This window comes from Lycium barbarum, chromosome 11 (assembly GCF_019175385.1).
Source record: "Lycium barbarum isolate Lr01 chromosome 11, ASM1917538v2, whole genome shotgun sequence".
Taxonomy (NCBI): Eukaryota; Viridiplantae; Streptophyta; class Magnoliopsida; order Solanales; family Solanaceae; genus Lycium; species Lycium barbarum.
The window spans coordinates 77,305,721-77,377,809 of NC_083347.1; the positions used below are offsets into that span (position 1 = coordinate 77,305,721).

The window sequence follows — 72,089 nt, forward strand, 5'->3', positions numbered from 1 at the left end:
TTATCGATGGTATCCTAAGGACGCTCCAGTTGATACATGCTTCAGACACTGAGTCGGTAGAGCTAGCGTCCTATAGATTGAGAGATATCTCAATCCAGTGGTATACAGTATGGATGGCTTCGCGGGGAGCCAATGCACCTCCGCCAGTATGGCAAGAGTTTGCCGATGCTTTTCTCCGTCATTATATGCCTCCGGAAGTTCGGCGAGCTAGGGCCGATAAATTATTGAATTTGAGGCAAGGTAGCATGAGTGCTACAGAGTATAGTCTCCGCTTCAATTCCTTGGCTAGGTATGCTTCGGCCATGGTAGCGGATATGGGCGATCGGGTGCACCGATTTGTGAAAGGCCTAGGGCCACACTTGATGGATAAATGTTTAACTGCATCCCTTCAGGATGGCATGGATATTGCACGCATTCAGGCACATGCTCAGGAATTAGAGGAACACCTACAGCAGCGGAGAAATGAACGTGAGCAGGATAGGGGCCATAACAAGAGGGCCAGACCTTCGGGTTCGAGGAGCGAGTCCAGGATTGGACACAGACAGCAGGTTCCCAGCCATTCAGGCTATTCTATGACCAGTCCACCTCCACGGTTCTCAGGCCAGAGCCTTGATAGATCTGCTCGTTCAGGGTCGAGTCCGAGTTATACAGGACCTCAGTTCAGAGGTGATTTGGGCCAGTCAAGGCCACCTGTACCACCGTTTTCCCAGTGTGGAAGATGCATTGGGGTCGATGCCGATTTGGTTCAGATGATTGCTATTCATGTGGTCGGCCAGGCCATATTATGCGTGATTGCCCATCGGTTCATGGTAGAGGTAGGACCCAGCCTTCAGGGTCGGTAGCCGGATCTTCGGCATCTGTACGCCCTACGGGGCCAGGTTCACATGCGCCAGCTGGCCATGGTAGAGGCAGAGGGAGAGCTCCCAGTACTAGCGGTTCTCAGCACCGTATTTATGCTTTGGCTGGACGCCAAGATCTTGAGTCTTCCTGACGTGGTCACACGTATATTATCGGTATTCTCTCATGATGTATATGCTTTGATTGATCCGGGCTCCACATTATCATATGTTACTCCATATATTGCGGGTCGATTTATAATTGAGCCGGAGTCTATCAAACCTTTTGAGGTATCTACACCCGTGGGTGACTCGGTAATAGCTAGGCGAGTATATAGGAATTGTGTGATTGTGATTTGTGATCGTCGTACCGTGATTGATTTGCATGAACTAGAGATGGTAGATTTTGATGTCATTATGGGCATGGATTGGTTGGCTTCTTGTTATGCCAATGTTGATTGCCGAATGAAGATGGTTCGTTTCCAGTTTCCGGGAGAACCAGTCTTAGAATGGAAAGGGAATGCGGCATCACCAAAAGGTAGGTTTATTTTCTATCTAAATTCAAGGAAAAGATCACGAAAGGGTGCATTTATCACCTGGTACGAGTCCAAGATGTAGAAGGTGAGTCGCCGACTCTTCAGTCTGTTCCGGTAGTGAACGAATTTCTGGATGTGTTCCCGAAAGAGCTTCCAGGCCTTCCTCCCGAGCGAGAAATTGATTTTACGATTGATGTGTTGCCAGACACTAAACCCATATTTATTCCTCCCTATAGGATGGCTCCCGCAGAGTTGAAAGAGTTGAAGGAGCAATTAAAAGACTTGCTTGAAAAAGGCTTCATTAGGCCTAGTTCATCCCCGTGGGGAGCACCCGTATTGTTCATCCGGAAGAAGGATGGCTCCTTGAGAATGTGCATTGATTATCGGCAATTGAATAAAGTGACAATTAAGAACAAGTATCCCCTCCCGAGGATTGATGATTTATTTGATCAATTGCAAGGTGCCAAATGGTTTTCAAAGATTGATTTGAGGTCCGGGTATCACCAAGTAAGAGTTAGGGAGAAAGATATCCCTAAGACAGCTTTCAGAACAAGATATGGCCATTTCGAGTTCCGAGTAATGTTGTTTGGGCTAACTAATGCCCCGGCAGTGTTTATGGACTTAATGAACAATGTATTCAGGCCTTTTCTGGATCTATTTGTAATTGTATTCATCGATGACATCTTAGTGTATTCTAGATCCGAGGACGAGCATCCGGATCATTTGCGAATTGTCCTTTGAATTCTTCGAGCCCGAGAGTTATTCGCGAAGTTTTCCAAGTGCGAGTTTTGGTTGAACTCAGTGGCATTTCTGGGCCACATTGTTGCAGCTGACGGTATTCGAGTGGATAGCCAAAAGATTGAGGCAGTGAAGACTTGGCCAAGGCCCACGACCCCTACGGAGGTTCGTAGCTTTTTGGGCTTAGCAGGTTATTACAGAAGATTTGTTGAGGGTTTCTCTTCTATTTCTGCACCGCTCACCAAGTTGACTCAGAAGTCAGCTAAGTTTCAATGGACAGATGCTTGCGAGCGTAGTTTCCAAGAGTTGAAAGACCGACTGACTTCAGCCCCAGTCTTGACACTTCCAGAGGGATTGGAAGGATATGTTATTTATTGTGATGCTTCAGGCGTCGGGCTAGGCTGTGTATTGATGCAAAATGGTAAGGTGATTGCATATGCTTCTAGACAATTACGGAAACATGAGCAGAATTATCCTACCCATGACTTAGAATTGGCCGCGGTGGTCCATGCTTTAAAAATATGGAGACATTACTTATATGGTGTCCACGTGGATATTTATACAGATCATAAGAGTCTCCAGTACATCTTCAAGCAGAAAGAGTTGAATTTGCGGCAACGACGATGGCTAGAGTTGCTAAAAGACTATGATGTTGAAATCCTGTACCACCCCGGAAAGGCAAATGTTGTGGCTGATGCTCTTAGCCGTAGGTCGATGGGAAGTCTAAGTGATGTACGAACAGAAAAGAAAGAGATGGCCCGTGATCTTCAGCAGTTAGCTAGCCTAGGAGTCCGAGTGGTGGACTCAGGTAGCAGCGGAGCTACTATTCAGAATTCAGCAGTTTCATCGTTAGTAGCGGAAGTAAAAGAGCGACAATATGAGGATCCCATGCTAATGCAGTACAGAGATATTCTCCCTCAGAAAGAGGAGTCATCATTTGACGTTTCGGAAGACGGAATTCTCCGATGTCGAGGCAGGTTATGTGTTCCTGATGTGGCAGGTCTATGCCATTAGATTTTGAGAGAAGCTCATTGTTCCCGTTACTCCATTCACCCCGGAGCGATGAAAATGTATCATGATCTTAAGACTATATATTGGTGGAATGGGATGAAGAAAGACGTAGCGGAATTCGTAGCTCAGTGTCCTAATTGCCAACAAGTGAAGATAGAACACCAAAAGCCGGGTGTCTTATTGCAAGCTATAGAAATCCCAACTTGGAAGTGGGAAGTGATTAATATGGATTTCATTACAGGGTTACCCCGTTCTCGACGTAAATATGATTCCATATGGGTGATCGTGGATAGACTCACAAAGTCAGCGCATTTCTTACCGGTCAGAACGACCTATATGGCAGAAGATTATGCCAAGCTTTATCTTAAAGAGATAGTGAGACTCCATGGCGTTCCGGTATCTATTATCTCCGATAGGGGAACTCAGTTTACAGCAAAGTTTTGGGGATCGTTCCAAGAGGGTCTAGGGACCCAAGTGCGTCTTAGCACGGCATTTCACCCACAGACCGATGGGCAAGCTGAACGTACTATTCAGACCCTTGAAGATATGTTACGGGCATGTATGATAGATTTTGGAGGAAATTGGGATGACCATTTTCCACTCATTGAGTTTGCTTACAATAACAGTTATCATTCTAGCATTCAAATGGCACCGTATGAGGCTCTATATGGGCGGAAGTGTAGATCCCCAGTTGGGTGATTTGAAACCGGAGAAGCTAAGTTAATAGGGCCAGACTTGGTCCAGCAAGCAATAGAGAAAGTTAAGCTCATACAAGATCGGTTGCTAGCGGCTCAAAGTCGTCAGAAGTCCTATGCGGATAATCGTCGAAGAGACTTAGAGTTCGAAGTGAAAGATTGGGTATTCTTGAAAGTGTCGCCGATGAAGGGCGTGATGAGATTTGGCAAAAAGGGGAAGCTCAGTCCCCGGTATATTGGGCCATACGAAATTATGCGCAAAATAGGCAAAGTGGCATATGAGCTAGATCTACCTCCAGATTTGGAGTCAGTCCATCCAGTATTCCATGTCTCGATGCTTCGGAAGTGTGTTGGAGATCCTACGAGGATCGTCCCAGTGAATGATATTCAAGTGACAGAAAAGTTAACTTATGATGAAATACCCATTGCCATATTAGATAGGCAAGTACGGAGGCTTAGAAACAAAGAAGTGGCCTCAATTAATGTTCTGTGGAGAAATAACAATCGAGAGGAAATGACATGGGAAGCGGAAGAGAATATGCGATCCAAATACCCACATTTATTTCAGCCCTTGGGAGAAGTCCAAGATGAGACGTCAAAATCATAAGGTATGCATGTTTTTCCTTTTATACATTCAGGTCGTGTGTGGCCAAATTTCTAGTGTTGTTGTATTATTGCCCTGTGAGGCATTGTTATTGTGGGTTGTTGTGACAGGGTGGTAGTGCCACATTACAGAGGAAACTCTGGCGAAATTTTTATAGAATTCCCCAAGCCTTTAACATTCGAGGACGAATGTTCCTAAGGGGGGTAGAATGTTACACCTCGGAAAATTTCTCGTTGGTATGTAAGTAAATGAACTAATGATGTGTGCGAGGAGTACGAGTGTATAATGTTTCATGGGAAATGTATGTGAGGGGATGTGGATGATTAGAATGAAAATTCGAGAAATGAGAAAAATTGAAAGTTGGCAAAACTGCCCAGTGGTCGTATATTGCAAAATACGGACCGTAAAGTGCAACACGGTCCGTAAACTGGCAGTCGTAAACTGCCATGCAAAAGCTTCAGCCTTCTGCCAATGGTCGTAAAGTGCAAATACGGACCGTAAACTGGTATACGGTCTGTAAACTGCCAGGTCGTAAACTGGCATGCCAAACTTCAACTCTCTGCCAACTGAGGAAGAGGTATAATACGACCTGGTGGACGGACCGTAAAGTGATTTACGGCCCGTAAACCATGGTCGTAAATCACCATGCATGCAGGCCAAAGTCTCTGGTCCTGCTTAAGCTTAAAGACGACTACGAGGGACGGTCCGTAAAGTGGAATACGGACCGTAAACCTCCATGGACGACCACTGTTCACCCAGCACAGATTTTCCAATTCATTAAATATGAGGATCAAGACTTATCTTATTTCATTTCCGCATTACACCACTTCTCTCTAAAACTTCTCTCTACATTTATTATATGAGTTTTCAAGGATAATAAGCCATCAATAACATTAAGACAAGTGAATCAAGGATAAGGGAATCATCAAGGATCATCCAAGTTAAGAAATCCAAATGGAGAAAAACTAGGGTTTTGCTCAAAGAAGAGTATTATCAACCAAAGTTTGTTCCTACAACTTCTAAGGTAAGATTCATGATTTTTACAAGATGTTTAAGGTATTGGAGAATTAAAATACATGGATTGTAGAAAATGTGGTCAACTAGGTCATGACTGATGAATAGTGACATTTTGAGAAATAGTTTGAATTGAGTTATGAATATTATTGTGTTGTGATATGAATGTGTCATAAATGGTATTAAGATCATGAACTAAACACTTTAGACGAATGGACGAAGATGGGTGTTATGACCATGAATGTGGGTGAATTAGAGGCAAATTGAGGAATCTAGATAATGTGGATAATGTGAATGACAAATGGCCATTGTTATGATATTAATGAAGGTATAAACGCTAGCATTGGAAGGGAACGTACAAGTGTAGAATAGTTCGACGGAAAGGTATGTAAGGCTAACCCTTCTTTCATAAGGCATGGTTCTTGGCCAAATTCCTAATTCCTCTATATGAGTATGTTGTCTTCACATGGTTGACATTCCGAGCTCATAAGCTCACGACCCTTGATATGTACTATGATTATACTATGTTCCTTGTATGACGAGTAAGTCTATAATGTAAATGTAACGATAATGATGAGGACAGTAATGATGATGAGAGTAAAATGAGACTAGAGACGCTTAAGAGCTATGATATATGTATATGTATGGCTATGAAGGGCTATGATAAGACCCCGAGCTTATGATGCCGGGTAAGACTATATGTATATGACTATGTATAAAGTATGTATACGATTACGAAACGCGCGCACACCTCTGCAGATGGTACGGATAACCCTGATGCCTTGGTAGGGTCAGGTATGTATGATCTTGAGCCTTGGTTGGCCAAGTATATATATATAAAACACCGATCCTATAAGGTCGGGTATGCTATATAAATGCTATGTATATGAAATGACTATGTATATAATATGAATATGAATGTGATAAGACTATGTATAAGGATACGAATAAGGACATGTATACGAATATGAGCACAAGTATGGTACGAGTATTATTATGGGATACGAACGACGATGTATGCAAGTAAGCGACATGATGATGATGATATTACTGTCTCCCCTCCTATGCTATTTTCATATGATATCTATTATGCTTCTATATTGATGTTGATCATGATTTACATACTCAGTACATTCTTCGTACTGACGTCCTTTTGTTTGTGGACGCTGCGTCATGCCCACAGGTGCACAGGGAGACAGACTTAATCCATAGCTGCTTATTCAGAGATTGCATAGCAGAGCTCCATTTCTTTCGGAGCTGTAGCTTTTGGGTACTTATTCTTTTGTGTATATAATTATGGGCATAGCGGGGTCCTGTCCCGCTCATACAATATGTCATACTCTTAGAGGCTCGTAGTCATGTGTATGTGGGTACAGATGTTCGGCCATGTCGGCCCATGTTTTGTATGTCTTTTGTTAGCCATGTCGGCCTTGTACTTGTGATGTGGCACAGATGCCTATGATATGTTAAATGATGATGGTCGTCTAATGGGATCAATATGATTAACGGTAAGAAAAGCACGAATTGACTTATGGTTCACCTAGATGTTATGTTATGTACGATAAGGGGGTGCTCGGGTGGGGTAGCACCGGGTGCTCGTCGCGGCCCCCTAGCCGGGTCGTGACACTTCCCTAAATTACTAAGTTATTTCCTAAGTTCTACATCCATAGGGTTCTAATATTTAGCATAGTGAGTATGCATACAATATATGTACATGCCAGATATGTTGAAATAGGCAAGGGAGAGAGAGTAAAAATATTCGTTAAACCGACGGGCCTACCCAAGCCGATCAGTGTCATTTTCACCCATTGGCTGGGCCTTCCTCAAATATATGCTTCCCTTTCCTCTATTCGGAGTCGATCAAGGAAACATGATTGGGCAACTGCTCGCCCGATTCTGCCTCTCTGATGGTGGGCGCTTCAGTACATTCTTCCAGAATCACAGAGCAATATTCTTCTTGGAATAGCATCCTTATCCCTTTTTCAATGTCAGCATCTCCAGACATAGGCCTTCGATGGGGAAATGACTGGTACAGGTTTGGAATAGGTTTGCAATGATCTGCAACCTCTTGTTTCTTCTTGGTAGGTATCGCTTCTTCTATTGGGGAGTAACAAAGCCCAAAGAGAAAATTATCTTGGAGAATGGGAATTGGCTTTGTGATGCCCTGCAGGTTCTTTCCCAGACCCTTCCTGGGTTCAAATTCGTTGGGTGCATAGTCGAAGCAATCATTTTGTAAATTGTCGGCATGGGAGCTTCAGGGGAATCTATCATTTAGGCAGCTCACACTAACTCCATGACCTAGAAATCCATTCCCTTAGGTGCAGCTTCAATGATGGGTACAGAGTTATCTGGGTAGTTGTGCATGCTGGCTTCTCCATGGATCACCACTTCTTCCCTTCCCAGATAAATTTTACAGATTGATGGAGCGAGGATGGCACTGCCCCTTCCATGTGAATCCATGGTCTTCTTAGAGGCAAATTATAATTGGTGGGTATTTCCAAAACTTGGAATTCGGTGCTGAATTCAGCTTGTCCTATTTGAATGTCCAAATGAACTACCCCAGTGGCATCACATCAACCTCCGTTGAATGCTCTTATATTAGTGTGGCTCTGACAAACCTTCCCAAGGTCATATCCTAACTGAGTTAGGGTTGACTTGGGACAAATGTTGAGTCCCGCCCCGTTGTTGATTAATACTCGAGTTACCACATTGTTGTGGCACATAATAGTGTTGTGTAGCGCCTTTTTGTGATTTATACCTTCTTTGGGCAACTCTTTCTCTGTGATGGCAATTTGATGTTCTTCCATAATAGCAGTGACCATTTCGACCAGGTTTTCACTGCTTGTTCCAGCTGGGACGTGAGCTTCCTCCAACACCTTCATTAAAGCCAGGCGGTGTTGAGGTGAAATTTGCAACAATGCCTGTACCGAGATTTGGCCTGGTGTTTTCTTTAGGTGCTCAGTAATGGAGTATTCCTTTGGCTGCATTCGGCGCCAGAAATCCTCAGCTTGACCTTTGGTGATAGTCCTTTTTTGATTTCCCTCCCTTCGGGGTGCTCCTTGGGCTAGGTCCTCGGGAGTGTAGCATCTCCTTGATCTTCTAATGCCATGTGTGGCAGCAACTTGTACTACGAACTCCTTGCGAGGGTGTGCTGGAGTCACTAGTTATATGCACTGTGACTAGTGCAGGGATTAATACTTTGAATCGTGGAAGTTCTTGCCAAGACCATGACGCTACTGTGCGCTCAAGTTCCTTCACAGAATCAGGGATTATAGGCCTTCCTGCGACCCAATCTTTCTCTCTCTCAATCAAGTGAATCACATTCTTGCCATGTTTTGGCAAAGGGTTGGTGTTCATATTTGGAGGGGTTAGTTGGAGTACAATTTCCTTCCGTCCAATCAGGTTCTATATTTTGTACTTGAGATTAATTCAATCTTCAGTACTGTGTCCTATGCCATTGGAATGGTAGGGACATGTCTGGTCAGCTCGGTAAAATTGGTTCTTTTGGTTGACGACTTTCGACGGAAGCGTTTGAATCATTCCAACTGTGCTTAATATTTTTAATAAATCAGTCCGGGATTCCATCAGTGGGGTGAATACTCGAGGTGGTTTCTTTTCGAAATTGTGACGTGGCTCATTATAGGCATTTGGTGGTGGTTGACTTTGGTAAGCATTGGGTTGGTTATTTTGTGGAGTACGATAAATGGGTGGGGTAGTTTGATAATTTAGCTGTGGAGCTTGGTAATTCAGGGGTGGTGACTGGAAGGCATTTTATAGAGCTTGGAAATTTAGGGTGGTGATTAGAAGGTCGGTTGCGCATAATATACGGGCACCGTACTGTAAGGAGAGGGAATGTAGGTATTTGAGGGAGGTGAAGCATATGCTTCTGTCGAGAATTCTTCCCTTCTTTTGGGTTTTGGGCTTCCAGTGTGGGATATGCTTCCCACATGTTCCTTCTTCTTCCTTATAAACCCAGTTGAGCTAGACCAAGAGGACTTTCCGATCATACTTATGATTCGGCCTGTTTTGAGACCATCTTCTATGGCCTCTCCCATTTTGACTAGTTCGGAGAACGGTCTTCCAGCCATTGAAAGCATTCTATCATAGAAGTTCATTTCTTGCGAATGGATGAAGACGGACACTAATTCTTCCTCGCCCATTGGCGGTTGTACCTGGGCAGCTTTTGTTCTCCACCTACTTGCATACTCGTGGAAGTTCTCGATGGACTTCGGTTAGACCTTTTCCAAATAGTACCTGTCTGATACTGTTTCCATGTTAAAGAAGAATATTTCCATAAAGGCCGCAAACATGTCTTCCTATGTGATCCAACGACGTATGTCTTGCGCTGTGAACTATTCTGAGGCTTCTCTGGTCAAACTTCGGCTGAGCAACCTCATAATGAGCTCTTGGTTATCCCGGACGCCGACCAACTTGTCACAGTAGGCCCGTAGGTGTGCTTTAGGATTTCCTGTTCCATTAAATAGCTCAAAACGTGGCACCTTGAAACCCTCGGCTAAATCCAAATTTGGATGCATACACAAATTGTCATAGCTCAGGCCCGTGCCAGTGAGGGTGGTTCTCATGGACCGTTCCAATATTGCAGTCATCTTTCGCTCAAGCCACTCTTCCTGTTTTTCCTACTCGGCCTTTCACGCTTTTTTCCATATCCTCATAATGGTCAATTTCTTGATAGGGTGAAAAGGTGTTTGGTGTGACAGGTGTGTGGAAGGAAACAACAGGGCGAGTCCAGGGAATAGGGGTGGTTTTTTCGGTTGGTAGTGAGATGACACTTGGTTGTATAGCGATGTCGGAATGGGTAATTTGTGGTGTTGGGTAAGAGGGAATAGAGTGAGCGGTTTCGGGAATTTAGTTACTGTTAAGTGGTGGTCGGGTGTGGTTTGAGGCACCAATGTACCCGTCAATTGGGGTATAGGCATGGTGGTCTTAATGGACCGGGAGGTGAAGTGATCGGGTAATGGTGAATTCAGAGATGGAAAAAGGGGTGGAGGCCTTCTTTCTTCACCAGGGGCCTCTCGGAAGGCATTAGCATCTTTGTTTCGCACCACATCCTCTTGAAGATAGGCAATTTTCTCGAACATCATTTTCATGACATCTTCAGTAGGTGGCAACTCAGGCAGTTCGCGCAGAGGCGATTCTCTGAGAAAAATATTAGTAGGGGTAGTTTCGTTCTCTGAAGTACCAGTCATTTTTTCTCTGCCTCTATCTTGTTGGGATAAGGACGCTATTGCAGCTTTGGATCTCGTGAAGTATGCCAGTGTGAACACAAATTAACTTCTCTTTCTACAAAAAAAGAATAACTCAAAGGAAAACAGAGTTAGTTCGTCAGACAGTGGAAAGAAAATCAAGATATCACATAGATGACAGTTTAAAAACAACACTTAGCACATAAATAATCATATGTTTTATTTTAATGCTCAATTGATCTCTTGTTGCGGGTCTTGCGTACTTGGGCTTTGTTGAGTGGAGGGAATATAATATTTATAATATATAGTGATCCAGTCTTTCGTAGACTGTCTACGTATCTCTCCGCGGGAAATCAGGCCCTTCCGTAGTTCAGTTTACATGAGATAAGTCTACCTACCTTAAAAACCTACCCGTGACCAGGCCCAATAGGGGCTTCCTGCGTATCCCTCCTTGGGACATCAGGTCAGCGCAGTTCCGTTTACAAAAAATGGGAGGGGGGGGGTGAATCCGTATTAAGTACAAAAAATAGGATCCCCTAAACTACCCAAAAAGCGACCTTTCTTTTGAGGTCAACATAGGTTGTTTGTCCGTTCAACCCTTTCTGGCCTTAAATGCCCCAAACCCTAATACTGAGATGGGAGCACTAACCAAATGGTGCCTTTATGGATAAATTGTCCAACTCAAACTTGAAAGCATCACACTCTTCTATGTTGCGCCCCAGAGCTCTAGAATGGTGCAGACATATTTTGCGGCAGCCAACTCCTTCACTTTGAGCCCTTCTGGTTCTAATGGAGTTAATCTTCCCAATGCTGACCAACTTGCGGAAGTTGCTGGCATAAGAGTCGTTAAATACTGTAAAGTCATAATACCAACTATGAGTATTCAGCATAATCCCTTCAGTTGGGGTGATGTTTTCATGGACCAAAAGTCAATGCGGGCCCCACATCTTAGTGATGCTTTCCTCATCTATCAGCTTGATGAGTCTCCTCTTGAAAGCCAAGCATTCATTGATGGTGTGCCCTACCTGATCTTGGTGATAAAGGCACCACTTGTGTATGAATATCGAAGCACATGGTGGCAACCTGTCGAAGAAAATACTGACTATCCCTTTGCTTCGAAACTTGATCATCATTTCCTTGCTCGTAATGTGCTTCGGCGAGACGCGGTAGGGACAATCCAATGCCTTAACCGCAATAGCCCACTATTTGGGCCAATCTGGTCGGACATACCCTATTTGCTCCTCGGGCCCTTCCCTAGGGCTTGACGGTGCAACAAAAGTTCCTTTCCTTTTTGGGCTTGACAGTGTAGCGCAGGCAGCCTCGCTGGATGGCCATATGGGTTCCTGCGGGTTCGATTCCATTTCTTCTTCCTCGGACTCCTCCATTATCGGGATGTATTTGGGAAGGATCCCTTTTCCCTTTTTAGGACGTTCTCTCCTTGAGCTTCAACAGGTTTCTCGGGCGGACTCTCCGCCGAATCCATTAACTCATAAGCCTCTTTGATCTTGGCATTGACCGCTCGGATCTGATTTTCAAGATCTTGAATCTTTTGGCGATGCACGACCTCATTCTTCCTCAGAACCTCTAGCTTGGGTGCATTCCTGGTGTTCATCTTTAGATTCTGAGTAGGTTACTAGACATAGTACAAGTAGTTTTGTTCATTGTTTTTCTTTGGGTGAGTGAGCGGTACTTGAGATCAATTAAGCATTTAAGGAAAACATATGAAAGCAACTAAGTCACACAAAGCAGTTTATAGGATTACACTACGTGCGTTCCTAAGCATACCAAATGTTTGAAACATAAATGTGCCATTTGAATCAAACCATTGCCCTATAATCATTAATAATAATATTTTTCCCCGAAGGTGCACAAAAGATAAAGTAAAGACAGTGCACAAAATAAATCAGCAAAAATGTTCTCTAACGGTTGATGATGAAGCCCGGTCCCGGTCGGTCTTGGGCTTCTTTACCTTTTGGAGGGTAGTCTGGAAATGAAGATAGGCTAATGTCAAAGTGGATTCCATCAGAAATCCTTTCTGTGTGAAAGTCAGTGGAGCGACATAATCTAAAGTGTTCTTTATCTGATCATCTATCTCAATCAAACAATCATTAGTAAGCTCCAATTTATGTCTCAGACTTTCTATGACGGCTTTGTCATGCTCAATTTTCTCCAAATATGTGGCATCACTGTCGTCTGCTCTCGTCTGAACCAAACAGGCTCGAATCTCAGCTTGTGAATCCTTATCTTGCACACAGTTATAGAGAATAGGTCTAGGAGGAAGTGCGCCTTGCAAATCGGCCCTCAACCAATCTTTATACTCCACAACATAACCCGAATGAAACCTATCTTCGGCTAACGTATCAAGACCCGAAATAATGTGACCCTTCCGTTCTCGTATGCAATCCAAAGCTCTTGGCGGTCTGTCAATATCATAGTCAATGATAAATCCCCCATGCCTCCAATCAGGGGCACGACTTGAATCCTCCCAAAAAGTCTCAAGACCCTGGTAGGAGCATAAGGGCGAATCCCTCGAATTCCAATACGCGGTAAGAAGGGACACTTTTTTCCATTAACCACAACTTCACTGGAAACGGAGTTGTGGAACATCCATTGAATGCTTTTTTCCTTCAATCTGGAAAAGGTGAATGTCCAACGTTGTCTGTTTTGTTCTCCGAAGTTTAGACAAAATTACCGAAGACCATCCTTTTCGGCCATCTTACTTAAGTGTTGTTCATCCCTAACCTTGATCATGTGCTTGAGGATCCACCATTTCAGGAGTGAGTTACAGCCTTGGAAGTATTTTTTGTGATTCCGGCAGAGGCTCAGGGCTCGGTACAAATTGGCTAATATGATTAGGGCTATGTCAAAGTATTTGGTTCCTTCTTGCTGGGTTATGCCGTAGAATATGGCATGGTTGATCGAAATGAATCAGACGTCTATGGATAAGGATCAATTTTTGGGAAAAACCATGGTTCCCTGAAAGCTTATGGCGAAAGGTAAAGGTCTGATGACCGTCCATTCGGCACAAGTTTTGAATTCCCCAGGATGCTCCACAAATCTATCCGGGCTTTTGTATAGCTCTCTAAAGGGTATGGTGGGGCCATGGGCCCAACTACCGTAATTCAAAGAAAGCATTCTACAAATTTAGGAGTAAGTAGGTTTTTCTGGGATTAAAGCATTTTGGTCGGGTTTCTTTCTTCTTTTCAACCCCGAACCTAAGCTAGTCAACACATCCCTGAACTCTTCTAAAGTCGGCATCATATTTCTGTCCCAGAACTCGGTAATCACTTCTACCAATTCTTTGGAACCAATCATAGTCATAATGGATGTCAAATTTCCTAAGTCACATGAAATCTCCTTTTTCTCCTCTAGGGACATTTGGCCCCACCAAATACGCAGCAACTCAAATGTAATCAAGACAATATCAAAACCCAAGTTGATCGACATCAATAAAATAGAAGTCAAGGTTAATCCCCCCCCCCCCCGACAATGGTTCATTCATAGGAACATTACATGTTTTCAAATAGCACATAATATGAGATGCGGTGTTTTTCGGGTCATAGACCATACTTGACATGGGGTAGTCTACCTATCGGGTTTTGATATGTGTAAAATATCTAAACCTCCCAGTATACTTCATATTTGGATTTGTTTCAGCTCTAACCTAGGCATATGCAAGAGTGAGTTTTTCGAATTGACCTTGGACGGGAGCGGACTACTCGGGGTGAACCGTTGTCGGCCGTTGGGTGACCGCACACCAACTTAACATTTAACGTGTTCCAAAGAAGGGGTGTTTCAGGTTTTTTAGTGAGGGCAAGACCGCGATCCCGCATGTCCCCTTTGAAACCGTGCTTTTTGCCAAGAGTGGCAAAATTTATGATATGAAATGAATGATAGTTATAATTTCGAAATTAAAACGCATAAACATATAGGCACAGTTAAAATCACATTATATTGAAATCCTTATGGTTAGAACCTAGAAATTTCCCAGCAGAGTCGCCATTTATTACGGTTTGCTTTTACGCGGGTTACGGCATAAAAGTTACTACGACCTTGTCGGTGCTCTAACTGGATTTTAGTGTTTTTTAGAGTTGCCACCTAATTTATTTATGGGAAACTAGAAAAATCGGATTTAAAATTTTTTCCAAATAAAAAAAAAATCTGTTGGATGAAAGTTCGAGGTAAGGGTTCTGGTGATTCCCTAGGGAAGGTTTTACGCACCCAAGTATTAAAGATCCGTACAATACGGTTGACCTGCGAGCTTCATTGTGTGATTAATATACTTATTTTTTTAAAGTGTTTAGTATTCCGCAAAAAATGTCATTCATATCATAACTTCAAGAAAAAATCGGCAAAAAGTCCCCTTATAAAAAGGGTTTTCGGTTTAGAAAATCCGCATAAGTGTTCAACTCACTTTATTGCCGGACGAGGACACACACGGGATTTCTCCTGAGTAGAGTCACTACTATTACAGTGCTAACAAAATGGGTTTAGTACCTATGGGTTTTTATATATGAAAATATGGAGTATATCTCCGATTTGTATATATATAAGGAAATACAAATATATTTGTGATTTTCAATTTACTATTTTTTTAAACTCATAGATCAATAATACTCCAAATCTGAATCCATCATGTCCTCATACTTGGTCCAAATCATTTTCCCTTTGATATTTCGGTCCAAAAATTCATCGTGGGCCTCTGAGCCCAAATGAATTTTTCTACCCAGAATTTTGTTAAGTCCAACTCCAATTTTGAGAGGGCTGTTCAAATTAATCTAAAATCCATAAATTGTCCATTTATTGCATAAATATTTTAAAGGCCATTGTATCTCAGAATTTTTTTTTTTTGTTCACATGTAAGCAGTACATTGCATTTTATTACCACCTCACGGGCTTGAGGCCCAAAGTCTATTACTTAGTGTTTAAAAAATGCTTTTCTTGGCATCAACCTTGAACCAATTTAACTAGAGCCAAATCCTTATTTTTCTTTCTTCATACTTAACCAATATCCCAAAATAGTTTTCTTCTCAAATTTGTTTGTTAAGCTCCCAGTTTATGCAAGAAAAATGGTTATGTGCCCGAGTTTGAAATCAATTTTAGTGACTTGCCTAAATTACTAAGTTATTTTCTAAGTTCTACAGCCATAGGGTTCCAATATTTAGCATAGTCATTATGCATATATATATGTACATGCCAGATATATCGAAATAGGGAAGGGAGAGAGAGTAAAAATATTCGTTAAACTGATGGGCCTACTGATGTGGCATGATTTTACGCCACAATCGATGCTTTTCGGCTATAAGTTTAACTTGTTTTTAAGCAAGTCTATGTGATTTTACGTGGTTTTTAGTGTTTTTCAAGTAACGGAACAGATTCGGAATGAAAACAGTTGAAAGTGCAGAAGTGGTCGTAAACACAGTTTACGGTCCGTATTCTTAAACACGGGCCGTATTCCATGGGCGTATTAAAGAATAAGAAGAACCAGAAAGGCAGGCTGAGGAAATGATGATTTACGAACAACTTTTACGGACCGTATTCCACTTTACGGTCCGTATTTCAAAGCGTATTTAACCATTCGAGCATCTGGCAGAAAGTCAAAGTTTTGGAAGTTGAAAGACGACTAGGCAGTTTACGGACCGTAAACCAATTTACGGGTCCGTATCTCAAGAGATTGAAGTTGCTCAAAACTGGAAGGAAGACCCGGTCGTAAACTAGTTTACGGTCCGTATTTCACTGTATGGACTGTATTTCGGATCGACGGGGACCAAAGTGCAAATCTGCAACTTTCACGTTTTCAGAACCTATAAATAGTCATTGTAGGGTTTTTATTATTATCAGTTATTATATTTTGACTCTTGGCTTAGAACATAAAATACTCTCTAGTTTTTGAAGGTTCAAACATTAATTCAAGTATTATCAATTCCTCTTTTCTTCCAAAGTAAGCAATTATGAATTCTTCAATTTCTTATTTCTTGTTCTTTGTCATGAGTAGCTAAATTCCCTTACTAGGGTTGTGAACCCAATGATGGGTGTTTGGTGACTGGGTTTGTGATTGATATACACATAATGGATTATTAAGGTTTATTTATTCTTCATTCTTCATTCATAATTAATGGTTGCAAACATTGATTAAAGCCATAAACCTTGATTTATTTGGGAAAATAATTAGGGTTGGTAAGAATAAATAACAAGGACTCAAAGCTTTAAATTTTGTTTAATAAATTCACTTTGGAATAAGAAGAATTTACTTGGCGTGATTAATCGTTCTTCATAGTTACTTTCTTATATTTGGGAAAATCATAGAAAGAGATAATTTTTATTTATTGGGAAATAGTAGAGATTCATATAGAGATTAAGTGCATTCATATAATGATCCATTAGAATTATATCAAGATCAATGCCCATGATCATCCATTCTATCTAACGGGGACACAACCTTAGTTTCTTTTACCATAAATTTCCACCAAAGCAAGTAGATAGCAATTAGTCATAAAAAAACCAACTATTACCAAAACCATCAGATTAAGACATTAGACCTAAGCTTAGCATCCTACGACTTTAGTAACCTTTTCACACCATATTCCCTGTGGGATTCGACCCCAACCTTGTTGGGTTACTATATTTGACAACGTCCGCTTTATACCATTAATAGGTGTAATTTGAGCGTATAAAATTTTGGCGCCGTTGCCGGGGAATACAGTTTTGAAATTACTAAATAGTGTTTGCTTTGATTGAAGTCTTTTGCTTATTCCGTCACACCTTGTTTGCTACTCTGTGTAAACCAGGTGAACATGAATCAGAATCAGCAAATTCAATGTGCTGTCAACCAGGGGAATTGGTTGAACAATCAGGCGAATGAATCAGATGATGAGAATATTTTCGCTGATCTTCTTGCAGAGAAGGACTATGCATCTGCTATTGTTCAACCTCGAGTTGCAGCTGCTAGTGTGAAAATTGACTCCTTTCTATACTAGTTGTTGAAGCTTGAGGGATACTTTCAGAATTCTACCGAGAATGACCCTCAACGTCATTTGCAGAATTTTGTGGATGTGTGTGCTAATCACATCCAGAACAACGTTCCACAAGATGCTATTCGGTTGAGGTTATTCAAATATTCCTTAACTGGGGAGGCAAGAACATGGTTTGAGAAGCTGCCCCGAAATTTGATTACTTCATGGGCGGAGATGGTGACTGCTTTTCTCACAAAGTGGTACCCCCCCAGCAAGAAGGCTGAAATTCGTGACAAGATATATGAATTTAAGCAGCGACCGGGGGAACAACTATATGAAGCTTGGGAGAGATTCAAGGAGTATTTGCAGAAGAGCCCGAATCATGGTTTTCCGGAACACGTATTAATGGAGAAGTTCTACCGAGGGCTAGATCCAGTGACGCAGTCAGTTGGTAATAATGCAGCTGATGTTTGTTTCATGAACAACACTTATCGACGAGTGACCAACATACTTAACAAGCTGACGACTCATAATCAGGCTTGACACTCAAACAATGCTGATGTGGTACCGTATGGTAGTGCTATGATCCAGAATATAGTAAAGGAGAATCAAGACACCCAACAAACATTGGCAGAGCGTGCAACAAATATTTCCTAATTAACGAAAAAGTTTGATGAATCCCAGATCAAGAAGGTAAATGTTTGTGAGGATGATACAGTTTTGCCAAAAGGGATGTACCATACTCAAGATGGGTCGTTCCATGATGGGCCACCTATGCAGGTTGAAGATGATAATTATGTTAACAACTCTCAAGGGGGTTACCAGAGACAGAATTACCAAGGTGGTTATTAGAATGAGAATCAATGGAGACCTCAGCAAGGTCAAAGTGCTTATTACAACTCTGGGAACTACAACAATAATTATGGTGGTGCGAACCAAGGGAGCTACAACAACAGCAACAATTTCGGGAACAAGAGTTCCATTCCTTATATACCACCGAAAGGGCAGTCAACAGAGCAAGGTAGTTCGAAGGTTAAATCAATGCTTGAGAAGATTCTGGCAAATCAATCTAAGTCTGAAAGGACTTTATCTGGGCTGACAGAAACAGTGGGTTCCCATACAGCGGCTATTCAGAAGCTTGAGTCACAGATGAGCGATATTTCTAGAGGGCAGCACCCTCCTAAAAAGGGAGGACTTCCGAGTGACACTAGTCCAAATCCAAAGAATGGGGGAGGCGGTGTAGACCGTGTGTTTGCCATCACTACTAGGAGTGGTAAAATACTCCAGGGGGCTGATAAAAAGGTGATTGATCTTGAGCCGATAGATGAAGAGGATGAGGTGCAGTCTGAAGCACCCATTATTGTTGATGAGAATCCTACTGACAAGAAGGTTGCTGATATTCCAGAGATAGTGAAGGAAGCTAATAACACAAGCAAGTAGACTGTAAAAGGGGCTCTCCGCTCTTTGACGCAACTTTTTAAATCTAAACCTCCCTTTCCACAGAGATTGGTAAAGAAGAGGGATGATGCTAAGTTCGAGAAGTTTTATGATCAGTTAAAGCAGTTATCTCTAAATTTTCCCTTCTTGGAAGCTATCAAGGAGATGCCCGGTTTTGCTAAATATTTGAAGGATCTGCTGACCAAGAAGAAAACGGTTCAACATGAAACCGTGAGTTTGACTCACACTGTGAGTTCCATCATTTCAACTACAACTGTTCAGAAAAAGGGAGATCCTGGGGCGTTCACCATTCTTTGTTCTGTTGGACACCATGATTTTGCTCGTGCTTTGTGTGATAATGGGGCGAGTATTAAATTGATGCCCCTTGCTATATACAAACAATTAGGTTTGGGGATGCCAAGGCCGACTACTATGAGGTTACAAATGGCTGATAGGTCTATCAAAAGACCTGTTGGGGTGGTTGATGTTGTACTTGTGTGGGTTGGTGATTTTATATTACCCGCTGATTTTGTGATTCTTGACTGTCATATCGATCGGGACATTCCTATTATTCTGGGGAGAATTTTCCTTGCTACAGGGAGAGCTCTGATGGATTCAGAGAAAAATGAAATCAAGTTCTGAGTCAACGATGAAGCAGTGACTTTTCAGGCTAGCAAAGGGATGAAGTTACCAAGTGCTTACGAGAGTATTTCGATAATTGATTCGTTTGATGTTGTTTATGAAGCAATGGAGTTTAAGATGGAAGAAGAAAGTTTGGGTGAAGCTATAGCTGGGATTCTTGTGAATTTCAATGCTGAGGACATGAAAGGCTATGTGGAGATTATTAATTCACTTGTTGGGTTGGGTTCATAATCATACCACCCAAAGAAGCTAAATCTTGATCTGGAAAATAAAACAACTCCTCCAGCAAAGCCTTCGATCATTGAGCCACCTAAGTTGGACCTTAAGCAGCTCCCATCACATCTGAAATATGAGTTCCTTGGTCCAGACAATACATTACCGGTGATTGTTTCAGCCCTATTGACTAAGGAGCAGATTTTACAGCTTTTATAGGTGTTGAGGGAGTATAGGCGTGCTATTGGTTGGACCATAGCAGACATTCGAGGTATTCCATCTGAGATCTGTGAGTACAAAATCCAGTTAGAGAAGGATAGCAAACCGAGTGTAGACCATCAAAGGCGACTGAACCAAAATATGCAAGAGGTCGTCAAGAAAGAGATCATCAAATGGTTGGATGCGGGAATGGTTTACCCAATTGCTGATAGTAAATGGGTAAGCCCAGTCCAATGTGTTCCTAAGAAGGGCGGCATCACTGTGGTGCCGAATGCAAAGAATAAGTTGATCCCAACTAGAACCGTAGCTAGATGGAGAGTTTGCATGGACTATCGCAAGCTCAACACAGCCACATGCAAGGACCATTTCCCCATGCCTTTTATTGATCAAATGCTTGATAGGCTAGCGGGGCGTTCCTGCTATTGCTTCCTTGATGGTTATTCGGGCTACAATCAGATCAACATTGCTTTGGAAGATCAGGAGAAGATCACTTTTACTTGTCCTTATGGGACGTTTGCATTTAGCCGGATGCCTTTTGGTTTGTGTAATGCACCAACCACTTTTCATAGGTGCATGATGTCAATATTCTCTGACATGGTAGAGGATTTCTTGGAAGTGTTCGTGGATGACTTTTCTGTTGTGGGTGATTCGTTTGAAGATTGTCTTGGCCATCTGGGTCAAGTGCTAAAAAGATGTGAAGAGACAAATCTCGTGCTAAATTGGGAGAAGTGCCATTTTATGGTGAAAAAAGGAATCGTCCTCGATCACAAAATCTCTGAAAAGGGAATCGAGGTCGATCAAGCGAAAATTGATGTGATTGCAAAACTTACACCACCTATCTCGGTCAAAGGTGTCCGAAGTTTCTTGGGACATGCTGGGTTATACAGGCGCTTCATCAAAGATTTCTCCAAGATTGCCAACCGAATGTGCAAGTTTCTTGAAAAAGAGGCGAAGTTTGCGTTTGATGATAAGTGTTGGAAGGCGTTTGAGGAGTTAAAAGAGCGTCTCACTACTGCTGCTATTATTGTTGCTCCTGACTGGTCCTTTCCATTTGAACTGATGTGTGATGCTAGTGGTTTTGCAATAGGTGCAGTGCTTGGGCAGAGGCACAATAAAATTATGCACCCGATCTATTTTGCAAGCAGAACACTGAATGCTGCCCAGATGAATTACACAGTGACGGAGCAAGAGCTGCTTGCCATTGTGTTTGCTTTTGAGAAATTTCGGGCCTACTTGTTGGGGTCCAAAGTAGTGGTTTACACTGATCATGCAGCCTTGAGATACCTCATGGCAAAGAAGGAAGCAAAGCCGCGACTGATCAGATGGGTGCTATTGCTGCAAGAGTTTGATATTGAGGTGAAAGACCGCAAGGGCACTGAAAACCTGGTTGCTGACCATCTCTCTCGGCTTGAAGAGGCTCGGAGACCTTCTGATGAGCTTGATATAGATGATGCTTTTCCGGATAAGAGGGTGTTGGCTGTGTCAATGGAGGTGGCACCATGGTATGCTGACATTGCCAATTATTTGGTAACAGGCATAATTCCAGAAGATATCAAAGCCTACCAAAAGAAGAAATTCTTGCGGGATGCTTGGCAGTACTATTGGGACGAGCCTTATTTGTTCCGAACATGCGCTGACAACATCATTCGGCATTGTGTTCCTGAAAGTGAAGTGATGGCGATTCTAAAGGCGTGCCATGACTCTCCTGTTGGGGGTCATCATAGCGAAAACTGGACTGCGGCTAAGGTACTTGAGTGCGGCTATTACTGGCCGACCATTTTTCATGATGCTAATCTATTGGTGCGGTCCTGTGATCAATGTCAAAGGAAAGGGAATATCGGCAGAAGGAAAGAGATGCCTATGAATTTTGTTATGGAGGTAGAAGTGTTCGATGCCTGGGGGATTGACTTTATGGGACCCTTTGTGAGTTCATGTGGCATGAAATACATCTTGGTTGCTGTGGATTATGTGTCAAAATGGGTAAAAGCGGTGGCTTTGCCTAATAACGAGGCCAAGAGTGTTATGGGGTTCCTCAAGAAGAACATATTTACTCGTTTTGGTACTCCGAGGGCTATAATCAGCGATGGTGGATCCCACTTTTGTAATAGAGCCCTCGCGGGATTGATGGAGAAATATGGTGTAAAACATAGGGTGGCAACACCTTATCATCCTTAGACAAGTGGACAGGCTGAAGTGTCCAATAGGGAGATCAAGAGTATTCTAGCAAAAACAGTGAATGCAAATAGAACTGATTGGGCTCGCAAGATCGATGATGCTCTATGGGCATACCAGACTGCTTTCAAGATTCCGATTGAGACTTCACCCTTCAAGCTTGTGTTCGGAAAAGCTTGTCACTTGCCGGTTGAGCTTGAGCACAAGGCTATGTGGGCGCTGAAGAAACTGAATATGCATTGGAAGGAAGCAACAAAGCTCAGGTTGTTTCAACTAAATGAGATGGATGAGTTTCGGTACTAGACATATGAGAGTGCAGCACTATATAAAGAAAGGATGAAACAATACCATGCTAAGAAGATCCTGAAGCGAGAGTTCTACAAGGGTGATCTTGTATTGCTGTTTAACTCTCGGTTGAAGTTGCTACCTGGTAAGCTTAAATCAAGGTGGTCTGGTCCATTTGAGGTGGTAGGTGTTTCACCCCATGAAGCGATTGAGTTAAAGTCCGGAGATGGAACTCGGACATTTAAGGTGAATGGGCAGAGATTGAAGCACTATCACAGGATGGTTTCGGAGGATAGGATTGTTGACCGATATAGGTTGAAGCACCTCAGAACGAACAATGATCTGGTGTACGCAAATAAGGAGTGAATGGTTATCACCGTCGTGCCGCGACGTTAAATCAAGCGCTTCTTGGGAGGCAACCCAAGTGTAATGTTTATTTTTCTTTTGTTTGTTTTTAATTACATATAGGGTAATGGTTGTTTTGGTGCAGGAATATATTGCTGAATAGCATGTAAGTTAACTAGTAAGAGACTGTTTCGCAACATTGCAAAATACGCCTGCAGTTTACGGACCGTATTTCACAATACGGCTCGTAAAATGGGGCGTATTTAATAATGTCACAAACAGTAAGCACTATAATGTAACATGAAAGTTTACGACCATGGAAGACGAACCGTATTGTGAAATACGATCCGTAAATCTGATCGTAATCTTTCATGAGACAATACAGTGTACTGCCCACATCAACATCTCTAAATACAGGTCGTAAATCACTTTACGGATCGTATTTAGAACAAAAAAAAAATAAAACAAAATCGCTTTAAATACAAGAGAGGGCGACGATTTAAATCACGGGCAGAGAGAAACGTTCAAATCCCCTCCCACGATCAATCCCATTAACTTCCCTCCTTCTTCTCAACCCCCACGATTTCCCACAGCAAAAACCCATCATGTTCTATTTTCTAAACTCCATAAATACACAACTCACACTCGAAAACCTATCCACTCTAAAAAAATTCGAAATCTCTCTGCCCTAGGTTTAAATTTGGTTGTGATTGAAGTTGTGCTCTCAAAGTCTTTGCTTATTATGATCTGTTGGTTCATCATAACAAGGTATGATTGACACTCTCCACTCTTATTTTACAGCATTGAGTTTGAACTTTGTGGTAAGTGTTGATTAGGCTAGATTTTGTGAAATTAAGTGTTTGCTTACCTTGGTTAATAATCTTGTGTGGGGACAACAATGTTAAATTCTTTTAATTCTCTTGGGAAGTTGTTAATAAAACCCAAATGGGGTGGAGGGCATTCCATACCTTAAAATTCAAAATTTGAAGTTTTTGTCTGCCCACCAATAGCTTGACTCTTGAGGGATTAATGAAAAATTGGTAGAAAATTGGGTGAAGTTTGAGTAACCTAATCCCCAAAACAATGTGAAACCGAGATGTGTAACGAAATCCAGAAATCAAAACATATTCTATGTCTGTGTTGCGAAATAAGATCATACTTTACGGACCGTATTCCAGTTTACGGTCCGTCTTTAAGCATTTCACTGAGGGACAGAAAGTTTTCCAAGATAATGAGCAGTTTACGATCTCAGTTTACGAACCGTATTTCAATTTACGGTCCGTCTTTTGAGTTTACGGTCACAGACAGAAAACAGTTTTTATTCACAGTTAGTTTGTTCTTATTTTTGATCGGATGTTCCATGGTAGCTAATATGATGTGTCTTTTCCAGGAATGGATCAGAAAAAGAGTGCAAGGAAAGCGGGGGCCAAAAGCAAAGGCACAAGAAAGAAAGTGCGCTCGAATTTTAATTTGATAGATGAACCTTCCAATTCGGAAGGGGAAATATCAGGATCCGCGTGCGCAGAGGTCATACCGCCACCAAAGGTCAGAGGGGCCCCCACGCAAGGCACGTCGGTAAGGCTATCTACGCCCCTAGCAATGACATCATCCACATCTGCATCAGAAGCCTCCTAGTCTGAAGTGGGGGATTCTGCCGCGGAAGTATCAAGCAGGGGGGCTGCCAACCAAACAGCACAGGAGAGTGGCTCAGTAGGGCCAATTGATGGTAATGATCCGGATGATGGTACGCCGCTAGAGTGTCGTAAACTAGCCGTCCGGACCAAACGACTAGATGAAGAAAAACTTCGATTCTCGGTCAAAGGGTTAAAGAAATTGTATGACCAATGGATGGTTGGGACAGAAACTGGGGGACAGTCGCAGCGAAAAATATTTGAGGAGCGGCAACTGATTTTCGATGGTATCTCGGCTCATCCACAGCTGGACGATACCATCAAAATGTACAAGCTGGATGTTTTCACTCATGAGTAGGGAGACTATGCTCCGCACATTGTGAGGGAATTCTATGCATCATATGGGGCTGTGTTGATGTCGATGAAGAATATGAGTCGTGCTTGGCATGAGATACCCATTCTGGAGAATGTGACAGTCCGGAACTCACTTGTCGATATTTCCTCCAAATCCATCAACAGAGTCCTATTCGGTAATGATTTTGTGGCGCCCACTGATCTGAGCCTGTTCCTAGACAAACGAGACTGGAAAGACAAGAAATCTGTGAGGGAATGGACTGCTGCGATTATCACATCTGAGCCACATAAGCAAAAATGGACTAATGATGGGAGAGTCAAGATTGCTAAAGTTGATTGTGCACGGAAGCTATGTTTTGGTGGACGTTGCTTCGGTACAGGATCACTCCAACCCAGGCGGATAATACCCTGTCCACTAGTCAGACAGTCATTATTGCCTCATTAATGTCAAAGTATCTGATGAATATTGGGGAGCTCACTGCTGAGGAGCTGCATGTGCGGGCACACAAGCCCAACCAGAACATGGTATTTCCGTGTCTTATCACAGAATTGTGTAGACGGGCAAGGATATTTCAGCTTCCAGAATGGGACGACACCATCACAGCTGCTCGTATGGGAGATTGGAGGAAGAATAAGGTAAAGGGCAAGAAGGACCAAGAGGCAGATCAGTCCGGTGATGACGACGACACTCAGTTAGAGTTGAGTCCGAGCCATGTTTATGGGACTGACCCAGTAGAGTCCAAGATTGGTGTTGCTGCTACTGAGACTGATACTCCCACTACAGGTGTCCAAGATACTATAGATACACCGGCTTTGCAGCCAAGATAGGTGTTTCTGAGGCAAGGCCTCCACTACCACCTCCGGCCACACAGGGCCCTCCTTCGGGGTCTGCCACTGCTGCTGAGACAGCCGAGCCTGCTGATCCAGAGCTTGAGTTGCTTCACTTCAGCCATGCTAATTATAGCCAGATTGCAGTCAAAGCAGTGACGGCTGAAAGTCAAGTAGGAAAATCTTGCAACAATTTAAGCCGAAAGTGGTAAACATAGTGCAGCAGTTGGTTGCAGAGGTGAGCACAGAGATCCGTGCGGAGTTCGAGAAAAAGCACGAAGTGTATCAGGCTAGACTGGATAGTTTTGAGTTGAAATTATTGACTCGAGAGCAGACCACACCCGGTGGGGATTCTGTCTCATTGAGGAGTGAGTTGGATAAGCTGAAAAAGAAGCTTGAGGCACTTAAAGTGCAAGGTATGGTAGCCGTACCAGTGCCAGCACCACGTGCCATTTTACCTAATACGTTTAAGGTGCTGGATCTGATGGATTCTGAGGAGGAGGCGGAGGATGCCAAACCCTTTGTACACGATACAGGAAAGACGGTCTGTGAGCTATCTGAGGACCCAGAGAAGTTGGCCAAGAGATTAAAGAAGATAGAGGAGAAGGAAATGCAGTAGGCAATTTTTTAGTCGTTAGTTGAGCCGCAGCGCCAACCAGAAGTGTCCACGAGTCAGCTGCCAGATGCAGCGAGCCAGTCATGAGCTTCGGGCGCCAAGGTACCACCTCTTTCCCTCGTTCTTATAAGTGATGCACTGAGACAGTGCTTGATTATTTTTTGGGGGTGGGAGTGTTGGCACTAATGTAGTGTAGATATATGTTTAGGAACCCCCTCAACTTTTTTTTGCTAGAGGTTTTTTCCTGAGGGGTGTTATTTTTGTTGAAACTGGCATGTTTAAGTTGTTTCTTAGGTTGAATAGAGTGGTTGTGACTTATTTGGTGTTACTCTATAACTGATGGCATGTTGTTATGGTTTGTTTGTAAATTTTGGACCCCTCAAAAATTTGAAAAATGCATACTTAGAATAGTTATTGGTTGACATGATTGATTCTTTTATGACATTATGATTATTGGGGTATTGTGTGCGATAAATGACTAATTGGGAGGTCACAAGTGTAAACATAGTTGTCCTTATGCCAGTGTGTGCGTGAGTTGTTAGTTTGGTTCTGTTTATGCATGTATAATCTAGAACTTTCCCGGTTGGTCTTGTTTGAAATCCGGAAGTTAGTTTGGTTGTGAGATAATATTAGGCTTTCTCTGTGTAAATAGTCACTTTGCCTAAATAAGCCTTACCAAAAGTTTCAAATATCCCTAGTTTCCCTTTTTGAGCGTGTTGACCTTTTTCTTAGCTAGCCACTTATGAAACCTTACCCTTTGTGGAATTAATCCATCTTCGCACCTGTTCCCTCCTTGATGCTACTAGATAGATGAGACAAAATGCCTAAGTTGGGGGTGAATTAAATGTGGAGTAGATGTTAAAAGCATAAGTCGGGGGTGTGGAGTTTGCTAGTGGGAATTCGATGTGGTAGTTGCATATATAAAAAAATATAAAAAAAATAATAAGAAAAAAAAAGTCAGACAATTGTAACACAAAAAGGTTTGCAAGTTGGATAGGAATAAAACCACATCGAGGTCGACAACTTGAAAGAAAATAAAAGGGGTTGGAAAGAAAAGGGGTGAATTAAGGTGAAGAGATGCTGTAGTGTTCAAGGAGGGGGAAGTCACTAATATCCAAAAAGGTATCCTACCCGTCCCTAAGACTACATTACAAGCCGAAACAAGTCCTAATGTGATCACAACCGAACAAGCCTAGGATGAAAATATAGAAAATAAGGGCAAGACTATGGTATTTGCATGTGTAGATATGAATTTCTTTGTGAGTGTGAGTGTTTTTCTCTTCTCTTTCATCTTCGTCCCATTCTTGTTATATATATGTGTGTTGGGACATTCTTTGGTATATGTAAGGGCATAAGGATGAGAATTGAGCAAAAAAAAGTGACCGCCTAAAGTAGCGTTTGTGTGCATCATAATGTGTTCGATAATGTAATGTCATGCATTGAAGCTTCATTGTTAGTCATAGCGTTCTTGCGTTATGTATATTGCTTTAAAATAGAAAATTGGGGTGGTCCTTTGAAGAAAAACATCCATGCCGGTAGTTCAGAGTCAAAACCAATGTAGACATTGTTATTCTATGATATCTAGGTGTTAGATTGAGTCGTTGTTTTGTATGGCTTGCTTGAGGACAAGCAAATACTTTAAGTTGGGGGTGTTGATGTGGCATGATTTTACGCCACAATCGATGTTTTTCGGCTATAAGTTTTACTTGTTTTTAAGAAAGTCTATGTGATTTTAAGTCGTTTTTAGTATTTTTCAGGTAATGGAACAGATTCAGAATGAAAACACTTGAAAGTACAGAAGTGGTCGTAAACTCAGTTTACGGTCCGTATTCTTAAACACGGGCCGTATTCCATGGGCGTATTAAAGAATAAGAAGAACCAGAATAGCAGGCTGGGGAAATGATGATTTACGAATAACTTTTACGGACCATATTACACTTTACGATCCGTATTTCAAAGCGTATTTAACCATTCGAGCATCTGGCAGAAAGTCGAAGTTTTGGAAGTTGAAAGACGACTGGGCAGTTTATGGACCGTAAACCAATTTATGGTCCGTATCTCAAGAGATTGAAGTTGCTCAAAACTGGAAGGAAGACCTGGTCGTAAACTGGTTTATGGTCCGTATTTCACTTTATGGACCGTATTTCGGATCGACGGGGACCAAAGTGCAAATCTGTAACTTTCACGTTTTCAGAATCTATAAATAGTCATTGTAAGGTTTTTGTTATTATTAGTTATTATAATTTTGACTCTTGGCTTAGAACATAAAATACTCTCTAGTTTTTGAAGGTTCAAGCATCAATTCAAGTATTATCAATTCTTCTTTTCTTCCAAAGTAAGCAATTATGAATTCTTCAATTTCTTATTTCTTGTTCTTTGTCATAAGTAGCTAAATTCCCTTACTAGGGTTGTGAACCCAATGATGGGTGTTTTGTGATTGGGTTTGTGATTGATATACACATAATGGATTATTAGGGTTTATTTATTCTTCATTCATAATTAATGGTTGCAAACATTGATTAAAGCCATAAACCTTGATTTATTTGGGAAAATAATTACGTTTGGTAAGAATAAATAACAAGGACTCAAAGCTTTAAACTTTGTTTAATAAATTCACTTAGGAATAAGAAGAATTTACTTGCCATGATTAATCGTTCTTCATAGTTACTTTCTTATATTTGGGAAAATCATAGAAAGAGATATTTTTTATTTATTGGGAAATAGTAGAGATTCGTATAGAGATTTAGTGCATTCATATAATGATCCATTAGTAGTATATCAAGATCAATGCCATGATCATACACTCTATCTAACGGGGACACAACCTTAGTTTCTTTTACCATAAATTTCCACTAAAGCAAGTAGATAACAATTAGTTATAGAAAAACCAACTATTACCAAAACCATCTGATTAAGACATTAGACCTAAGCTTAGCATCCTGCGACTTTAGTAACCTTTTCACACCATATTCCCTATGGGATTCGACCCCAACCTTGTTGGGTTATTATATTTGACAACGTCCGCGTTATACCATTAATAGGTGTAATTTGAGTGTATCACCTACCCAAGCCCATCAGTGCCATTTTCACCTCATTGGCTGGGCCTTCCTCAAATATCTGCTTCCCTTTCCTCTATTCGGACTCGATCCAGGAAACATCTGGCCCAACAAAGGTTTATTGAAAGAGATGGCCACGGTTGAATCACATGGAGCAAAAAGGAAACGAGAAAAAAGGATTAGCATATATCTAAAACCTAGGTGTTAGAATCAGAATACTAACCATCCTTTATTTAGTAATTTAATCATACTAACAAACAACTAACAAGAAAATAATTCCAAAGCCAAAGAAAAAAGGGGAGACCAGTCTTGGGCTCAATTCAAAGAAATATAAACTTAGTCCAGACAATTTATTCAAAGTTTGCAAACTAGTCCAAATCATAAACCAAACCATAGTATGAGTGGAAAATTTGGCCCAAACAAATTCTAGTGCAAATTGGGCCCAATCAAGACACAAAGACTAGACTCATCCATAGAGTAATTTGTCATGCAAAGATTGGTAGTTAAAGTATTTCTCATAGGTGATATACCTATGATATAGCTGATATACCAGACTTCTACATATACAACATATTCAGGGTTTGAATATACCAGGTATACATGCGTATATCCTAGTATACCATGACGAAGAATTTTTTTTTTTTTTTTAAAAAATAAGAACACGGTACAGGAACACGAGATTTCAAGAAAATTTTGAGTTCATTGGAATGCCCCTTCACAAAAAATCAAACAAACAAAAGAAAAAAGGTAAAAATGAAGATCCTGTGATCACAAAACAAATATCCAAGGAGATTGAGGTACCATGCAAGCAGTTTAGACTTTAAATCAAACTAATTCTTACTTAATTACTTTTAAAACCTTGGAAGGTCCCATGAAGTATAGACTTCCATGAGGGAACCCCAGCAACTCGGAAAATGGACATAAGGACTGAGTTAGCTAGAAACTCAAAGTCCCCTATCCCTTTTTAAGTCCTAGGTAAGTCACACTCACAGTTGTCCACCTTTAGAGCTCCATTCTCCTTAGTTACAACCTTTCAATCACTTAAAGAAGTCACAGATCCAACACTTAACACTTCAACATAGATCCAGACCTTTGATTCATAAGGGGAGACTAATACATGAAGATCAATACAAAGCCACCATTAAGTTTTTCCCAACGAACTGGACTCTTGTCAGCATATTGAACTCTTTTTCAACTTCATCTTATTTAAATCATAGATCCTAACCTCTTGACTCATAACAGATTCCTAAACATGACATAGTTAATATAGCAGTCAACCAATGGTTTTCAAACAAAAGAATCAATTCAGCACAGATATTAACTTTCCTTACGCTTAAGCGCATAAGACATCATCTTCCCTTTTTAGGCAGTTTTAGTCTCAAAAAGGTTTTTATAGGACAACCTAAAAGTTTATAGTTGTTCAAAATACCAAACAACTTTAAGCAATATAAGCAAAAACCTGGTTGACTGAATGACAGACTTGCAATTTATTTATAAGAAAAAAGAAAACACATACAACCCCTTTAGAATAGAGCTGCAACCTTGATCTTTTGACACAAATTCAAATAGTACCAAACAAACATGATTCCTTAAAACTCCCAAAAAGGGTAAACATATACTCAACAACTTTAAAAGAGTTAGCCAAGTGATGGCAAAGATCATAAGCCCCATCAAATAGTTTTAAGAAAAGAGAGAACAAAGACATGATCCACAAACATGAATAACTGGCCTCAGAATATAGGTAAATACCTAAGTGATTATTAGTTTCATCCACAAATTAGCAAATAAACTAACCCCACATGATAACCAAAGAGTAATGACTCTAGATAGGGCAAATACTCATTCAGTATTAATGCGTTATACAACCAGTTTGGACAAATGAACATCTAGGTAAGGTCAGTTACAAATCTCATATTTTCTCTTAGATCCTACTTAAAAAAGAAAGATTGATACAAATACAAGCAAACAGTCCAGTTTAATACCTGAGTGACCAAACCAAAATAATTTAAATGGTATGTGTAGCAGTTAAACAACCTTGACTTAAAGCTAATGAAAGTCATTAAGCTAATTACGCAACAGCAAACTAGTACAACACTTATGAAAGACTTAACAGAAGGAAAAAGGGAACAAAACTTAATCATTAACTTCATAGAAACTAAATCATAAAGAAACATTGGTTTGTAATACATGATTCAAAGCATATATATGTAAAGGTCAGACTCTTAACTTAATCAAAGCAAAAACAACAACAAATCCCAACAAAAATCATTTCTTCTTGTCATATAGAGGCCATATCAACCAATATTGTTAACAAGGATGTTTTGGCACCTATTATTTAACCTAAAAGTTGTTTAACACACTTCACACATGTAAAACAACTCATCTATCTTCATACTATCCATATCATTAAACCAAAACAGTACAGTCTAAATAAATCCATATATATATATATATATATAGAAATATAATTAATTTTACACTATATAACAAACTAACTACAACATAAAACTAAGTAAAACAGGCTAAATAACTATACAATTATCAACTAAAACATGATTAACCAAAAATAAAACCAAGAGGGATTGAAGATTACCTTTTGCTCGTGCAGCCAAGTCGAGGTTTGGATTTAGATTCTCCTTGCTTCCAAATTACCTCAGCCACCAACACAGAGAACAATCCAACTTTTAAAAACTTTTACTAATTGAAAAAATTAAAGGTTTCAAGCTAGATTTGCTAAAACCCTAGGTATTTCTGAATTTTTTATGATGTAGAAGTGATATTTTTCAATTGCTACCCCTAGAAATGCAAATTGCAAAATTTGGGAAAATCGTAACTCAACCGATGTGGTATTTTTACAAAACTCTGAGAAAAAACCTTTGTTTCAACACTAAAAAGGCCACAATTTACTCGCACAAACATATCAAGGGTCAAAATCGACACAGAATCAAGTCAATCCATTTGGTTCCTCATGAACCAATGAGAACTAGACATTCAAATCACAAGCAAACAAATGCAATTAAAGAATTTCAATGTTTGAGACCGTTGTAAAGAAAAAAGGGAGGTTAATACCTTGTTTGGGTTGGACTATGGAGGATTTGGTTAATGGCCGTGCAATAAATGCTTTTTCCATTCTCGGCTAATTCCACAATTGCAAAAGCCAAGCGGGCCCTTATTTTTGCCAAATCCGGCGTGTGACGTGGAAGAGAGAGAAAAGGGAGGGGTGGCGGCTATGGTTTGCCCCTTCTATTCCGCCTTTGACAAAAAATGAGACCTTAGGGTCTGTTTGTGTCGTTGTTGTTGTTGATATGAGAAGAGTTTGGTCGGGTCTGGCCTTATTGGGCTGGACTCGACTCAACTTTTTTTTTTTTAAAGGAAAAGGCCTAATTTGTTATATATACATGATATACATAGGTATACATGTATATTCATAGGTATAATCATGTATATTCATGATATACATAGGTATACATGTATAATCAGGTATATTCATGTATATATGGGCGGGGCGGATATGTAAAATTTTAACAAGTCGCCCAAATTTAAACAATGCCAATTAATTGGATATTTAAATTAGGACCACATTTAAACTAATTTGGCCAACATAATTTTAAAAAATTATTTTTTTGTCAAAAGTTACCTTAATTGAATTAATCCATGAGCTTGGCTATTTCAATTATTGCCATAATTGGCTAACAATTAATTATTTCAATTACAGACGTTTAATGGTCCATTTTTAGAATTAATTACAATTAAAACTTAATTAATTATGAAACAAATTCTAATAATTTGATTAAATAAGAATTGAGGGGTAAAAGTTTATTTAATTAAACAGATTTCTTGCATTAAATAGAGTAAAATACTTTGTAAATTGACATTTTAACAATTTAGACAATTAAGTGAATAATTGTGGTAAATTATTTTCTCTCTTGGTTAATTTTAGCAAAAGTATTATAATTGTAAAAATAGTTAAATTAATTTATAATATTATAGAAATTATTTTATCTAACAAAATTGATAAAATATTATCTAAATAATTTTATAAAATTATTTTGATTTCTAAGAATTACATATTTCACTCTGTTATTTATTCAAGGACTCTGGGTAATTAAAATAAATTATGGGAGGTCAAAAATTAGGTGTCAACACCAGTTGTTGAAGCTTAAGGGCTACTTTCAGAACTCTACCGAGAATGATCCTCAACGACTTTTGCATAACTTTGTGGATGTATGTGCTCATCACATCCAAAACAATGTGTCACAAAATGCTATTCGGCTAAGGCTTTTCAAATATTCCTTAGCTGGAGAAGCAAAAACGTGGTTTGAGAAGCTGCCCCCGAATTCTATTACTACATGGGCAGAGAAGGTAGCAGTCTTTCTCAAGAAGTGGTATCCTCCTAACAAGAAGGCTGAGATCCGTGACAAAATCTATGAATTCAAGTAGCGACCGGGGGAACAATTATACTAAGCTTGGGAGAGATTAAAGAATATCTACCGAAATTTCCAACTCATGGTTTTCCGGATAACAGATTAATGGAGAAGTTCTACCGAGGACTGGATCCTATAACACAATCAATTGCGAACAATGTAGCTGATGGTTGTTTTATGGATAAAAATTAAACTAGATTTACCAACATACTTAACAGATTGACTACGCACAATCAGGCTTGGCACTCGAACAAATATCTCTTTGCTGAGCAACAAGTTTGATGAGAACCAGATCAAGAAGGTGAATATTTGCGAAGATGCTTTAGGTATGCCGAAAGGGATGTTCCAAGTCTAAGAGGGTCCATATCAAAAAGGACCTCCTATGTAGGTTGAAGATGCTAACTATGTGAACAACTCTCAAGGGGGCTATCAATGGCAGAATTACCAAAGGGGTTACTAAAATCAAAATCAATAAAGACCTCAGCCGGGCCAAGGTACTTAGAACAACAGCCAGGGGAACTACAATAATAATTATGGTGGCGAGAACCAAGGGAACTACAACAACAACAACAATTTCAGAAATAAGAGTTCCAATCCATATATTCCACCAAAAGGGCAGTCAAACGATCAAGGTAGTTCGAGGGTTGAGGCAATGCTTGAAAAGGTTCTGGCAAATCAAATCAAGTCTAAAAAGATGTTATCTAGGCTAACAGAGACAGTGGGATCTCATATAGCAGTTATTCAAAAGCTCGAGTCACAGATGCATTATATTTCTAGAGAGCAGCACCCTCCTAAAAAGGGAGGACTCTCTAGTGACACTATTCTGAATCCGAAGAATGGGGGAGGTGGTGTTGATCGTGTGTTTGCTATTAGTACTTGGAGTGGTAAAATACTCCAAAGTGCTAAAAATAAGGTTGTAGATCTCGAGCCAATTAATGAAGAGGAAGAGGTGCAGTCTGATGCACAAATTATTGATGATGAGCTAATGAAGAGAAAGTTGCTGATATTCCAGAAAATTCGAAGGTGTCTTATAACAAGAGCAAGGAGACTGTAAAAGGCGCTCTCCGCCCTTTGATTTAACTTTTCAAATCTAAGCCTCTCTTTCCTCACAGATTAGTAAAGAAGAAGGAAGATGCTAAGTTCGAAAAAATTTATGGTCAGCTGAAGCAGTTATCGATAAACTTTCCATTCTTGGATGCTGTCAAGGAGATGACCAATTTTGCTAAGTACTTGAAAGACCTATTGACCAAGAAGAAGATGGTGCAATATGAAATCGTGAGTTTGACTCACACTATGAGTTTCAATATTTCAACAACTACTGTCAAGAAAAAGGGAAATCCTGGGGCATTCACCATTCCATGTTCTGTTGGGTACCATGATTTTACTCGTGCTCTGTGTGATATTGGGGTGAGTATAAATTTGATGCCACTTACTGTCACGACCCAAACCGATGGGCCATGACTAGTGCCCGACCTGGGCACCCGTATATGACCCACTAGATATAATCAGACTGAAATTGAAAACAATGTGGCACTCTGTAAAAATCATGCTGTGAACTCATCATATCATACATCGGAAAGAACCTGTCTCCTGAGGAGTCACAGTTAAACAAAACATAACAAATATGCAAGCCGACAAGGCTGCCACCATACACGGGGACGTCCAAGACGATCAACATCGATATAGCTGACCAAACCGTATATACACAACCCACATATGTCTACAGACCTCTAGGAGTATAACAAAGTCTACGTCAAAAGGCTCTATACCAAAATAACTCGAGCTCCGGAAAAATGGAGCTTTCCAAGCAGCTGCGCAGAAGTCCTAAGCCGGAGCATCACCAAACTGAGTGTCTGTACCCGCGGGCATGAAACGTAGCCCCCGAAGAAAAGGGGTCAGTAAGGAAAATGTACTGAGTATGTAAGGCATGAAGTACAATAATGAAGATCATGTCTGAGTAGAAGATGACAGGAGACAAGTATAATAATCAAGGAATACCAAAGCATCTGTGCTTTATGAGATATGTCATGCATATATATATTATACCTTACCCGGCCCATTATGGGACTCGGTGCATTAAGTCATATACATATATATCGTACCCGACCCTCTAGTGAGGGACTCGGTGAAATAATCATATATATACCGTACCCGGTCCTCTAGTGAGGGACTCGGTGAAATAATCATATATATACCATACCCGGCCCTCTAGTTAGGGACTTGGTGAAATAATCATATATATACCGTACCCGGCCCATTAGTGAGGGACTCGGTGAAATAATCATATGTATACCGTAACCGACCCTCTAGTGAGGGACTCGGTGAAATAATCATATATATAACGTACCCGACCCTCTAGTGAGGGACTCGGTGAAATCATCATATATATACCGTACTCGGCCCTCTAGTGGGGGACTCGGTGAAATCATCGTATATATACCGTACCCGACCCTCTAGTGAGGGACTCGGTAAAATAGTCATATATATACCGTACCCTGCCCTCTATTGAGGAACTCGGCGAAATCATCATATATATTCCGTACCCGGCCCTCTAGTGAGGGACTCGGTGAAATAATCATATATATACCGTACCCGGCCCTCTTGTGAGGGACTCGGTGAACAATGCAATGATACTGTGCACGAATACGTACCCGGCCCGGGACTCGGTGAATGATATATTAACGTTATGCACGAGTAGAATATCATGAGCAACTATATGGAAACTAAATCATCATCTGAGACTCAATAGAATAATCAGAATGAACTAACACTTGAGAATCAAAGACAACTATCATGTCAAGTACCACTATCATGTATAGCTTATTATATGAACTTAAACCCTCGTAACCATAAGTTTGGCGCATATAATCTCATATATCCTTGAAGGTAACTCCAGTAACCGTATTTAAAACAACCAACATTTATAAATTTCTGCGTACGAACCTACGGGGTGTAACATTCTCCCCCCCCCCCCCCCCCCCTTAAAAAACATACGTCCTTGAATGTTAAAGTAGAGTTCGCTCTAAGTTAAACATCCATGTTCTTACCTGCATTCACTGGTAATTACTTTGGTCACTTGCTCAATTAAAACAAAACTTATTCGAATTACGCAGGTTATCTTTCTTCCTTTGCCGTTTGCGTTTTTATATGATACATACTTTCATTCAGAATTTCTTGTTCTCACCAATATCCCCTAACTTCATCTTCTTAGAGATCGCCACACCGCTTATCGTTACTCCCTTTGTTAAGATTCTTATATTTTTCCTTTAATATCAAGATTTCTTCCGTTGTAACCCAAAGTGTCCTTTGTACTCATCATCCATTTCATCATTCTCTTTTGTTTCATACTGCCACACTTTATCCAATTCGCATGCCTACCTTCAAATATTTACCCAAGTAGTCCCGTGATTGCCCGTCGTCCCTCCTGGAGGCTTCACTCACTCATGTTTCTTACTCTTTCACTTTTTTTTCGACATTTTGATCTCCTTACCTTTCTTATACTCACTTTCCCCTTTTTCCAGATGTTATTACCTTAAAACTTTCCAGTTCTAGCCTGTGGTGAAGATAACATCAGCCTACCTGGTAACGTTCTTTTGTCACTTGAACTTTATCACCCTGTTCGATCAATGCCTTCAATATACCGCAGCGCCGGTTGCTGGGATACACATACCCGTTGATACAGCCACATATAGGATATCATACGCATTCATATTTATGTATTCTAACGCCTCGCTTACAAAGTGTTTCCAAACGCTACTTAAACCCATCCTAGTTCTAGAATTGTAATGCACCCTCTTTCTCTTCGCCGGTCTAGTCCGCCTCGTCCTACGCGACCTCTTCAGGTCTCCAACTACTCCGCATACTCCAATTTCCCTTAGGTTACTCTAGCTTCTCATTTGTCTCTTATGTTTGAATTTATAGGACTTTTAATAAACTTCCCAGGGGGGTCACCCATCCTAACATTTCTCTCACCCCAGCACGCTTAACCTTGAAACTCTGATGAAGTCCGGTGCGTTAATGCTGGTATGATCGCATCCACCTCACCGCATGACCTTCATCACATAATCTGGAGCAAGTTGAAGTCTTAACAGATTCCAAAACATTCTCGTAATCTCCCTCCGGATTAGAAAAGGTATTTTACTCTTCTGACTATACAATTACTATTTTAGCCTTTTCAATCCTCAATATTCATCTTTCACCTATGTGTATGACTACCTTTCGTCCTAGACTTCCAGATTTCCACTGGTGGCGAAAACACCTTGATCGTCGTTACTTATAAATACTTGGTTATCGGCCCTTAGATTTCCGCTCGCCACTATTAAATAATAATCTACAGCAAATGCACATACATAGAAAATTCCAATAAAGGCTCATATACCTGTAGCCGATCGGTCCCTAGTCTGACCTCGTGGACTATAAGGTGAAGTGTACTCCTCGTCATCGTTTACCCAACATCCGCTCATCTGGCCTTAATCATCTCTCTCATCTGAGTCCGAGGGATATAAATAACCGGGCAATTCCTGGTTTACCGACGGCCAGGATAGGGGGCTGGAGTAATCCATAACACTCACCGGGGAGGCTGGTCTGACGTAGTGCTCCACCATAGGAGTGGCTGGTATGGCCTCGAGAATCTCCTCCTCCGGTGTCCCAAACGAATACTCAGACGGATCTGTGTCATAGCTGTCCTCTGGGGGGTCCTCCTCCCTGGGAGTCAACAACTCTGGAGGAATCGTCGCTGGGTCCTCCGAAGGGTCAGTCTAAATAGAATAACGGAGGATCCTTCTGCTCGGTCCTGGAGCCTGGGGTCCTGGAGATACTCTAGGGGCCTTCTTAGCACCCCCACTATTTGAAGCTGATCTCTTCATCTTACGTCAGTTTGCACTTTCCTACAGGAAAAAGGATCAGAAGTTGTCTTTCCTAGACTCTGGCTCTATCACACGATCTAAGACAGAACGAAATGTCAATGATTCCTAAATGCCCTGCAATGTCCTGTTTATAAGTGTGGCCGGCTTCACACCCATAAACAGGACTCTACCGGACACGGTCTATAGACAATCCCTAGGACGAACTGCTCTGATACCACTTTTGTCACGACCCAAACCGATGGGCCATGACTAGTGCCCGACCTGGGCACCCGTATACGACCCACTAGATATAATCAGACTGAAATTGAAAACAATGTGGCACTCTGTAAAAAGCATACTGTGAACTCATTATAGCATACATCGGAAAGAAACTGTCTCCTGAGGAGTCACAGTTAACCAAAACATAACAAATATGCAAGCCGACAAGGCTGCCACCGTACACGGGGACGTCTAAGACGATCAACATCGATATAGCTGACCAAACCGTATATACACAACCCACATATGTCTACTGACCTCTAAGAGTATAACAAAGTCTACGTTAAAAGGCTCTATACCAAAATAACTCGAGCTCCGGAACAATGGAGCTCTCCAAGCAGCTGCGCAGAAGTCCTAAGCCGGAGCATCACCAAACTGAGTGTTTGTACCTGCGGGCATGAAACGCAGCCCCCGAAGAAAGGGGGTCAGTACGAAAAATGTACTGAGTATGTAAGGCATGAAGTACAATAATGAAGATCATGTCTGAGTAGAAGATGACAGGAGACAACTATGATAATCAAGGAATACCAAAGCATCTGTGCTTTATGAGATGTGTCATGCATATATATATTATACCGTACCCGGCCCATTATGGGACTCGGTGCATGAAGTCATATATATATATACCGTACCCGGCCAATTATGGGACTCGGTGCATGAAGTCATATACATACATACCGTACCCGGCCCTCTAGTTAGGGACTCGGTGAAATAATCATATATATACCGTACCCGGCACATTAGTGAGGGACTCGGTGAAATAATCATATATATACCGTACCTGGCCCTCTAGTGAAGGACTCGGTGAAATAATCATATATATACTGTACCTGGCCCTCTAGTGCGGGACTCGGTGAAATCATCATATATATACCGTACTCCGCCCTCTAGTGAGGGACTCGGTGAAATCATCGTATATATACCGTACCCGGCCCTCTAGTGAGGGACTCGGTAAAATAGTCATATATAGACCGTACCCGGCCCTATATTGAGGGACTCGGTGAAATCATCATAAATATTCCGTACCCGGGCCTCTAGTGAGGGACTCAGTGAAATAATCATATATATACCGTACCCGGCCCTCTTGTGAGGGACTCGGTGAACAATCCAATGATACTGTGCACGAATACGCCCCCGGTCCGGGACTCGGTGAATGATATATTAACGTTATGCACGAGTAGAATATCATGAGCAACCATATGGAAACTAAATCATCATCTGAGACTCAACAGAATAATCAGAATGAACTAACACTAGAGTTCATTGGAGTCATGTATGTTCGTCGTTCGCATACTTTATGTAGTTCATGCCATAAAGAAATAAGGGATCGCTCTACATACACTTTGGAGCCTTTAAAAGTAGAGTCATCATCAATGAGTAAAATTGAGAAAATCTAGAAGTAGCTCCACATTCTCATTTTCGCTTTGAAATCATAAACTTGAGTTCTTAAAACACGAAATCATCATTATCGTTGTCACCATCATAAAATCATTCTTATCCTCCACATCATGAGAAGCTTTAAGAACCATGGAATTTTAGTTTTTTTTTTTAAAACAAGAAGGTTACAGAAACATTTATGAAATCATACCATAGGAATCATTCCTTTGAAAGAAAGGGGACGAGCCTTAACATAACTTTCGGTCGCCTTAGTCGTTCAACGTTTATCCTTCCAAGCTCGTAAATCTATATATAAACCGTTCATACTATTATTAGACTCATCTTTATAGAATCTGCCGAAATTTTGGCGGCATCTCCCCTGTTTATATGCCTAGCCCGAAATTATAATTCAGCAACCAACGACAACAACAACAACAACAACGACAATCACATTATTTCCAACACCAATATGTACCATAAAACATCCCACACGATGTTTTCCCAATTTCCACAACCAACCAACTCGCTATACAATTATTTAATGACTTTATCTCCGTAAATAAACCAAAATTAACATTAATAATAGGAGATTCATACCTTATTCTTGTTAAAACAGAGATATCTTCAATATCTACCTTGAATCCATCGCAAAACCATACTAGAATCACATCCGTGCGTTTATCCGAGCTTCGATTACTACTCCTCGCTTGAAAATTGCTCACTTTGTGATCCCCCCTCTCTCTCTCTTCAATTTTCTGGAAATTGCTGGGCAAATCTGGTGAAAAAAAGGGGGTTCCTACCCTTTTTATAAGGGTCAAATTCGGGTCGGGGACTGTAGCAGTACTGTAGCACGCGTTTCTTTTCTGTCAGCTGAACTTGTAACGTCCATAATTCTCTACTCCGATGGGCTATCGACGAGCGGTTTGTTGCATTGGAAACTAGACTCAACGAACTTCATTTTAGGCTTTTTTAAATACCTTAAGAATCTTAATATACTAGGAGTTATACCCCTCCAAATTTGACCCAAAATTCTGTCAACCTTTTCCAAATTTTCGACAAACTTATTTTCTTCGATTTGCTTGATCCCGAAATCTTCCATAGCTTATTATATGAACTTAAACCCTCATAACCATAAGTTTGGCACATATAATCTCATATATCCTTGAAGGTAACTCCAGTAACCGTACTTAAAACAACCAACACTTATAAATTTCTGCGTACGAACCTACGGGGTGTAACACTTGCTATCTACAAGCAATCGGGTTTGGGAATGTCAAGGCTGACTACTATGAGATTACAGATGGCTGATAGATCTATTAAGAAGCCGGTTGGCAGGGTTGATGATGTTCTTGTGCGGGTTGGTAAATTTATGTTGCCCGTTGATTCTGTGATTCTTGGCTGTGCTGTTGATCGAGACATTCTTATTATTTTGGGGAGACCCTTCCTTGCTACGGGAAGAGCTCTGATGGATTCGGAAAAGAATGAAATAAAATTCTGAGTCAATGATGAGGAAGTTACTTTTCGGGCAAGTAAGAGGATGAAGTTACCAAGTGCTTATGAGAGCATTTCGGTGATTGATTCTTTTGATGTTGTTGATGAAGCTATGGAATTCAAGATGGAAGGGGAGAGTTTGGGAGAAGCTCTTGCTGCTATTCTTGTAAATTTTGATGCTGAAGATATGGAGGGTTATGTGGAGACGGTTAATTCACTTGTTGGGTTGGGCTCATATGCTTACCACCCAAAGAAGCTTACTCTTGATCTGAAAAATAGAACAACTCCTCCAGCAAAGCCTTCTATCGTTGAGCCACCGAAGATTGAGCTTAAGCAACTCCCATCACATTTGAAGTATGAGTTCCTTGGACCAAATAATACATTACCAGTGATTGTTTCAGCATTACTGACTGAGGAGCAGATCGAGAGGCTGGTGGAGATATTGCGTGAGTATAGGCGTGCTATTGGTTGGACCATAGCAAACATTCATGGGATTCCTTCTGGGATCTGTGAGCATAAAATCTAGTTAGAGGAGGATAGCCGGCCGAGTGTGGAACATAAAAGGAGACCAAATGAAAATATGCAAGAAGTCATCAAGAAAGAAATCATCACGTGGTTAGACGTCAGAGTGGTTTTCCCTATTGCTGACAACAAATGGGTGACCCCAGTTCAATGTGTTTTGAAAAAGGGCGGCATCACAGTGGTGCCCAATGCGAAGAATGAGCTGATTCTGATGAGGACTGTGACAGGTTGGAGATTTTGCATGAACTATTGCAAGCTTAACACTGCTACTTGCTAGGTTCACTTCCCTATGCCTTTTATTGATCAGATGCTTGATCGGCTAGCGGGGCGGTCTTACTATTGCTTCCTAGAGGGTATTCGGGATACAATCAGATCAACATCGCCCTATAAGATCAGGAGAAGACGACATTTACTTGTCCTTATGGGATATTCGCCTTCAGCAAGATGCCCTTCGGTGTCTATAATTCACCGGCTACCTTTTAGCGGTGTATGATATCGATATTTTTTTATATGGTGGAAAACTTTCTTGAGGTATTTATGGATGACTTCTCGGTTGTTGGTGATTCTTTTTATGAGTATCTTGACCATCTGGGTCGAGTGCTTAAACGATGTGAGGAGTCTAATATGGTGCTGAATTGGGAGAAGTGTCACTCCATGGTAAATGAAGGGATCGTCCTCAGGCATAAAATCTCTGAAAAGGGGATTGAGGTCGATCAGGCAAAAGTCGATGTGATTTCGAGGCTTCCTCCACCTATCTCAGTTAATGGTGTCCGAATCTTTTTGAGACACGCTGGTTTCTATAGGCGTTTCATCAAGGATTTCTGAAAAATTGCTAACCCGATGTGTAAGCTTCTTAAAAATGAAGCTATGTTCGAATTTGACGAGAAGTGTCGCAAGGCATTCGATGAATTGAAGGAGCGTTTTACTATAGCTCCTCCTATTATTGTTTCTCCTGACTGGTCTCTGCCGTTCGAGTTGATGTGTGATGCGAGCGGTTTTTCTATCGGTGTTTTGCTTGGCCGGAGACATAAAAAAATCATGCACCCTATCTATTATGCCAGTAGAACATTAAATGCGACTCAGATGAATTACACGGTGACTGAGCAAGAGCCGCTTGGGATACTCTTTGCTTCTGAATAATTTCAAGCATATTTGTTACGGTCCAAAATTGTGGTGTACACAGATCATGCTGCATTGAGGTACCTAATGGCAAAGAAGGAAGCTAAGCCATGACTGATCTGATGGGTACTATTGTTGCATGAGTTTGATTTCGAGGTGAAAGACCGCAAGGGAACTGAGAGACCTTCAGATGAGCTAGATATTGATGACGCGTTTCCAGATAAGCGAGTGTTGGATGTGTCAATGGAGGCGGCACCATGGTATGCAAACATTGCCAAATATTTGGTAACAGGTATAATTCTAGACGAGATCAAGTCATGCCAAAAGAAGAAGTTTTTGCGGGACTTTCGTCAATACTATTGGTACGAGCCATACTTGTTTAGAACATGCGCTGATAATATCATTTGGTGTTGTGTTCCTGACAGTGAGTTGATGGCGATTCTAAAGGCGTGCCACGACTCTCCGATTAGGGGTCATCATAGTAGTAATTGGGCTGCTGGTAAAGTTCTTGAATGCGGTTACTACTAGCCCACTCTCTTTCATGATACAAATCTGTTGGTACGGTCTTGTGATTAGTTTCAGAGGCAAGAGGGTATAGGTAGAAGGCAAGAGATGCCTATGAACTTTGTGATGGAAGTGGAGGTGTTCGATGTCTGGGGTATTGATTTTATGGGGCCCTTTATGAGCTCTTGTGGAATGAAGTATATCTTGGTGTTTGTGGACTATGTGTCAAAATGGGTAGAAGCGGTGGCTTTACATAATAATGAGGCCAAGAGTGTCATGGGATTCCTAAAGAAAAACATATTTACTCGATTTGGTACCCCGAGGGCGATAGTTAGTGATGGTGGTTCTCACATTTGCAACAAAGCTTTCGCGGGATTGATGGAGAAGTATGGCATCAAACATAGGGTGGCAACACCTTATAATCCTTAGACAAGCGAGCAAGTTGAAGTCTCCAATCAGGAGATTAAGATTATTTTAGCTAAAACGGTGAATTCAAACAGAACTGATTGGGCCCGCAAGCTTGATGATGCTGTATGGGCTTACCGGACTGCTTTCAAGACTCGAATTGGGACTTCGCTTTCAAGCTAGTGTTTGGCAAAACTTGTCACCTGTCAGTTGAACATGAACAAAAGGCCACGTGGGCCTTGAAAAATTGAACATGGATTGGGAAGAAGCGACCAAACTCGGGTTGTTTCAACTCAATGAGATGGATGAATTCCGGTACCAGGCCTGTGAGAGTGCGGCATTGTATAAAGAAAGGATGAAGCAGTATCATGAAAAGAAAAACCTAAAGTAGGAATTCTACAAGTGTGATCCTGTCCTGCTATTTAATTTAACGTTGAAGCTTCTATCGGGCAAGCTAAAATCAAAGTGGTCTGGTCCTTTTGAGGTAGTATGTGTTTCACCCCATGGGGAGATTGAACTGAAGTCCGGATATAGAACTCGGACATTTAAGGTTAACGGGCAGAGGTGAAGCACTACCATGGTTGCATCGGTGGGGATAGAATTTTTTATCGATATCGGTTGAAGCATCTAGGAATGAATGCTGATCCAGAGAATCCTGATCTGGAATAAAACGGTACCACCGTCGTGCCGCGACATTAAATCAAGCGCTTCTTGGGAGGCAACCCAAGTTTAGATTTCTGTATTTTTCTTGGTGTTTTATTTTGTTTTAAGTAGTGTATCCGGGCTATTTGACGGGTGCTGAGTGTGCAGGAACTGAAAGGCAGAACTCAGTGCAAATTGACAGGCCGTCAATAGTGTTGACGGACTGTCGATGTGCATTTACGGTATGCAGAGGTTTAGTTCAGAGAGTTTGCAAGTTTAACTCTCTAAACATATAATTCAACGAACCGTCGACATTCGACAGTACTTTCTACATTCGACGATACCTTCGACATTCGATGGGACCGTCGATGTACATAGAAGGTCCATCGAATTACCCAGGTATGTACTACGATATATAAAGAAAAAGCGTGGTGCAGAGGTTTAAAACGCATAAGTCGCGCCTTTTCTCCTTCTTCTCCACTTCTCCACTCAATAACCCATATCTTCTCTCTATTAACCTACAATTATTTCTCCCTTACACCCCATTAACACCCCCAAGCTCTCACAAAACTCCTACCTCTTCACTTCAGAAAACCCATAACCCTCTGCTAGAATTTTTTTGAAGACTATGATTTTTACTCAACTTTTCAAGTTTTTTTTTCTATAAATTTCTTGGAAAATCAGGTATGTATCTGTGTAGCACCCCTTTCCTTGGTTTTGTTTTTCTAAATTTGGTCTGGAACTTGAAAAGACACACCTGGGGTTGCTAAAGTGATGGAATTCGTATATGATGGAACAAGGATTGTGTCTACCATGTTATGAACTTTGTTGGGGGCATACTAATTGGGTTGGGGAATTCAAATACCATGTTGAGCATAAAAGGTAGAAATCATGACCTAGGGTTTGTAATTTTTGACTGAAATTCATGCTCATATGTGAAATTGTTTGAAATTATTAGTTGGGGTGGGGAATTTGGTATTTTTACTGTAATTAGGACTCATGGGGACGAGAATATCATACCTCCATTGAGTTGGCAGGCATTTTGATCCACATTCGTAATGATTCATGTTGCCCGCCAACGGTTCGAAAAAGTGATTACGTGATATTGATGGATAAAACGGAGTGAAGTCTGAGTATCTCCAACGGGTTGGAGGGTATTCGATGGATAACTTCCATTTGACATTGTTATACCCCCCAAGCAAAACCCGACAGTGTGTGGGTGAAGTCTGAGTAACCTAAAAACCCCTTACCCCAACAATTTGTGCATAAATGAACAATGAGTTTGTGATGTTTGAATATTTTTGCAGTGCAATCAACTTGCAGAGTCTTTATACCAATCAATGGGCCATAAAGATGATTGGCGGTACCGTCAGTAGGTCGACGAACTGTCTTTGTATAAAGAAGGTATCGTCGATCTGCTCGATGGTCCGTCCACATGTTTGACCATCCATCGATGTACATCGACGGTCTACATAATTTTTTTTATACATAGACAGAATGAAACTAAACACCCTTGTTAATCAAATATTGTATAGACTAACTAGAAATTGGTTTCTGTTTACAGGAATAGCACCACCCAAGTTACCAACTACACGAGGGGGTGGTCCAAGGCAGCCACAGAGAGAAACGGGTACACAGAGGCCTAGTGATCAACTCACTCTGAGAGATGAACCTTCAGATAATGAGGCCGAGGTGATGCCTGCCAAGAAGAACAGAGCTGTTATTCCCGTCTAGAACAAGCAAGTCACAGTACCCTCACACTCCTATTCCTCCCAGTCTGAAGAGGAGGGATCCTCTTCATCCAGATCAGGTGACGAGGGTACCGATGAGGACTCAGAGGCTGCATCTGGAGGTTTTTCACCTGCCTCTACATCGTCTTTCCCTGCCTTACAGCCACAGACTACTGAGGATGCTTCTCAGACATCCCCGTCCCTGACTCATCAGAGTTCACTTCCGGTAGATGATGATACATGTGCAACTACATCGCGAGAGTTGAGGAGTAAAATGCTAGAGGATGATAGCTTCCAGTTCACAGTTATAGGTGCCAAGGAGCTATAAGACTATGGGGTTGCATTGAAAAATGGGACTGGGCCGAATAAGAACAGAAACATAAATGAGGAGAGGCGTATCAGCTTTGAGGGTTTAGAGATCCTCCCACATAGCAGAGAAACCATTGATTACTACCAGTTTGGGCTTCATGAATGACGCTCTAGGGGAGTACTGTCTAGCGGTGGTGAGAGAATTATATGCTGCCTATGGGGCTTTGATCAACAGAGTGAAGAAACCACGTCTGAAGCTGAGTGAGATAGAGGTGCGGGGGGTGAAAGTTGACATTTCAATAGAGGCCATCAACAGGGTATATTTTGGTGATCACTACACTGCTCCGAGTCAGATTGTTGAGCTGAATGATAAAATTGAAAGACAGAAAGACTAGACAGTCCGATATTAGGTGGTGACCGTGATTGGCAGAACAAGCATAAGGAAGAAGATGTCTGTGGGCAATCGAATGGTTAAGCGTTGGTTGACACTCGATGGAAAATTTTGGTGGACTGTGGTCCAGTTCCAGCTTGTTCTTACTCAGGCTGATAATGCACTTACCTTTGACAGGTCGATAGTGGTTGCTGCATTGATGAGTCGATACCCGATTAATTTCAGGAGGTTGGCTACAGACGAGATACATTTGAGGGCCTCCCAGCCAAATACCTCATTGGTTTATCTGTGTTTGATCACCGAGCTTGTCCGGAGGGCGCATGTCCACATCTTGCCGAATATTGATCACAGGATTCTAACTTTACATGTATATTCAGTGCATAAAAGCAAGGATGAGGCTATCAGAGAGGGCAAAAGCACAGAGGATGGTTTTCCATTATTATTAGGGGCTTGCTCGAGCCTCATTACATACAACATTCAGGAGCTGCCAGTGACACCGCGGAGGTGTTACCAGCCACTACTGCCCCGATTTCCGAGCGCATCAGGACCACAGTTCCTGAACCTGCATAGACAGTTACAGAGAACACTTCAGAAACAAAACCACAGCCGGGAGCATCACAGCCAGAACAACTAATCTATATACCTTCTCTCTAGAAAATTTCAGGAAGTTTGCAAGACAGGCAGCGACTGCCGGTAAGCAGTCTACGATCACTGTCAACCAGCTGGATGAGTATGTGAGGACGAGAGTTGTAGCAACTATAGAGCCACTGAAGAAGACCATGACGAATCGCTTGGATGGGTTTGAGATGAGGCTTGCAGCTCTTGAGTTGTCACGACCGAGTACATCTGTGGATGCATTGCGGACCGAGTTGGAGCAGTTGAAAGCTACAGTACTTATATTACAGGCTAGTGATCCGAGTGTAGTGGCGATGTTAACCCCCCCTAGTACTGAGGTTGATGAGGAGGTGCTGCTGGTGAAACAGTTGATTCCTGAGAGAGGTGCTCCGGCTGCCAATAGTGCTGGGGATACTAAACGGAAGAGGAAGAGAGTGATGCTTACTGCTGAGGAGGATTCTGGTGATGAGAGTCGAGAGCGAACTCGACCACGAGGTCTGAGTATAGAAGGGCAACAGATGGAGGAGGCCATCAGGAACTCTCTTGTGCTAAACCGCCCTATTGGGAGTGCAAGTGCCACATCGAGCAGTGCTCCTGCTGGGGAGACTTTGCCATCGCCCTTTCCTAATCTAGAGCTCGTGCCTGAGGGTACTACGGTTACTATTGCTGTTGATACTCCAGCTTATGCCTCGCAGGCCTTAGAGCCTCGAGATGAGCAGAGCGCATAGCGCGCCAAAGGTATTCCTACTCCCTTGCGTTTATTTTACTTCATTAGGACACTGCAGATTTCTTTAGTTGGGGGTGGGTAGTTGTGATTTGGTAGATTATATATGGTAGTGTAAATATGTGTTTAGGACCCCCTCGACTTTTGTTTTTTGCCATTTGTTCTTTTCTCGAGGGATTTATTTTATGTTGAACATGACATGTTTAGGATGTTGCTTAAACTGAATAGAGTAGTTTTGAATTATTTGGTAGTGTTCTGAAACTTATGGTATTTTTGTGGTTTTGTTGGAAATTGTGGACCCCTCAAAAATTTTGAGAAATGCATACTTTGAAATAACTACTAATTGACGTGATTGATTCTTTGTATGACATTATGATTATTAAGGTAATGTGTGTAATGAATGTTTTCTTAGGAGGTCACAGTTGTAAAAATAATCGTCCTTATGCCAATGTGCGAGTGAGTTGTTAGTTGTGTTCAGTCTATACATGTGTAATCTAGAAGTTTCCTGATTAGTCATGTTTGAATTCTATAGTTGGTTTGGTGGTGAGAGATCTTAGGCTTTCTTTGTATAAATAGTCACTTTGCTTAAATAAGCCTGACCATATGATGTAAATATCCCTAGTTTATCATTTATCAGCCTTTGGCCTTGTTCTTGGCTAGCCGTTAACAAACTCGTACCTTTGGTAAACGTATTCCAGCTTCGCACCTATTCCCTTCTTGATACTACAAAAGAGGCTAAAAGCCTAAGTTGGGGGTGGGATAAGTGTGAAGTACAGGTTAAGAACCTATGTTGAGGGTGGCATATTGCCACGACTCAACCCGCCATGACTGGCACCCAACTAAATCCTAGTGGGCGAACCAACACACAATACCTTTATTCATTCAAGTCTGATTTTATATTAACCAAGTCAAACGATTATACTCATTCATGCAACAAATAAATGCGTAAATCATGCCATAAAATACTAAAACAGTTGCAGAATTCTAACTATTAATAATTCCCCGAAATCCAAAAGTCATCGTACAGGACTCTAAGCCAAAACACATCTAAGAACTGAAATCTATCTAATGAATATCCATAATGTCCAGAAAAGAAAAGACATCATAAGTAGAAGATCCTCGGGCGGCCTGGCATGAGAAGAAGGTCACTCCTAAATCTGTTAGCAAATCTCCTCCACGCCAGATGTGAGGATGAGTAGCAGTCTCTATATCAAAATCTGCACTCAAAGAATGCAGTAAAGTAGTATCACTACAAACACTATGCACCGGTAAGCATCATCGGCCGACTAAGATTAGTATCATGCATATCATATGAAATCAATAAAATAAACAAGTCAGTCAATTATACACGAATATCAATGCATCCAACGAGTCAACCACAGAAAAATAATACAAATCACCGGATTGCCAAGAATCACAACACGTTAACTACCACGGTGATAAAAGTACACTATTCCCCCGCTCACTGTACATACATGCTATCTGATGTCATAGCTCAGTAGTCATGACCTGCAGGAGACCCATGGTGTCTGTGTACCACTCGTTCCGGATCACTCCTCTGACCCGAGCACAACCTCCGCTCCGGAACGAACCTCGGACGCGGGATATAACAAAAAACTTCTTGTTTTTCCGAAATAGCCTCGGACCACGAGCCCATAATCTAGGCCACATATGTGCCTGGTTATACCTTCTCAACATCCATATTCACCTTATCTTTAATGTCACAAACTCTCGAGAAGACTATATTAACTTCTCATCACAATACAACCACTGCAGAGTAAATCACACAGGAATAATGGCATAAAGCCTACACAACATTCAATTACAACACATAGGATCTTAACCACACATTATCATGTAATGAAATACTAGACAGGCTTTCACCTAATGAAATCACAAACATACATTCAACTAACCGAAGTCTAACTCAAGTAAACCGTAACCTACCTCAAAGCAGAGCTGGAACTATGCGGGTCACTCTCCTACAGCCTTTCCTCTCCTCAAAGCCTCAGAATGCTCAAAGTCTAGAAATAGTGGGCTCAATGAGTCGTAATACTCAATCACAAGTTCCAACGCAAGAAATACCCTTCCTTTACCCCATTCCAAGGGTTGGATGATTTTCAAGGTGATAACAGCCTATTCTGAGTCTTAGTAATCATTAATCATCACTTTATACCAACATTCATCAATATTTCCATTACAAGTAGTTTTCTATGGCAAGACACCATTTTTATATAACCCTAGGTCTCCAATCACTTAGCTTATGTCTCTAAATATTCGACTTACGATCTGGAACAACTAACTAACGCATTTAGATAATAACTAAGCGATAATAATCATAACCCAACAAGTATAGAAGTTCCATTAATATTCTGGGGTTTCTAATTCAATTCTATCATTAAAGACCCATGAGGATGATTCAAATCATGAAGGGGAAAGGAATGATAGAATGGAAGCAATGAAACTTACTTCAAAAGATTGTCTTGCCATAGCTTTGAATTTCTCTCTAAGTGTTTGTTAGGAAGTGTGCTGGGGTGTTATGAATGAGAAAATAAAACTAAGGCATTAAAAAACCGCATTCTGCCTCCCGTCGATCGCCGCGGCGGTCGATACGCCGCTGCGGCGGTCGATATGCCACTGCGGCAGTCCCGCTCTAGCGGTCAAGTGACCATTATAGCGGTCCCCTACTTTATCGACGGACCGCTATGGCGGTCAGTTAATCGCTTTAGCGGTACCGCCATAGCGGTCAACCTTCAGCCACAACATCCACCAAGGAAATGGTTGGCCGCTAGAAGCGGTCGAGTCACCGCTAAAGTGATACCGCCGCAGCGATAATCCCACCGCTGTAACGGTCCCTTTTGGGCAGTGTGGTCGCTTTTTGTCCAGTCTTTCCCCCCACTACCCCACATTTCATCCAAGGCCTTAAAACACAAAACGAAACATGCATGCATACAAAAGAACGCCCTACGATCCAACCGTGGCCTCGAAATTTCTAATGGAGTCCTCAATTTCCATAACGATCGGAAGGGTCGTTACACCAGATACCAATTAAGACACCGTTCGTCCCCGAACGGACAAGAATGATAATCTAAGGAGGTATTACCTGATTCAGCAAAAAGCTGAAGGTATCTACTACGCATATCCGCCTCTGTTTCCCAAGTGGCTTCTTCCACTGGTCGATTCTTCCACTGAACCTTTACAGAGTCAATTTCCTTGGACCTCAACTTGCGGACATCCCTGTCTAGGATAGCAATGGGCTCTTCCTCATATGACAGATTTTCATCTAACAACACCGAATCACAATGAATAATATAGGAGCCATCACCGTGGTATCTCTTCAACATTGACACATGGAACACCGGATGAACGCCTGATAATCCCGGGGGTCAAGCAAACTTGTACGCCACCTCCCCCACACATTTGGGAATTTCAAACGGACCAATGAACCTCGGGCTGAGCTTTCCCTTTTTCCCAAACCTCATCACACCCTTCATGGTTGAGACCTTCAATAGCACTTGTTCCCCTTCCTCGAACTCAAGATCTCGGACCTTGCCGTCCACATACTTTTTCTGCCTATTCTGCGCTTTCAACAACTTGGCTTGGATCACCTTCACCTTTTCTAGGAACTCTCTCAGAAGATCAGTGCCCCAAGGCCTCACCTAAAATACATCCAACCACCCAATAGGATACCTACACCTCCTCCCATACAACGCCTCAAACAGAGCCATATCAGTACTCGAGTGATAGCTATTACTGTAGGCAAACTCGGCTAAGGGCAAGAACTGATCCCAATGCCCACCGAAATCTATCACGCATGCACGCAACATATCCTCCAGAATCTGAATAATTCACTCAGACTGCCCGTCAGTCTAAGGATAGAGGGCGGTGCTAAGATCTAACCTCGTACCCAACTCCTCATGCAAACACTTCCAAAACCTGGATGTGAACGTGGTACCCCTGTCGGACATGATGGAGATAGGAACCCCGTGGAGTCTAAGCCCCTCCCAAATGTAAACTTTAGCCAACTTCTCTGTATCATAAGTTATCTTTACTGGAATAAAGTGAGCAGACTTAGTCAACCTGTCAACAATAACCCAGATAGTCAAACTTCCCTATTGTCCTTGGAAGACCCATTACGAAGTCCATGACTATTCTTTCCCACTTCCATTCAGGAATTGGCATTCTCTGCAATGTACCCCCAGGTTTCTGATGTTCATACTTCACTTATTGGCAATTTAGGCACTGCGCAACGAACTCTACAATATCCCGCTTCATCTTAGTCCACTAGTAATGTTGCCTCAAATCGCGATACATTTTAGTGACCCCAGGGTAGATAGAATACCTCGAACTATAAGCCTCTGCCAGAATGGTCTTTATTAAGTCATCCACAAATGGCACACACACTCGCCCTTTGATTCGCAGCATGCCCTCCTCATCAATCATGGCCTCCTTGGCCTCACCGTGCAACACCTTATCTCGTAGTTTACATAGCTTAGCATCTTCGAACTGCTTAGCCTTAATCTGCTCTAAAAATGATGACCGAGCCTCAACACAAACAAGAACCTTGCCTGTGTTAGAGATCTCCAGTCTCATAAAACTATTAGCCAGAGTCTGCACCTCTCTAGCCAATGGACGCTTAGAAGAAATTAAATGAGCTAGACTCCCAATACTAGCCGACTTCCGACTCAGTGCATCAGCTACCATGTTTACCTTACCAGGGTGATACAAAATGGTGATGTCATAATCATTCAACAGTTTCATCCACCTCCGCTGTCTAGAGTTCAGATCTATCTGAGTGAACACATGCTGCAAACTGCGATGGTCTGTGTACACTTCGCATTGAACACCATACAAGTAGTGCTTCCAGATTTTCAATGCAAAAACCACTACTGCCAACTCTATCATGAGTAGGATAGTTCTTCTCATGTACCTTCAACTGCCGATAAGCATAAGCAATCACCTTCTTTTCCTACATCAAAATAGCACCCAAACCAGAACGTGAAGCATCATAATAAACAACAAAATCCTTGCCCTCAACGGGCAGTGCCAGAATCGGTGTTGTAGTCAACAATGTCTTGAGCTTTTGAAAACTCTCCTCACACTCGTCGGACCACTGAAACGGTACCTTCTTCCGAGTCAAACGAGTCATGTGAAAAGCAATAGAAGCAAATCCTTTCAAAAACTGACAATAGTAGCTAGCCAGACCCACAAAACTACAGATCTCGGTCACTGATGTGGGTCTAGCCCATTCTTTGACTGCCTGAATTTTCTGAGGATCCACCATGATACCCTCTTTCGAAATAACATGCCCCAAGAAAGACACATACGACAACCAGAATTCACACTTGGAGAATTTAGCATACAATTTCTTCTCCCGCAATACTCCAAGAGCAATCCTCAAATGTTTCTTATGCTCTTCCTTACTTCTAGAGTACACCAGGATATCATCAATGAACACTATGACGAATGAGTCTAGGTAGGGCTTGAACACACTGTTCATCAAATTCATGAATGCAGCTTCGGCATTTGTAAGCCCAAAAGGCATAACCAATAATTCATAGTGCCCATACCTGGTCCTAAATGCAGTTTTAGGAACATTCTCTGTTCAAATCTTCAACTGATGGTACCCTGACCTTAGGTCAATTTTTGAGAACACCAAAGCTCCCTGTAACTGATCAAACAAATCATCTATACAGGGAATGGGATACTTGTTTCAAACAGTTACCTTATTCAGCTGTCTGTAATCGATACACATACGCATAAACCCATCTTTCTTCTTAACAAACAACATAGGAGCACCCCACGTAGAGGCACTCGGGCGAATAAACCCCTTACTCAGAAGATCTTGCAACTGCTCTTTCAGTTCCCTGAGTTCTGCTGGTGCCATCCTATAAGGTGGAATAGAGACAGGATGAGTTCCTGGGTCTAAGTCAATCCTGAAGTCAATATCACGATCTGGTGGCATACCGGGCAAGTCTGCAGGGAACACATCCGCAAACTGGCGTACCACTAGAACCAAATCAAGGGATGGAGTATTTGCATTGGTGTCATGGATATGTGCCAGATAAGCTAAACACCCCTTCTCTACCAGCTTCCTAGCACGGACAAATGATGTCACTTTCTTAGGGAGGGGACTAAGGTTACCCTTCCACTCGAGTCTAGGTGCTCCGGGCATGGCTAGTGTAATAGTCTTGGAGTCGCAGTCAAGTATAGCATAATGCGGGGACAACCAGCTCATACCCAAAATAACATCGAAGTCTACCATGTCTAGAATCATCAAATCTGCCCAAGTACTATATCCCATAAAAGAAATTGCACATGCAGGGTAGACTCTATCCACTACCACAGAATCCCCAACAGGAGTAGAAACAAAAATAGGGGTATCAAGCATATCACACATCATATCCAGACCCACAGTAAAATAGGTAGATACATAAGAAAAAGTAGAACCCGGATCAAACAAAACAGAAGCCATACGGTCGTAAACAGAGACAGTACCTGTGATAATTGCATCGGAGACCTCAGCTCGGGTCTACATGGGAAGGCGTATAAATGACTGTGCCCCCCTGTTGCCTGTGTACCACTGCATTTACCATTACTCATCTGAGCCCCGCCCCTGTTGGGTTGCTGTCCGCCTCTATCTGCCTGAGGACCGCCTCGGTTAGGCTGGTGCGCGATCCTTACCCCCTCGATCTGGTGCATATGGAGCTCGGGGAGCCTGATACTGAGTCCCCTGCCCACTCTGTCAAAATCTGGGGCAATATCTCTTAATATGCCCTAGCTCACCACACTCGAAGCAATCACGGTCCAGCGTAGGCCGCTGAACAGAAGATGATGAAGCAGTATAGCCTCCTTGCTGACCGCTGAACACCTGCATCGCTGACTGGACCGGAGGCCCCGAATAAACCTGCGAACTCTGACCTCTTGAGAAAGAGCTGCTGAAAATCCCATCCTTACAGGCCTTCTTCTCTACATGTTTCGCATGACTCTCGTGCCTAATACTCTCAATAGTACGTACGTGCTCCACTACCTCCTGAAATGAAACCCTAGTAGCTACAAGCTGAAGAGTTGATAACTGAAGCCTAGTGTTCAATCCCTTCACAAACCGCCGTATCCTCTCCCCCTCAGTAGGCAGCAACTGAATAGCATATTGGTATAGGGAGTGGAAACGGGACTCATACACCGCAACCGACGAGTTTCCCTGATCGATAGTAGGAAACTCATTCTTCTTTCTGTCCCTCAGAGTACGTGGAACATACTTGTCCAAAAACACAGAGTAAAACTTGACCCATGTCAACGGAGGAGACCCAGCTGGCCTACACTCCTCATAGGCCCTCCACCAAAGCTTGGCATCACCCAAGAACTGGAACATCACAAACTCTACCCCGTACTTATCCACGACCCCCATATTATAGAACCGCTCATGACAGTCGATGATGAACTCATATGCGTCCTCTGACTCAGTACCATAAAACACAGGAGGCTTCATTTATGTCAACCTCCAAAATAGAGCATGTTCCTCACCAGTCATCACTGACCCTGCAACAGGCCTCGAGAAGGCCTCAAAACCCGGAACTATATCTAAGAGATGTGCCACTGCTGCTGCGTGTTGTACCCCTTGAGCTTGTGCTCTGTCCGGATCTGGAGCCGCTACCCCTGCGCCCCTACCTGCTGGACCCACTGGTATAGCTCCGGCCTGTGCTAACCCATGCAACAGATTCAGCACCTGTACCATTGTGTCTAGTGCACCCTGAACTGCTGCAGCTCCTGGTAGGGCTGGTACTACTGCTGGCTAGGTTGGTACGACTGCGACTCCCGCTGCCTCGTTAGGGACCACTGGAGGCACGGGGTGAACCGCTTGGATGCCCCCCCCCCCCCAGCTGGGACCACCCCTCTGCCAGCTCCCTCGCCTCTACCTCTTCCTCTAGTTGCTGCCGCGCATGTTCCCCCCATCTGCGAGAGAATGAAGGATAGTCAGATACCAATTTAAATCAGTAGATACCAATTGGAATCAAGTAGCACGAAAGAAGGAAGAAAAGGAAGTTTTCCTAGTGTCCGGCAGCCTCTCGAAGATAAGTACTGACGTCTCCGTACCGATTTAGAAGACTCTGCTAGACATGTCCTGGTACGATGAGATCGATGAACCTAAGGCTCTGATACCAACTTTGTCACGACCCAACCCGCCATGACTGGCACCCAACTAAATCCGAGTGGGCGAACCAACACGCAATACCTATATTCGTTCAAGTCTGATTTTATATTAAGTCAAACGATTATACTCATTCATGCATCAAATAAATGGGTAATCATGCCATAAAGAACTAAAACAGTTGCGGAAGTCTAACTATTATAAATTCCCCAAAATCCAAAAGTCATCGTACAGGACTCTAAGCAAAAACACGTTTAAGAACTGAAATCTATCTAATGAATATCCATAATGTCCAGAAAAGAAAAGACATCATAAGTAGAAGATCCTCGGGCGGCCTAGCATGAGAAGAATCTCACCCCAAAATCTGTCAGCAAATCTCCTCCACGCTAGATGTGAGGACGAGTGGCGGTCTCTATATCAAACTCTGCACTCAAAGAATGCAGCAAGGAAGTATCAGTACAAAGACTATGTACTGGTAAGCATCATCGACCGACTAAGATTAGTATCATGCACATCATATGAAATAGATAAAATAAACAAGCCAGTCAATCATACACGAATATCAATGCATCCAACGAGTCAACCACAGACAAACAACACAAATCATCGAATTGCTAAGAATCACAAACACGTTAACTACCATGGTGATAAAAGTACACTGTTCCCCCGCTCATTGTACACACATGCTATCTGATATCATAGCTCAATAGTCATGATCTGTAGGGGACCCATAGTGTCTATGTACCACTCGTTCCGGAACACTCCTCAGACCCGAGCATAACCTTCGCTCCGGAATGAACCTCAGACGCGGGATATAACAATAAACCTCTCATTTCCGGAACTAGCCTCGGACCATGAGCCCATAATTTAGGCCACATATGTGCCTGGTTATACCTTCTCAACATCCATATTCACCTCATCTTTTATGTCACAAACTCTCGAGAAGACTATATTAACTTCTCATCACAATACAACCACTGTAGAGTAAATCACATAGGAATAATGGCATAAAGCCTACACAACATTCAATCACAACACGTAGGAGCTTAACCACACATTATCATGTAATGAAATACTAGACAGGCTTTCTATTAATGAAATCACAAACATACATTCAACTAACCAAAGTCTAACTCAAGTAAATCGTAACCTACCTCAAAGCAGAGCTGGAATAATGCGAGTCACTCTGCTATAGCCTTTCCTTTCCACAAAGCGTCAGAATGCTCAAAGTCTAGAAATAGAGGGCTCAATGAGTCATAATACTCAATCACATGTTCCAACGCAAGAAATACCCTTCCCTTACCCCATTCCAAGGGTTGGATGATTTTCTAGGTGATAAAAACCTATTTAGACTCTTAGTAATCATTAATCATCACTTTATAACAACATTCATCAATGTTTTCATTACAAGCAGTTTTCTATGGCAAGACACCATTTTTATATAACCCTAGGTCTCCAATCACTTAGCTTATGTCTCTAAATGTTCGATTTACGATCTAGAACAACTAACCAACACATTTAGATGATAACTAAGCAATAATAATCATAACCCAACAAGTTTAGAAGTTCCATTAATATTCCAGGGTTTCTAATTCAATTCCACCATTAAAGACCCATGAGGATCATTCTAATCATGTAGGGGAAAGGAATGATAGAATGGAAGCAATGAAACTTACCTCAAAATATTATCTTGCCCTAGCTTTGAATTTCTCTCTAAGTGTTTGTTGGGAAGTGTGATGGGGTGTTATGAATGAGAAAATAAAACTAAGGCATTAAAAACCCGCATTCTGCCTCCCGTCGACCGCTACGGCGGTCCCCCACTTTATCGACGGACCGCTATAGCGGTCGGTTAACCACTATAGCGGTACCTCCATAGCAGTCAACCTTCCGCCGCAGCGGCCACCAAGGAAATGGTTGGCCGCTGGAAGCGGTCGAGTCACCACTACAGTTGTACCGCCGCAGCGGTAATCTCACCACTGTAGCGGTCCATTTTGGGCAGTGTGGTTGTTTTCTATCCGGTTTTTCCCCCCACCACCCCACATTTCATCCAAGGCCTTAAAACACAGAACGAAACAGTCAAACATACAAAATAATGCCCTACGAATCCAACTGCGGCCTTGGAATTTCCAATGGAGTCCTAAATTTTCATAACGATCGGAAGGATCGTTACACATATGTGGTGATTAGTTGAGACTCGATGTGGTGGTTGTACATATCTAAAAAAAAAGGAGAAAAAAATTAGAAAATTGTAACACAAAAATAAGTTAAGTTGGATTAGAAATAAACCACATGGAGGTCGAAGATTTGAAAAGAAAACAAAGGGAGAAAAGAAGAGGTGAATAAAGGTGAAGAAAGAAATGTAGTGTTCCAGGAGGGTGATTTACTAATACCCAAAAGGTATCCTACCCGTCCCTAAGCTTACATTACAAGCTGAAACAAGTCCTAATGTGATCACAACTGAACAAACCAAGGATGCAATCATAGAAAATAAGGGCAAGCCTATGGTATTTGCTTGTGTAGCTAAGAAATTCTTTGTGAGAGTGAGTGCCTTCTCTCTTCTTTCGTATTTTTTCACTTTTTCATTGTATTTATGTGTGTTGGATATTCTTTGGTCTATGTGAAGGTATAAGGATGGAAAATTGTGCAATAGAAATTGACCGCCTACAGTGACATTTTTGCGCATCATGATATGTTCGATAACGTAATGTCATAAATTGAAGCTTCAGTGTAGGTCGTAGCATTCTTGAGTTGTGCATCGTATTTCGATCATGAAAGTGAGGTGGTCCTTGGTAGCAAAACATGCATACCTGTAGTTCGAAGTCAAAACCATTGTACACAATATTACTCTGTGATATCTAGGTGATAGTGGAGTCGTTGTGTTGTTTTAATCGCTTAAGGATAAGGAAAGACTTTAAGTTGAGGTGTTGATGTGCCGTGAAATTATGGCACATTCGATGCATTTTAACTCTAAGTTTTACTTGTTTTTAAGTGAGTTTTTGTCAATTTGATGTTGTTTGTCTATGTTGCAATTGTTTAGAAGTGGAATTGCAAAAATAGTTGAAAAAGGGAATTTTGAAGACAAGGCACTGCTATGCACATGTATGGACAGTCAACATGCTCGACGGTCCGTCAGGCATGTCGTCGAATTGTACTGAGTGAAAGTTCAAAGACTGTGCAAAATTGATGCAAAAAGACGGGAAGGTTGACGGACCGTCAACATGATCGACGGTCTGCTGATATACATTGATGGTTGAAGTTCTGCAGCTTGATTTGTGTTATCAGATTGTCAAAGTACACCATTAATAGTCGACGGTATCATCAATGTGCAACGACGGTCTGTCGAGTTGCAAACCGACTTGGGATAGGACTAGTTTATTAATTCCGAGTTTTTGAATTATATAAATAGCTGATTAGGTTTTATTTCTTAGACATCTTGAGTTTAAGACTTGTATTGTGTACTTTTGAGTTCTTAGTAATTTTCAAGTGTTTCAAGACTATTCTGCATTCGTTTATCTTCAATTCTCATTGTAAGTTCAAACAACAATTACAATTACAATGTCTTGCGTTTTTATCAATTCTATGAGTAGCTAAATTCCCTACTAAGGTTGTGGACCCAAGAATGGGTGATTTGCGCATGAGTTTCTAGTTGTGATATACGCATAAAGGATTGTTAGGGTTTGTTAGTTCTTCATTATTCATTGATTAGCTGATGGTTGGAAACATTAGCTTACACCATAAACCTTGATTTATTTGGGAAAATAATTAGGTTTGGTAAGAACTAATAACAAGAACTCTGGGCTTTAAACTGTATTTAATAAATTCACTTAAGAATAAAAGGAATTTACTTGGCATATTTAATCATTCTTCAAATGAACTCTTTTATATTTGGGAAAATCATAAAGAGATATTGTTCTTAACTATTGGGAAATATTAGGAACTCCATTAGAGATTAAGTGCACTCATACAACGATCCATTAGAAGTATATCATATTAGAACCCTAAGCATTGCATTCATCTGGTGGGGACACAACCTTGGTTTCTTTTACCATACATTACAATCCAAAGCAATTAGTTAGAAGTTAGTCATAAACAACACACTTTCTACAACTTTATCTGAGTAAGACATTAGACCTAAATTAAAGCATTCTATGATTTTAGTAACCATTTCACACCATATTCCCTGTGGGATTCGACTCAAACCTTATTGGGTTAATATATTTGACATCGTCCGCTTTACGCTAATAAAAGGTGTAATTTGAGTGTATCAACAGGTCATAAATATATGAAGAATAAGATTAGATGAAGAGCATAAATTTCCAAGTCAACAGTCAAGAACAGATGAATGTAATGCAATGCAACCTTAGTGAGCTGCCACACAGGCTCTTCTCTATGTAAGGAGCTGCCACACATCCTCTTCTCCACCGTATACAAATTTTAAGGGAAATACCTCAATATCCGTGACCCATAGGGGACCCGCGAAGTTCATGTACACACTCTCCCTTGCTCTGGTATATGTCCTCGGATCACGACCACACATCCCGCTCCGGTAAAGACCTCGGATCACGGCTCTCATCTCTATTTTACGCTCTCCGGGAATGACTTCGGAGGCTACACTCTCTCAGTTATCATCATTTCATAACCATAGTTATATCATGTCAGTGCTGAAATGGAATTCAATGCCATACATGAAATCAACCTCAATAACATCACATATCAGTAAATCAACAGTTACGTGCCATGAAATACAACTCAAAATTCATTTCATTTCCATTACCCTTTCATTTCCAGATGATAAGTGAGATATCAAGAGACAAAGATTAGTACAAACAAATCACAGGTATATCAAACATGGTGACAAGCCAACATAATAGCTGATGATACCAACCTAATTAGAATAACCTCCACACCATGCCCCACGTCCTATAATGCTTCCCCATCAATAACTAACATCTACATATGAGCTAATCATAGTCTAACCAAGGGTAAGACGAAACATACCTCGAAGGGCGAACAGGTGCCACGAACCTCAAGCCAAAGCCATTCTTTTCTGAAGACCTTCCGACCGATTATCATAACAATCTAGTCTCAATTTAGCATCAATTTCCTTATTTCATCAAACCCCCAATTTATAAGAAAAACTCTTTATTTCCATAATCAAAATCTTAAGTAAAAGAGCACTTCAATTTAAGGAACTAGTTACCCAATGATTAAATGATTAGAATCCAAAAAAATTTCCCGAGAAAACTTTGATTTAGATGCTACAAGGTTCAAAAGTCAATCTAGGGTTTGTAACGGTTCACATTTTTTAGGGCGGGATTAGCGCGCAGAAAAGCTACTTTGAAATCGTTGGTGCCCTTTTGGACCTTATTTTAAAAGAGCCACCACCTAATTTTTAGGAAATTAGAAAAACCAGTTTTGAAGGGCTATTCATACACCGTGAAAAATCCTTCTTAATCCAAAGTTCTAGGTAAGAGTTCTGGTGATCCCCTAGGGAAGGTGTTAGGCACCATAGTATTAAGGATCTATAGTATACAGTTGACCTTCTAATTCCAATGTGTGAGTATTTGCATGAACTGTTTACTTAGTGTTTATTTCCTGCAAAAAACTGTCGTGTTGCATATCATATTTAAAAAAAATTGAATATATCCCCTTTATATATAGGGTATTTAAGTTCTGATTTATGATATCCCGGTATAATTAATTCCTTTTATATATAAGGATAGTAGTTTTCTAAAAGAATGGAAAGTTTATTTATTGTTTTATTGATTTAAATTTTACTTATGCTTCACTCACATATGGATCGGGTTAATCCTCTTAATACATTTTTAGAATACCCTTACCTAAATTTTGGTAAATTAGGCATAAATTGGACTGTTTTGACCCTTTTAAGAAAGAACTCTTTATATTTTCGCAGTTAATTTAAAGGGAAAATGATTTGTTTGTGGCCTAAAAAGAAACTCTTATATATTTTATTTTAACAAAATACACTCGCCATATACATATACTTTCATAAAAAGTCCAGATTTTAGCTTCAAAGATAAATTTTGCCTTTGAAATCCATTTTGTTTTTGGACTTTAGGACGTTTTGCTGAAATTCCTTTAAAACATTAGCCCCAAAAACTTTGATCATGGGCTTGTTTCCTTAAAAGATTAAAATGGATCTTGACCAAAAATATTTATTATTTTGTTTAAAGAATCTACCCGCGTGGGCCTTGGTCCAAACATACTTCATTTGGCCGCTTACATTATGGGCCCTAGTCTCCTTTTATTAGCCTCATAGTTATGTACGTAAAAAATAATTTAAAAAAAACGCTAAACGAAATTTCCAAGCACAAATGGTGATATTTGTAAAAATCCTTATTTTTTGAAGATCAAATTGAAATGTGTTTCAGCCCAAACTATTCTTTGAAAACATTCAATTTTAAGGAAAAGACTCAGGTGGGTTTTTGTCCCAAAACATTGTGTTTTTAATAACTCATGACCATAAGAGAAACATGTTTTGAATGTTTTGAAAGATAAAAGGAAATTTTCGTCTACCCAATTTTATACCACACTTTTATAGTATCTTTATCAAAATAGACCTCTTTGGCTCCCTGTTTATTAAGATAAAAAAAAAGTAGTTTGTTTTTCCATTTTTATCTTCAAAATTTAGTACGCGTTTCCAAAATTTTTAGAAAGAGTTTTCGGGTGCTAAAGTCAGTCTAAACAGCATATGCACCGTTTGCCTAAGATGCCTAATTCATAATAATGGTTCCAATCATATTTGTGGGTTTTACAAGTAATGAATACAATACGAATAAGCCAGAATAGGAAAATGTAATGGAGTAAAGTGAAAGAGCTGTACCAAACCCCAAACATTTTTACCCATGGTTGGGCCTTCATATCATTTTTACCCATGACTGAGCTTTCATATCATTTTTACCCATGATTGGGCCTTCAATATATTAGCTTCCCCTTCTTTTTTTGGGACTCAAAGACACCTGAAAGAATTTTCCCTATTAGGCTTTTGGTGGCTGGACTTTGGCCCAAGTGGCCATGCAGTGGAGAGGGGGAAAGAACAAAAGACCCCGGTTAGTTTATATTATAATGTTCCTATCATACATATAATATATGCACATAATATACATAATACACTACAATTTATAAATTCTATTCTGTACATGAATATACACACATATAAGAAACATAGCCTATTTATTCATAAGCTCGTGTGAGGGGCATATGTGTGTTCCATGTCCTCAAACTCAAAATCCCAAACTAGGTGGTGGAAGGCCAAGTCATCACCCCCATTTATTCCTGATACCACATAGGTTCCAAGAGGTTTCATAAACCTCTGGCATGGCTAGTCACCAGGGAAGGGTTCAAGCTGGACCCCCCTTTACCTAAACTGCCTCTCAACCAACAAACATGGAAGACACAGATTCACTTACACCCACACATGGTTCAGAATAAATAGGATAGGTCTACTATACATATGTATGGAACAACTATCATCCAAAAAGAATAGATGAACCAGGTAGAGAAGAGATAAAATGAATTGAGCATGAAAATGAAGGTAATGTGTAAGGGCACAGTATAGCCTAGACTAAACTTAAACCAAATAATCACAACAGATCAGTCACACGGAAATAATGCAATTCTGGACAATATTGAATCAAGCAGATGTGATAAAGTGTAGAGACACACAAGGATGAGGAAAAACCATCTTCTAGGTATAGTAAAATCACAACAGGTTTAGTATTCATGAAGTATATGTGAAATTATCTAAGTATAACCCTCAAATGAGCCTAAACATTTTATAGACAATTCAAGTGAAGACTCTTGCCATTTATTAGGATATTATGTTCCAAATTCTAAGTGATTCTTCTAGAGAAGACAAAGAATAAATCAGAGGATCCAAACTATAATCTCAACAGATACAGCATAACAAAACCAGACAGGTGCAAATCAAAGTCCCTTTAAACTGGAATAACCTTTTATTGGTATGATATTATATTACTTCTCACAGAACCCAATTCAAGACAAGAGCAATAATGAAAACCAAGATAGGATCATTTGTAGAAACAACTGCCAAGAGACCTTTAAGTCATCATTTTCCCATATAAGATACACAAGTCTTAGGTACAACAGTTACATATTTTTACATATCTTAAGCAAGTAGGAAGGTCAAAGTCTCAAAAATGCACAGGAATTTCATATTTTTCTAAGTTCAGAGTTTAGAATTTTCCTAACCTTTACTCTTGATTCTATCTAATTTGCAGAAAGATCTAAATTTATTGGAAAGGGATGCACCTAACTTAGTTATGTCCTTATGTCAATCTTCATTTGTTTTTCAAAACTGGACAAGTATCACATATTTTGACTAACTTTTAATGTTGTACAGGAGGAAAACAAATTCTTCAAAACATGACCAGATTGGGTTCAGCTTTATCTTTACTGGGACTTTAGATTAATGGAGTCACAACATATTTCAAAGAAATAGATAGAAAAGAAACATGACTTTTTGTCAAAAGTATCACAAAAAAAAGGGTCAAACATATCCCCCCCCCCCCCCCCATCAGCCTACATTACTATCTTGAATACATGCAGACAATTGACCTCCTAATTTTTTTAAAAGAGGCACTATTAGGACTTAGGATGCAAGGCAGAGCAGATCACCTTTCAAAAAATACAGGTTGAAACCACATCAATCCACACAAAATCTACATGGAGTCTAAATCATGATCCTAACTTAACCAATTGTTAAAGAGTCTGTCATATATTATCATGTCATCTTCACAAAAGAAAAGACTCTTCTTCTTTATTTACCAAAACAATCAGTATCCTCTGTTGAAAACAACCTTTCCCTTTTCCAGCTTTATTACAATTTCTAAATCATCATACATCATCCAACTGATCCAACCATTTTCTGAAGACACATTAGGACACATACAACAAAGCCAGGATAATCACTTCCAGTGATCAATTAACAAGTGTACAAGAAGTTTCACCTTTTAGGATTCAATAACCTTAACAGAATGACAAGATAACACCAAAGTGCAAAGATTGGAGGTTATACCCCATAGGCTTGAGAGGGATGCCACGACAATCTTTTATTTTGGGAGAAAAGATACTATGGGTCAAGCATTCTCAATCCTCTCCTAAGATGTCTTTAAAAGACCCTTTTTCATATACCAAATAAGACTGGATAGTTTATAAATCAAAGACAAATTGTTTTTCTATTCCTTCATACTCTTCTTTTACTTAGACTAGCATCATAAGTTTTTTTTTTCTATCTGCGTCCATTTTTAAGCCTAGGAAACTTACAAACAAGGGGTTATTATTATTACATCAATTACTTATACACATAGGAGAACAAAGAAAGCATTCATGTCTTAAGGAAAAGTCTTAATCTTCAAACTGTTCAGGACTTGGACAAATCAAAACCAGGCTGTTTCCTTTTATTCATCTTTTAACACTTAAACTAATAAAATTAGAACACTTATGATCACTTACCAAATTAATACCCGTACATGGATGAAGAGCAACACAGATGCAAGAGCAAAGCATTCCACTCCATTCTTCATAATAATATTATTTCATCCTTTAAATATAATACTGATAGGGCAGGGCCAACAAGAAAAAATCACAAATAGGAGAACAAACCTCTCTCTTATACACCATTTCATTCTATCTTTTACACTTTTCAGTTTCAACATGACCATGACTAAACTACACGTTGACAGCCAACCTAGTAGCCCATTATTGACTAGGTTAACTCTAATCAGTCTTTAAATGAGGACTCAATCCTATAGTTCCTACAGTTAATCAATTCATTCCATTTTCCCTTTTTCTCTTTTTACAAAAATATGCATATTTAGGAGTAGATTATTCCATGGTGAAAGACTTGTTACATAAGCCAACATAGCAAGATATGAACACCATGTGTATAAGCAACAAATTTAGTCAAGAAAACCAACCTTGAGCAAACCAAAACGGGAAACAAAATCACATTCAAGTACCATAATCATAATGGTTCTAGGATTTGGTATGAGTCATGGACAATTAGCCTACATTTTCCACAAATCACAAGATAATCTAACCTACATTAGATGACGACACAACCACAGATACAATCATGAACAACCTACCAATCTATAAGCTTAAGACATGAATATGATACTCCTTTATGTTTAGTGTTAATTGACAAACAAACAGACCATTGACTTATCTTGTTTTACTCTATTCTAGGTGATCCAGATCATTTAAGAGGAAAGGAAAGAAGAAATAAGGTAGCCTGCTATTATATGTTTAGAGATTCAACAAACAGGTTCATATTCTATCTAAGTGTTCCTTTGTTTACTTATTTTCAAAAGAAAGGGAAACACATCCCCAGAGTTGTATCCAAAACAGCTTGTCAAGTTCAAACAACCCAGTTAAGACTTTGACAAATGACCTCACTTCATAATAGGGGAAATTCATGACTGATTAGTAAAATATGGGACTTAACTGTAATCACAAGCACACACCACCAACAAATCATCCACATTCATCTGTACTAACACTTAGACTGTTTCATCTCCCTTTTTTAAAATAAGTTGAAATTTTTATGTTACTCTACTTAGCATCATGATCAATAATCTAACAAAACATTCAACAAAAGACAAGGAAGGGAAAGGGAAAGGGATTTTCAAAATCAATTCACACACCAATCTTTATATTGAACATGGAACCTCAAGACCACATGAACAAATAAAACCAATAACTGATTTAAACAGCCTACTTCTTAAATGAACTTCACAATAACACTTACATCAATTCCTATTATGTTTGTATTAAATAAAGCACACATTAAGCATAAAACAAAACAAGGCATACTTAGCATGTAAGCACCATCAGACATATCAACATAACTAACTTACAAACATACTTAAACTGGGCAGAATACTAAATAAAAAAATGAAATGAATTAAATTAAGGTTTACCTTTTAAGTGCGCAGCCATGAAAAAAATGGATTTGGGAGCCTCTGTGCTTCAAAATCTCAGCAACCCAGCCACACACACAAAAAAGAAATGAAGTAAGGACCATATATTTTAACTACAAAACCCCAACTATTCAGTCTAGGTTTCTAAAAAATTCTTTAACTAAGAAGTTTTTTCGAAAAATCTGAGTTTTCAGCTTCTTTTTACTGTCAAATTCCACTATGTTTTTTGCTATATTTTTCAGCATCCAAAACTTTTTTTTTTTGAACTTCTTAAGGTTCAGATTCTATTTATAGAACCCCAAGGCTGTGCAAAAATAGTAAAAACCGACGATGTGGTACAAATCCATTTTTCAAGTGAAAACGAATTTAACGTCTAAGATTTAAAGTAAAACAACATCTATGGCCAGATTCGTTCCCTTCAAAGTCGATTTGAGTCAACCCACGAAGACAATAGAAAATAGCAAAAAATCCTAAAGTAATATAACATTAATTGACAGAAAAATCATAATTTTGACTTGAAAATGCAAAGAAAGAGTAAAAGGAGGGATTTTAGTACCGTTTGGGACAAGTTTGAATGAAAAGGAGACCAAACATTAATTATTTTCACGATTTGGGCTATACCACGTTTGTGAGGACTCTGCATGCTCTGAATATTTGACATTTTTGCGATGAGAGAGGGAGAGAGCTCAGAGGTGGCGCCTCTAGGGTTTACCCAAAGAAGAAAGAGAGAGAAGAGAGTGAAAAAAGAAAAAAAAAAGGGGGGGGGGGGGGGGGCTTAATCATTTAAACGAATTGGGCCGGTGTTTATGTATACACCCTGTGTATGCATATGCATATACATATACTTATACTATACACATGTATATCTAGTTCATAAAAGAACAAATAAGTAGGAAAAAATAATTAAAATTGATGAAATCTTAATTATGGGAAGAGTTGGGACATAATAATTTTATTAAAATAATTTAGAAGTTGGCCAAATTGTTAATGGGCCTAGAATGACCTTAATTAATTAACTTGGCATAATTATTTTAATTACGGCCTTTTTAATTCAATTTTGGAAATTAAATTAAACCTCTTACTTCAAATCAAATGTTAACAGGTTGATTTTGCAAAACAACTCTAATTTATTTAAATTATGGACTGACTAAATTAATTATGGCAAATGCAAAAATATATCTATATAAAAGGCTCAATTTTGCAATAATTATCACTTAATTAATTAGCATAATTAAAACATTTAAGGGCAATTATGCCTATTTTATAAAAATCAAAAGTCAAAAGGGTTAAATAGTTAATTACATAAATTATTTAAATTATTCAAATATTCAAAGATAAAATAAAAAGGCAAGAAGTATTTGCAAAAATAATTTTAAATAATTAAATAAGAACTCTTCCTCTATCTCTGTTTTCCTTTTAAAATTAAATTCAACAAAATATCATGAAAATGCTCATTAATCTCTAAATAAAATTTATGATGTGTGAAAATCCCTTTTTGTTTATTTAAAGGGAAATAATATTGATCTAGACAATTTATAAAAATCATTAAAGGCTTTTAAAAATGCTAAGCTCATTTATTTATTATCCGGGGATTCTGAGTGATTGAAATAAATTATGGGAGGTCAAAAATTAGATGTGAACAACTGCCCCTTCGGTGTTCGGGGATGGCCCTGAGCAACGAAATTCGACTAACCCTAATTATTTACTGATTCGGCTCATTTTACCCTTTGTCTCCATGCAATTTTCACACATGTGGTCGGACCCTGGTCTCTGGGTTTCCTACATATCTCAGGTCATATGAGAATTCAGGCCGCTTGTAGTTCGACTAAACTAAAGACCTTCAATTGATCTGGAAGAAAATATTCGGGGATCCCACTATTGTGATTAGGTTTCTCTAGATGACTATTAGAATGTGACAGACTCTCGGGACTTGAGTTTACCTACATATCCCTGGTTCCTGGGAATGAGGTCACATGTAGTTCGACTTGCTGGAGAAGGGTATGTCCCTTATGCGGGAATACCTTCAGACTTCCCAGTGTGTATCTATTCGGTCACAATTTTTTAGTAGAAAAATAAAAAAAGAAAAGTTGTGGCTGAGTCTGAGATTGGATGGCTCCCAAAATCCTGGCCGGAGAGCTTGACTCCCATAGGCAACCTATCTTGACTTGCTGCGTAAGAAAAAGTTCCATGTTTGCTCCGCAATTTGTCTGGAAAAAGTTCCATGTTTGCTCCGTAATTTTACTGTTTGCTCCTCTCCTTCACTTGAGAATATGCAGATATTCTTGTGAAAATTTAAATAAATGGCCCTCTCGGCTGTTTGTATGAATGGACCTCTTAGCTTGTTTGTATGAATGGCCCTTATGGTTGTTTTGTATGAATGGCCCTCTTGGCTTGTTTGTATGAATGGACCTCTTGGCTGTTTGTATGAATGACCCTCTTGGCTTTGTTTGTATGACTGGTCCTCTTGGCAAAATAAATGAATAGACCTCTTGGCAAAATAAACGAATGGCCCTCTTGGCGTGCAAATGACCATTATGACCCTTATGGCTGGATAATCTTTCTTTCGTTCATTGCATTGGTTATTGACCCTTATGGCCATATATGCCCTTTGTGCTTGTCATGACCCTTTTGGTCGCATGTATCTTCATTGTTCATTCCTTGTGTGACCCCTTTTGATCAGATGTCTCTTCACTATCCATTTTCTTGCCATGACCCTTTTGGTCTTTCTCCACCGTTTGGGCTTTGCCTTTTGCCTTTGCTGTGATTAAGCTGGTTGGTGGTGTATCTGCTGTCCTGTAAAAAACAAAACCTGCATCCACAGAAAAATTATGAGTTTTCTAAGAAGTCGATTAACGTTCTTGTCTTCCTGCATGGTGTCTCCTCTTGATGCTCCTTCGAACCCTCTTGGGCTCGATATTACGAGAGATGTTTCTGGGACGTGATTATGTTATATATTTTGAAAATTCAGAGTAAAAATTCATAAAGCACGTGTTATTTTTCCTAAAAGAGTAAATGTCTATTTCATTTTTATGTGTCATAACGTGTGTTTTCTTCGAACCTGGTCTTTCGGTTCTGCTCGGAAGCATGATTGCTGACTTTCATATTGATAAAATTTTTGAGATTTTTGAGGTCTTTCTCAAACATTCTGCCCCGATTTCAAGACTCGCTCTGGGTGTCCCTTGTGTTGTCTTGTTAAGTGGAAATTTTTAGGTCCCCTTAAAATTTTTGCCCCAATGTATGGCTTTAATTTTTCCCTTTCTCCGTTGGCTATTTCTAATATGAATTTTTGAGGTCCCCTCAAAAACTCTGCCCCAGTGTAGGGTGATGCTATCTGGTTCTTGTACTGACCCTTGCAAGCTTGATCTTGTGGACCTTTCCCGTCCTATTACCTCTGAGATTTCCTAGGTGTTTTTTGGTTTTCTTTTATGACGACCGAGCTCGAGAGCACCAACATATCCTATTGCAGCAGGAATTCAGGCAGAACGTAGTTCGAAATAAAGTAAGTGAGTTTTGGTTTTACTAATAAAGTGACTGGGTCCAGTATGGACTGCCTACGTATCCCGTCGTGGGGAATTCAGTTCATTGCGTAGTTCATTACAAAGATGATTTGTTTTCCTCCTATTCTAGTACAATTACAAGAAAAAGGTACAATTACAAAGAAATAGCAATGTGATTACAAGCAAATAGAATCCTAAATGTAGTATCTCATGCGTGCGTCTGCGTTGATGGCCTTGGGCCACTTTGTTCATCTATCTCAGCTAGGACTGCGGCTCCTCTCGAGAGCACTTTCCTGACTATGTATTTTTCCTTGCCAGTTCGGCGCAAATTTCCCTTTATATTCCTCTTGGTGAGGGAAGACTCGCTTGAGCACGAGTTGTCCGATCTGGAAAAGTCGAGTTCTGACCCGCTTGTTGAAGGCTCTAGACATCCTTTGTCTTGATAGCTGTTCGTGGCACACCGCCACTATTCTCTTTTCCTCTATCATGGCCAGCTGTTCGTAAGGATTTTTAACCCATTCTGCATCTTTTAGCTCTGCCTCTTGGATGATCCTGAGTGAAGGGATTTCTACTTCTGTGGGTATGACCGCTTCTGTACTGTAAAGGAAGAGGTATGGGATTGCCCCAGTGGAAGTTCTGGTTGTCGTTCTGTATCCTAACAAAGCATAAGGCAGCTGCTCGTGCTACAAGGATAAATCCAGTCATGTGGGTTTC

General features: G+C 40.6%; 2 protein-coding genes and 1 non-coding gene across 3 annotated transcripts; 1 reads left to right on the forward strand and 2 right to left on the reverse strand.

The window, feature by feature from the left end:
- Positions 1-17,874: 17,874 nt before the first annotated feature.
- Positions 17,875-17,980, reverse strand: LOC132620581 (small nucleolar RNA R71). The gene has a single exon (XR_009575024.1). It is a non-coding gene; the product is annotated as a small nucleolar RNA R71 (small nucleolar RNA).
- A 16,485-nt stretch (positions 17,981-34,465) lies between these two features.
- LOC132619933 (uncharacterized) lies at positions 34,466-41,811 on the forward strand. The gene is made up of 3 exons (XM_060334682.1): positions 34,466-34,836; positions 34,926-35,220; positions 41,614-41,811. The coding sequence occupies exons 1-3, from the start codon at positions 34,466-34,468 to the stop codon at positions 41,809-41,811; spliced, it is 864 nt and encodes a 287-aa protein (XP_060190665.1).
- Positions 41,812-49,746: 7,935 nt separating this feature from the next.
- LOC132618873 (uncharacterized) lies at positions 49,747-56,662 on the reverse strand. The gene is made up of 2 exons (XM_060333875.1): positions 55,264-56,662; positions 49,747-49,982 (listed from the first exon to the last, which is right to left on the reverse strand). The coding sequence occupies exon 1, from the start codon at positions 56,252-56,254 to the stop codon at positions 55,511-55,513; it is 744 nt and encodes a 247-aa protein (XP_060189858.1). The 5' UTR covers positions 56,255-56,662; the 3' UTR covers positions 49,747-49,982; positions 55,264-55,510.
- Between the last annotated feature and the right edge of the window lie 15,427 nt (positions 56,663-72,089).

What these genes read in the sequence shown, in the direction of transcription:
- LOC132618873 (XM_060333875.1), bottom strand. Translation starts at nt 56,254, where the DNA reads ATGAAGCCTCCTGTGTTTTATGGTACTGAGTCAGAGGACGCATATGAG.
- LOC132619933 (XM_060334682.1), top strand. Translation starts at nt 34,466, where the DNA reads ATGCTTGAAAAGGTTCTGGCAAATCAAATCAAGTCTAAAAAGATGTTA. An exon ending in ATATTCCAGAAAATTCGAAG is followed by an intron (nt 34,837 to 34,925) that starts GTGTCTTATAAC and finishes CTTTCCTCACAG; the next exon opens with ATTAGTAAAGAAGAAGGAAG. An exon ending in GTGCTCTGTGTGATATTGGG is followed by an intron (nt 35,221 to 41,613) that starts GTGAGTATAAAT and finishes ATGAGATTACAG; the next exon opens with ATGGCTGATAGATCTATTAA.